The sequence below is a fragment of the Homo sapiens genome, chromosome 9 (genome assembly GCF_000001405.40).
Source record: "Homo sapiens chromosome 9, GRCh38.p14 Primary Assembly".
NCBI classification, from domain to species: domain Eukaryota; kingdom Metazoa; phylum Chordata; class Mammalia; order Primates; family Hominidae; genus Homo; species Homo sapiens.
The window spans coordinates 66,023,403-66,081,829 of record NC_000009.12 but is presented as its reverse complement, the minus strand read 5'-3'; the positions used below and the strand labels follow the sequence as shown (position 1 = coordinate 66,081,829).

Sequence of the window (58,427 nt, the reverse complement as noted above, 5' to 3'; positions counted from 1 at the left end):
GACTTCTCGTGAGATCTGGCCACTGAAAACTATGTCACCTCCCTACTCTGCGTGTTTTCCTCTTGCCATGTGAGACAACTCACTCTTTCTTTGCCTTGTACAAAGATTGAAAGATTTCTGAGGCCTCCCAGAATCAGAAGCCCTGTGCTTCCTGTCCACCCTGCAGAACCATGAGCCAATTAAACCTCTTTTTCAAAATGAATCAAACAGAAAATGGCAAATGACGATTGCAGCATTGCTATAAAGATACCTGAAAATGTGGAAGCAGCTTTGGAACTAGGTAATGGGCAGAGGTTGGAAGAGTTTGGAAGTCTCAAAAGAAGACAGATGAGAAAATTTTTGGACTATCTTAGAGACTGGTTAAATGGTTGTGATAAAAATCCTGGCACAAACATGGATAGTGAAGGCCAGGCTGAGGAGGTCTCAGATAGAAATAAGAAGCTTTCTGGAAAAGGTCTTCCTTTTGAATATGGAAAGCTTACACAATGCCTGTACCATCATTATACGTTAGAAGCTGTGAGCTTGCTTTTTAATTCAGAGGCTCATAGGAAAAAGAGACCGTAGCCTTGACTCAGATGAGATTTTGGACTTTGTAAGTTTGAGTTAATGCTGAAATGAGTTAAGACTCATTCTGGCAAGGCATGATTGTATTTTGCAATGTGAGAAGGACATGATATTCATGGGATCAGGGACAGAATAATATGGTTTGTCTCTGTGTCCGTATCAAAACCCATGTGGAATTATACTCCCTAATGTTAGAGGTGGGGCCTAGGTGGAAAAAGATTTAGTTATAAAAGGGTGCGGGTAGGTTCTCCACGAATGATAAAGGACCATCACCTTGATGCTGTCCTCCTGATAGCGAGTGAGTTCTCATGAGATCTGGTTGTTTAAAAGGCTGTGGAACCTCTTTCCTCACTCTGTCTTCCTCCTACTCCTGCCTTAGGAGGTATCTCATTGTCTTGGCTTTTGGTATAATTAGGAGGCTTCTTGATTCCTCCCAGAAACGGAAGACACTATGCTTCCTTCACAGCTTGCAAAACCATGATTCAATTAAACCTCTTTCATTTACAATAATAGAGAAAATTAGAACTGCCGAGAGAGCTGTGCATGTCTTCAAGGCCTTTTTTCCCTTTGTCTTGGCTATTAGCACAGGGCTTCTTTATATGCAAATTTCTGAAGTCTTCTTGAATTTTTCCCCTTAAATGGGGTTTTGTGTTATTGCTACATAGCCAACCTGCTATAGAGATACCTGAAAAAGTAGAAGCAGGCTCAGTAGTGGGTAGCAAACAAAGATTGGGAGGGTTTGGAGGGATTAGAGCATGACAGAAAGATGAGGGAGAGGGAGGAAGTGATTTAATCATGGATGAGCAGGGGTGGGTGTGGATGGAAAAAGGGGTGGGTAGGGTGGGAATGAGTAGGCTGGCTGTAGGGTGGTGGGAGGGTCGTGGGTAGTAGGAAGGGGGAGTAGCGTGCTGCAGAGGCAGAGCCTCATGTAAAACCATTACTAGGGCAGTGCACCTGTGGCTTTGCAGGTTTGAGCCCCCATGGATGCTCTCATGGACTGGACTAGTGTTCAGTGCCTGTAGCTTTTCCACACTGAGGGTGCAAGCTGTTGGTGGGTCTCTAAATCTGGGGTCTGTAGGGTGGTAGCCCTGTGTGGGGGCTCCAAGTCCGTATTTTCCTTCTGCACTGCCCTAGTAGAGGTTTCCCAAGAACTCTGCGTCTGCAGCAGGCTGCTGCCTGGAAACAGTGGGAGATGGGGGTGGGAGGCAGATCCTTCACCAATGGTTAAGCAACATCTTCTTGATGCTGACCTAGTAACAGTGAGTTCTTATGAGATCTGGTTATATAACAAGGTGTGGCACCTCTTTCCTCTCTCAGTCTTGCTTCTATTCCAGCCATATGAAACATCTCCTTGCCCCTTGGCCTTCTGGTATGGTTGTGAGGCTCCCTGAGACGTCCCAGAAGCAGAAGCCACTCTGCCTCCTTTACAGCCTGCTGAACCATGAGCCAATTAAACCTCTTTTCTTTATGATCATACAGAAAATTAGTGCTATGAAGTGGAGCTATGAAGTGCCTTCAAGGCCCTTTCCCCTTTTCTTGGCAACCAGCACTCAGCTTCTTTTCATGCAAATATCTGGAGCCTTCATGAATTTTGCCCCTGAAAGTGGACTTTTCTTCTTTTACCACACGGCCAGGTTGTGATAAAGATAGCTGACAATGTAGAACCAGGTTCAGAAGTGGGTAAAAGACAGAGGTCAGGAGAGTTGGGAAAGCTTGGAAGACAGCAAGATGAGGAAAATTTGACCACTGTAGAGAATTGTTAAATACTTGCGATCAGAAGGCTGACAGAAGGATAAACACTGAAGTTCAGACTTAAAAGGTCTCAGATGAAGATTAGGAATTTCCTGTGAACAGGAGCCATGGTTACATTTGATTGGCCTTAGCAAAGAACGTGGCTGCACGGTGACCCTGCCCTGGACATCTATGAAACTATGAATTTGGGGGTGATGATTTAGGATGTATCTGGTGGAATGAACATCTAGGCAGCCTAGCGAGGTGTCCTGTCTGCATTGAATAGCCTGTGTTCTTATGCGTGACCTAAGAAATGACTTCAAGTTGGAACTTCTATTGAAATGAGAAGTGGAGACCTAAAGTTTGGAAAATCTGCAGCCTGGCCAAGTGGTCAAAAAGAAAAGCTGATTTTCCGGGGGAAAATTCAAGGAGGCTTAGAGTATCTGCATAAAAAGAAGCCCAGTGCAAATAGCCAAGACAATGGGAAAGAGGCCTCGAAGGCATTTCACAGTCCTCTGCAGCAGCCCTTGCTGTCACAGGCCCCCATACAGGGAGGCATCATTCTCCAAACCCCAGATTCATAGACCCACAAACAGCTTGCACCCTCAGTATGGAAAAGCTACAGGCACTCAACACCAGCCCTGTCCATGACGGCAGCTACAGGGGCTGAACACTGCAAAGCCACAGGTGCAGATCTGCCCAAGGCCTAGGAAGACCAGCCCTCATACCCCTGTGCCATGGATGTGGGACAGGGATTCAAAAAGGATGATTCTGGAGCTGTAGGATTGAGTGACTGGCCTGCTGGGTTTTGGACATTTATGTATCCTATGAATCCCATCTGTGTTTTGTGCTTCTTTCCAGCAATTTTTTTTTCTATTGGTTGAGAATGCTTACCCATTGCCTGTACAATCATTGTAGCTTGGAAGTAGTTAAGTTGTTTTATAATTCACAGACTCATGGCAGAAGGGACTGTAGACTTGTCTCAGATAAGACTTTGGGCTTTGGATATTTGAGTAAATGCTGTAATGAGTTAAGATTTGGGGGACTGTAGGGAAGGCATCATTGTATTTTGCAATGTGAGAAAGACATGAGATTTGGGGGACCCAGGACAGAGTAATATGATTTGGCTCTGTACCTCTCCCAAAACTCATGTGGAATTTTAATGGGGAATGTTAAAGGTGGGGGCTGGTGGAAGGTGATTTAATCATGGTGGAGAGTGGAGGTTGGATGGGAGGGATGGGGAGAGTTGGAGGGTATTGAGGGGGTGGGGAGAGTTGGGGGGATTGTGTTTGGGTTTATGGGTAAAAGGCAGGAGTGGGGGTGGATCCTTCACAAATGGGTAAACACCATCTCCTTAATGCTGCCCTTCTGAGAGTGAGTTCTATTCATGATTTTGGAGCTGTGAGATTGAATGAACAGTGTCCTGCTGGGTTTTGGATGTGCATTGGGCCTGTGGTCCCACTTGTGTTATTTTTCTTGGAAATTTCTTCCCTTTGGATTGAGAAAACTTACCCAATACCTGTACCATCATTGTACCTAGAAAGAAATGAATGCCCTTTTAACTTCAGGGCCTCATAGGCAGAAGAGACTGTAGCCTGATCTCAGATGAGACTTTTAACTTTTCACATTTGAGTTAGTGTGGAAATGAGTTAAGGCTTTTGGAAACTTTTGAAAAGATGTGATTGTATTTTACTGTGTGAGAAGGACATGGGATTTGGGGGGGTCAAGGTCAGCATAATATGATTTGGTTGTGTGCCTCTAGAAAAACTCACATGGAATTTTAATCCCAAATGTTGGAGGTGGGGCCTGGTGGGAGATTATTTAATCATGGATGGGAGGTGTGGGGGTGGAAGAAAAAAGGGGTGGGTAGGGTGGGGAACAGTAGGCCGGCTGTAGGGTTGTGGGAGGGTGGTGGGTAGTAGGAAGGGGGAGTAGCCTGCTGCAGAGGTAGAGGCTCATGGAAAACCTCTACCAGGGCAGTGCACCTGTGGCTTTGCAGGCTTTAGCCCCCATGGCTGCCCTTATGGGCTGGGCTGGTATTGAGTGTCTATCACTTTTCCAAACTGAGGGTGTGAACTGTTGGTAGGTCTACGAATCTGGGGTCTAGAGGATGGCGGCTTCCTGCAGAGCGACTCAAAGCCCTTGTTTTCCTTCTGCACTGCCACAGAACAGGATTTCCAAGAGGCTCTGCCTCTGCAGCAGGCTTCTGTCTGGAAACAGTAGGGGGTGGAGGTGTGTTGGGGGGTGGATCCTTCACCAATGGTTAAGCACCATCTTCTTGATGCTGACTTAGTGATAGTGAGTTCTCATGAGATCTGGTTGTATAACAGGCTGTGGCACCTCTTTCCTCTGTGAGTCTTGCTCCTACTCCTGCCGTATGAAACATTTCATTGCTGCTTTCCTTCTGATATGATTGGGAGGCTTCCTGAGTCTTCCCAGAAGCAGAAGCCACCATGCTTTCTTTACAGCCTGAAGACCCATGAGCCAATGAATCCCCTTTTCATTATGACCACACAGAAAATAAGTACTGCAAAGTGGAGCTATGAAATATCTTCAAGGACTTTTCCCCATTGTCTTGGCTGTTAGCACTGGGCTTCTTTTTAATGCAAATATCTGAAGCCTTCTTGAAGTTTCCCCTGGTGGAGAGTGGAGGTTGGATGTGTGGGAAGGGGACAGTTGGAGGGTATTGGGAGGGTGGGGAGAGTTAGGGGGGATTGTGTTTGGGGTTACAGGTGAAAGGCAGGAGTGCCAGGCTGCAACAAAGATAGCTGAAAATGTAAAGCGGTTCAGAAGTCGGTAACACCAGAAGTTGGAGAGTTTGGAGAGCTTGAAAAAAGACAGGAAGATGAGGGAAAGTTGGGACCATTGTAGAGACTTGTTAAATAGTTTTGATTAGAATGCTGACAGAAGGAAGGCCAGGGAAGGCCAGGCTTACAAGGTCTCAGATGAAAATGAGGAACTTACTGGGAACAGGAGCCATGGTTACTTTTGTTTTGCTGTAGCAAAGAACGTGGCTGCAGGGCGACCTTGCCCTTGAGATCTGTGAAACTTTGAACTTGAGGGTGATGATTTAGTGCATATCTGGTGAAATGAACTTCTAGGCACCATAGCACAAGAGGGATCCTGTCTGCATCAAACAGTCTGTGCTGTTATGTGTGACCAAGGAAATGACCTCAAGTTGGAACTTATATTTAAATGATAAGCAGAGCTCAAAAGTTTGAAACATTTGCAGCCTGGCCAGATGGTCAAAGAGAAAAGCTGATTTTCAGGGGGAAAATTCATGAAGTCTCCAGAAATTTGCATAAAATGGAGGCCAGTGCTAATAGCCAAGACAATTGTGGGGAAAAGGCTTGGAGGCATTTCAGAGATGTTTGCAGCAGCCCTTGCTGTCAGGGGCCTTGGGACCTAGGAGAGAAGAATGGTTTCCTGGGCCAGCCCCATGGCCCTGCTGCTGTGTGTAGCCTCAGGACACTGCTGCCTGCATCCCAGCAGCCCCAGCTCCTGCTCCGACCTTGGCTGAAAGATGTACAGGTACAGCTTGGGTCACTGCCTCAGAGGGTGCAAGCTATAGGCCTTGGTTGCTTCTACATAGTGTTAAGCCAGTGGGTGCACGGAGCACTAGTCTAGAGACTTGGGAGCCTCCATATATATTTCAGAAGATGTATGAAAATGCCTGGTGTCCAGACAGAAGGCTGCCAAAAAAGCAGAGTCTCATGGGAAACCTCTACTTGGGCAGTGCAGAAGGAAAATATGAGGTTGGAGCCCCCACACTGGAGGCCACCATCGTGCAGACCCCAGATTCATAGACCCATCAAAAGCTTCGTACCCTCCATGGGTTAAAAACTCCAGGCACTCAACACCAGCACAGCCCATGAGGGCAGCTGCGGGGGCTGAACACTGCAAAGCCACAGGTGCAGAGCTGCCCAAGGCCTTGGGAGCCCACCCTCATGCCCTTGTGCCCTGGATGTGGGACAAGGATTTAAAAAGGATGACTTTGGAGCTGTAGGTTTGAATAAGTGGCCTGCTGAGTTTCAGAATTTTGTGGGACTTGTAAGTCCTGTTTGTGTTTTGTTCTTCTCTCTGGCAAAAATCTTCCTTTTGGGTGGAGATTCTTACTAAATGCCTGGACAATCGTACCTTGGAAGTGGTTAACCTGCTTTGTATTTCAGAGGCTCAGGGGCAGAAGAGACTGCAGCTTTGTCTCAGTTGAGACTTTGGGCTTCAGACATTTGAGTAAATGCTGGAATGAGTTAAGACCTTGGGGGTCTTATCCAAGACGATGGGGAAAAGTCACTGAAGGCATTTCATAGCTTAACTTCACAGTACTAATTTTTTGTGTGTTCATAACAAAAAGGGGTTTAATTGGCTTATAGTTCTGCAGGCTGTAAAAAAAGCATAGTGGCTTGGGGAAATGGCAGGTAATGCATCATTTCATTTTGCAAAGTGAGAAGGACATGAAATCTGGGTAGGCAGGGACAGAATGATAAGATTTGGCTGTGTGTTACAGAAACTTATCTGGAATTTTAATTGGAAATCTTAAAAGTGGGGCCAAGTTGAAGGTGATTTAATCATGGAGGGCAGTAGGTGTTGGAAGGTGGGGATTGGGGAGAATGGGTGGATTTTGGTGGAGGTGAGGGGTGAAAGGTAGGGTTGGAGGCAGGATCCCTCACAAATGGTTAAACACTGTCTCCTTAATGTTTTCCTCACGATGGTGAGTTCTCGTGATGGTTTTGGAGCTGTGAGATTGAATGGATACTGGCCTTCTGGGTTTTGGACTTGTGTTGGCCCTGTCATCTCATTTGTGTTATTTTCCTGGCAATCTCAAACCCTTTGGATTGAGAAAACTTGCCCAATGCCTCTACCATCATCATACCTTGAAAGAAAAGAACTCCCTTTTAAATTCAGGGACTCATAGGCAAAAGGGACTGTAGCCTTTTCTCAGGTGAGACGTTGAACTTTTTACATTTGAGTTAATGTTGAAATGACTTAAGACTTTCAGCAACTTTTGAAAAGGCGTGATTGTATTTTACTCTGTGAGAAGGATATGATATTCAGGGGATCAGGGTCAGAATAATATGGTTTAGCTGTGTATCCCTACCTAAACTCATGTGGAATTGTAATCCTGAATGTTGCAGGTGGGGCCTGGTGGGAGGTGATTTATTCATGGATGGGAGAGGGGTGGGGTTGGAAGTACAAAGAGGTGGGTTAGGTGGGGAGGAGTAGGTTGGCTGTAGGGTGGTGTGAGGGTGGCATGTTGTGGGAGGGGAGTAGCCTGCTGCAGAGGCAGAGGCTCATGGGAAACCTCTACTAGGGCAGTGCACCTGTGGCTTTAGCCCCCATGGCTGCTCTCATGGGCTAGGCTGGTGTTTAGTGTGTGTAGCTTTTCCATACTGAGGGTGCGGGCTGTTGGTGCATCTATGAATCTGGGGTCTGGAGGATGGTGGCCTCCTGCATAGGGGCTCCAAACCCATATTTTCCTTCTGCGCTGCCCTAGTAGAGGTTTTCCAAGAGGCTCTGCCTCTGTCTCAGGCTTCTGCATGGAGACAGTGAGGGGTGGATATGGGGTGGGGGGCAGATCCTTCACCAATAGTTAAGCATCGTCTTTGTGATGCTGATCTCCTCATAGTGAGCTCTCATGAGGTCAAGTTGCATAACAGGATATGGCACCTCTTTCCTCTCGCTGTCGTGCTTCTGCTCCTGCTATATGAAACACTTCATTGCCGCTTGGCCTTCTGGTATGGTTGTGAGGCTTCCTGAGTCCTCCTAGAAGCAGAAACAACTATGCTTTCTTTACAGCCCAAAGAACTGTGAGTCAATTAAATCTCTTTTCTTTATGTATATACAGAAAATCAATGCTGCAAGGTGAAGATATGAAATGCCTTCTAGGCCTTTCCCGCAATCTCTTGGCTGTTAGCACTGTTTTTTTTAATGCAAATATTGGAGGCCTTCTTGATTTTTCCCTTGATAATGGACCCTTCTTCTTTTACCACATTGCCAGGCTGTGACACAGATAGCTGACAATGTAGAAGCCAGTTCTGAATTGGGTAATGGCCAGAGGTTAGAGAGTCTGGAGGATGGTAACCTCTTGTGTGGGGCCACCAAGCCTTTTTTTTTGTTTTTTGTTTTTTTTCTGCTTTGTCCTAGTAGAGGTTTTCCTAGTAGCTCTGCCTCTGCCTCAGGCTTCTGCTTGGAAACAGTGGGGGTTGTGGGTGGTAGGGGGCAGATCTTTCACCAATGGCTCCACCAATGGTTAAGCATTCTTGATGCTGACCTTGTGTTAGAGAGTTCTCAGGAAATCTGGTTGTATAACAGGGTGTGGCACCTTTTTCCTCTCTCTGTCTTGTTTCTACTTCTGCCATATAAAACATACTATTGGTGCTTGGTCTTCTGGAATGATTGGGAGGCTTCCTGAGTCCTCCCAGATGCAGTAGCCTCTATGATTTATTTAAAGCGTGCAGAACCATGAGCCAGTTCAACCTCTTTTCTTTCTGATTATACAGAAAATTAGTGCTGTGAAATGGAGCTATGAAATGCCTTCAAGGCCTTTTCCTTATTTTCTTGGCAATGAGCACTCAGCTTCTTTTCCGGCAAATATCTGAAGCCTGCCTGAATTTTTCTCCTGAAACAGACTTTGCTTCTTTTACCACATTGCCAGGCTGCAACAAACATAGCTGAAAATGTAGAAGCAGGTTGAGAAGTGTGTAACGGCCAGAGGTTGGAGAGTTTGGAGGTGTTGGAAGAAGACAGGAAGATGTGGAAAAGTTTGGACCAGTGTAGAGACTTGTTAAATAGTTATAATTAAAAAGATGACAGAATGATGGACAGTGATGGCCAGGCTTAGAAGGTCTCACATGAAAATGAGGAGCTTGCTGGGATGAGGAGCCAAGGTCACTTTTGTTTTCCCTTAGCAAAGAACGTTACTGCACGATGCCGTTAACCTGGAGATCTGTGAAACTTTGAACTTGAGAGTGATGATTTAGAGTGTATCTGGTGGAATGAACTTTTAGGCAGCAAAGCTCAAGAGGTGTCTGGTCTGTGCCAAACACCCTGAGGTGTCTTATATGTGACCAAAGAAATGACCTCAAGGTGAAACTTATATTTAAATGAGACGGAGAGCTTAAAAGTTTGGAAAATTTGCAGGCTGGCCAAGTGGTCAAAAAGAAAAGCTGATTTTCCGTGGGAAAGTTCAAGAAGATTTCAGAAATGTGCATAAAATGGAATTGAGTGCTAATAGCCAAGACAAGGATAAAAAGGCCTTGAAGGCACTTCAGAGACTTTTGCAGCAACCCTTGCTGTCACAGGCCCCCAGGCCTGGGAGAAAAGAATGATTTCCTTATCCAGTCCCATGGCCCTGCTGCTGTGTCCATCCTCAGGACACTGCTGGCTGCATACCTGAAGCTCCAGCTCCAACCATGGCTGACAGATACAAAGGTACATCTTGGGTCACTGCTTCAGAGGTTGCAAGCTGCAAGCCTTGGTGGCTTCCACATAGTGTTGAGCCAGCAGGTGCAAAAAGGCCAAGACTAGAGGCTCAGAATCCTTCATGTAGACTACAGAGGATTTACAGAAAAACCTGGGTGTCCAGGTCGAAACTATTCAAAGAGGCAGAGCCTCATGGGAATCCTTTACTAGGGCAGTATGGAAGGAACATATAGGGTTGGAACCACCACACAGGGAGCACCATTCTGAAACGTCAGATTCATAGACTCACTAACATCTTGCATCTTCATTGTGGAAAAGCTACAGGTGCTCAACACTAGCCCAGCCCATGAGGGCAGCTGCGGGGGCTGAACACTGCAAAGCCACAGGTACAGAGCTGCCCAAGGCCTTGGGAGCCCAGCCCTCACGCCCTTGTGTCCTAGATGTGGGACAAGGACTTAAAAAGGATGATTTTGGAGCTGTAGGTTTGAATAACTGGCCTGCTGGGTTTTGGAATGTCATGGGAACCTGTAAGTCCCGTTTGTGTTTTGTTCTTCTCTCTGGCAAAAAATCTTCCTTTCGGGTGGAGGTTCTTACTCAATGCCTGGACAGTCATACCTTGGAGGTAATTAACTTGCTTTGTATTTCAGAGGCTCAGGGGCAGAAGGGATGGCAGTCTTGTCTCAGAAGAGACTTTGGGCTTTGGACATTTCAGTAAATGCTGGAATGAGCTAAGACATTGGGAAACTGTAGAGTAGGCATCATTGTATTTTGCAGTGTGAGAACAACATGAGATATGGGGGGTCAGGGTCAGAATAATACGATTTGGGTCTGCATCCCTACCAAACTCATTTGGAATTGTAATGGTGAATGTTAAACGTGGGGCCTGGTGTGAGGTGATTTATTCATGGAGAAGAGTGGGCGTTGGAGGTAGGGGTGTGGGGAGAATGGGGGAGATTATTTTGTGGGTGGGGGTAAAAGGTAAGGTTAGGGGGGCAGATCCTTCACAAATGTTTAAACACTATCTCCTTAATGCCGCCTGCGTGATAGTGAGTTCTCTTGATGATATTTGCAGCTGTGGGATTGAGTGAATACTGTCCCGCTGAGTTTTGGACTTGTGTTGGGCCTGTGGGCCCATTTGTGCTATTTTTATGGGAAATTTCTTCCCTTTGGACTGAGAAAGCTTACCCAATGCCCGTACCATCATTGTACCTGGAAAGAAAAGAACTCCATTTTAAATTCAGGGACTCATAGGCAGAAGAGACTGTAGCCTTGTCTCAGGAGAGACTTTGAACTTTTTTACATTTGGAATGAGTTAAGACTTTTGGAGATTTTTGAAAAGTCATGATTGCATTTTGCTCTGTGATAAGGACATGAGATTCTGGGATATCAGGGTCAGAATAATATGGTTTGGCTGTGTGTCCCTATGAATCTCATGCGGAATCGTAATCCCTAATGTTGAAGCGGGTGACTTAATTATGGACGGGAGGTTGGTGGTGGTGGAAGGTAAAAGGGATGGGTAGGATTGGGAGGAGTGGGTCGGTAGTAGAGTGGTGGGAGGGTGGGTGGTAGTAGGAAGGAGGAGTAGCCTGCTGCAGAGTGAGGGACTCATGGAAAACCCTCTACTAGGGCAGTGCACCTGTGGTTTGCAGGGTTTAGCTCCTCAGCTGTTCTCATGCGCTGGACTGGTATTGAGGGCCTGTAGCTTTTCCTCACTGAGGGTGCCAGCTGTTGGTGGGTCTGTGAATCTGGGGTCTGGACGGTGGTAGCCCCCTATGTGGGGGCTCCAAGTCCATATTTTCCTTCTGCACTGCCCTAGTAGAGGTTTCCCAAGAACTCTGCATCTGCAGCAGGCTGCTGCCTGGAAACAGTGGGAGGTGGGTGTGGGAGGCAGTCCCTTCACCAATGGTTAGGCAGCATGTGCTTGATGCTGTCTTCATGATAGTGCGTTCTCATGAGATCTGGTTATATAACAGGGTGTGGCACCGCTTTCCTCTCTCAGTCTTGCTTCTACTCCTGCCATTTGAAATGTCTCCTTGCCCCTTGGCATTCTGGTAGCTATGAAGTGCCTTCAAGGCCCTTTCCCCTTTTCTTGGCAACCAGCACTCAGCTTCTTTTCATGCAACTATCTGGAGCCTTCATGAATTTTCCCCCTGAAAGTGGACTTTTCTTCTTTTACCACACTACCAGGTTGTGATAAAGATAGCTGACAATGTAGAACCAGGTTCAGAAGTGGGTAAAAGACAGAGGTCAGGAGAGTTGGGAAAGCTTGGAAGACAGCAAGATGAGGAAAATTTGACCGCTGTGGAGAACTGTTAAATTCTTGCGATCAGAAGGCTGACAGAAGGATAAACACTGAAGTCCAGACTTAAAGGGTCTCAGATGAAAATTAGGAATTTCCTGTGAACAGGAGCCATGGTTACATTTGATTGGCCTTAGCAGAGAACGTGGCTGCACGGGGACCCTGCCCTGGACATCTATGAAACTATGAATTTGGGGGTGATGATTTCGGATGTACCTGGTGGAATGAACATCTAGGCAGCCTAGCGAGGTGTCCCGTCTGCATTGAATAGCCTGTGTTCTTATGCGTGACCTAAGAAATGACTTCAAGTTGGAACTTCTATTGAAATGAGAAGTGGAGACCTAAAGTTTGGAAAATCTGCAGCCTGGCCAAGTGGTCAAAAAGAAAAGCTGGTTTTCCGGGGGAAAATTGAAGAAGGCTTAGAGTATCTGCATAAAAAGAAGCCCAGTGCAAATAGCCAAGACAATGGGAAAGAGGCCTCGAAGGCATTTCATGGTCCTCTGCAGCAGCCCTTGCTGTCACAGGCCCTAGGGCCTGGCAGAGAAGAATGGTTTCCTGGGCAAGCTCCATGGCCCCATTGCTGTGTGCATCCTCAGGACACTGCTGGCTGCATCCCTGTAGTTCCAGCTCCAGCCATGGCTCAAAGATGCACAGGTACAGCTTGGGTTACTGCTTCAGAGGTGGCTCCAAGCCTTGATTGTTTCCATATAGTGTTAAGCCAGCAGGTGTACAGAGTAAGAGACTAGAGGCTTGGGAGCCTCTGTGTAGACTCCAGAAGATGCACAGAAAAGCCTGGATGTCTAGGAAAGAAGCTTTTCCAAGAGGCAGGGCCTCCTGGGAAACCTCTACTAGGGGAGCAAACAAGGGACATATAGGGTTGAAGCCCCCACACAGGGAGGCATCATTCTCCAAACCCCAGATTCATAGACCCACAAGCAGCTTGCACCCTCAGTATGGAAAAGCTACGAGGCACACAACACCAGCTGTGTCCATGAGGGCCGCTGCAGGGGCTGAACCCTGCAAAGCCACAGGTGCAGATTGGCCCAAGACCTTGGGAGCCCAGCCCTCACACCCCTGTACCATGGATGTGGGACAGGGATTCAAAAAGGATGATTCTGGAGCTGTAGGATTGAGTGACTGGCCTGCTGGGTTTTGGACATTCATGTATCCTATGAATCCCGTCTGTGTTTTGTGCTTCTTTCTAGCAGTTTTTTTTTTTTTTTTCTTTTGGCTGAGAAGGCTTACCCATTGCCTGTACAATCATTATACCTTGGAAGTAGTGAAGTTGCCTTATAATCCAGAGACTCATGGGCAGAAGGGACTGTAGACTTGTCTCAGATAAGACTTCGGGCTTTGGACACCTGAGTAAATGCTGGAATGAGTTAAGATTTGGGGGACTGCAGGGAAGGCATCATTGTATTTTGCAATGTGAGAAAGACATGAGATTTGGGGGACCAGGGACAGAATAATATGATTTGGCTCTGTGCCTCCCCCAAAACTTGTGGAATTTTAATGGGGAATGTTAAAGGTGGGGGCTGGTGGAAGGTGATTTAATCATGGTGGAGAGTGGATGTTGGATGGGGGGGATGGGGAGAGTTGGAGGGTATTGGAGGGTGGGGAGAGTTGGGGGGTTTTTCGGGGGATGGGGAGAGTTGGGATTGTGGTGGGGTTATGGGTGAAAGGCAGGTGTGGAGGTGGATCCTTCAGAAATGGTTAAACACAGTCTCCTTAATGCTGTCCTTCTGATAGTGAGTTCTCTTCATAATTTTGGAGCCGTGAGACTGAATGAACACTGACCTGCTGGGTTTTGGATGTCCATTGTGCCTGTGGTCCCACTTGTGTTATTTTTCTTGGAAATTTCTTCCGTTTGGATTGAGAAAACTTACCCAATACCTGTACCATCATTGTTCCTTGAAAGAAAGGAGTGTGCTTTTAATTTCAGGGACTCATAGGCAGAAGGGCCTTGTCTCAGATGAGACTTTTAACTTTTCACACTTGAGTTAATGCGGGAATGAGTTAAGGCTTTTGGAAACTTTTGAACAGGTGTGATTGTATTTTACTGTGTGAGAAGGACATGGGATTTGGGGGGGTCAAGGTCAGCATAATATGATTTGGTTGTGTGCCTCTAGAAAAACTCACTTGGAATTGTAATCCCAAATGTTGGAGGTGGGGCCTGGTGGGAGATTATTTAATCATGGATGGGAGGTGTGGGGGTGGAAGAAAAAAGGGGTGGGTAGGGTGGGGAACAGTATGCTGGCTGTAGGGTGGTCGGAGGGTGGTGGGTAGTAGGAAGGGGGAGTAGCCTGCTGCAGAGGCAGAGGCTCATGGAAAACCTCTACCACGGCAGTGCACCTGTGGCTTTGCAGGCTTTAGCCCCCATGGCTGCCTTTATGGGCTGGGCTGGTATTGAGTGCCTATGGCTTTTCCATACTGAGGGTGTGAACTGTTGGTAGGTCTATGAATCTGGGGTCTAGAGGAGGGCGGCCTCCTGCAGAGCGACTCAAAGCCCTTGTTTTCCTTCTGCACTGCCACAGAACAGGATTTCCAAGAGGCTCTGCCTCTGCAGCAGGCTTCTGTCTGGAAACAGTAGGGGGTGGAGGTGTGTTGGGGGGTGGATCCTTCACCAATGGTTAAGCACCATCTTCTTGATGCTGACTTAGTGATAGTGAGTTCTCATGAGATCTGGTTGTATAACAGGCTGTGGCACCTCTTTCCTCTGTGAGTCTTGCTCCTACTCCTGCCGTATGAAACATTTCATTGCTGCTTTCCTTCTGGTATGATTGGGAGGCTTCCTGAGTCTTCCCAGAAGCAGAAGCCACCATGCTTTCTTTACAGCCTGAAGACCCATGAGCCAATGAATCCCCTTTTCATTATGACCACACAGAAAATAAGTACTGCAAAGTGGAGCTATGAAATATCTTCAATGACTTTTCCCCACTGTTTTGGCTGTTAGCACTGGGCTTCTTTTTAACGCAAATATCTGAAGCCTTCTTGAAGTTTCCCCTGGTGGAGAGTGGAGGTTGGATGGGGGGGAGGATGGGGAGAGTTGGAGGGTATTGGGGGGGTGGGGAGAGTTGTGGGGGATTGGGATTGTGTTTGGGGTTACGGGTGAAAGGCAGGAGCGCCAGGCTGCAACAAAGATAGCTGAAAATGTAAAGCAGGTTCAGAAGTGGGTAACAGCCAGAGGTTGGAGAGTTTGGAGAGCTTGAAAAAAGACAGGAAGATGAGGGAAAGTTGGGACCATTGTAGAGACTTGTTAAATAGTTTTGATTAAAATGCTGACAGAAGGAAGGCCAGGGAAGGCCAGGCTTACAAGGTCTCAGATGAAAATGAGGAACTTAACTGGGAACAGGAGCCATGGTTACTTTTGTTTTGCTGTAGCAAAGAACGTGGCTGCAGGGCGACCTTGCCCTTGAGATCTGTGAAACTTTGAACTTGAGGGTGATGATTTAGTGCATATCTGGTGGAATAAACTTCTAGGCACCATAGCACAAGAGGGATCCTGTCTGCATCAAACAGCCTGCGCTCTCATGTGTGACCAAGGAAATGACCTCAAGTTGGAACTTATATTTAAATGACAAGCAGAGCTCAAAAGTTTGGAACATTTGCAGCCTGGCCAAGTTGTCAAAGAGAAAAGCTGATTTTCAGGGGGAAAATTCATGAAGTCTCCAGAAATTTGCATAAAGTGGAGGCCAGTGCTAATAGCCAAGACAATTGTGGGGAAAAGCCTTGGAGGCATTTCAGAGATGTTTGCAGCAGCCCTTGCTGTCACAGGCCCTGGGACCTAGGAGAGAAGAATGGTTTGCTGGGCCAGCCCCGTGGCCCTGCTGCTGTGTGCAGCCTCAGGACACTGCTGCCTGCATCCCAGCAGCCCCGGCTCCTGCTCCGACCTTGGCTGAAAGATGCACAGGTACAGCTTGGGTCACTGCTTCAGAGGGTGCAAGCTATAGGCCTTGGTGGCTTCTACATAGTGTTAAGCCAGTGGGTGCACGGAGCACTAGTCTAGAGACTTGGGAGCCTCCATATAAATATATTTCGGAAGATGTATGGAAATGCCTGGTGTCCAGACAGAAGGCTGCCAAAAAAGCAGAGTCTCATGGGAAACCTCTACTTGGGCAGTGCAGAAGGAAAATATGAGGTTGGAGCCCCCACACTGGAGGCCACCATCGTGCCAACCCCAGGTTCATAGACCCATCAAAAGCTTCGTACCCTCCATGGGTTAAAAACTCCAGGCACTCAACAGCAGCACAGCCCATGAGGGCAGCTGCGGGGGCTGAACACTGCAAAGCCACAGGTGCAGAGCTGCCCAAGGCCTTGGGAGCCCAGCCCTCATGCCCTTGTGTCCTAGATGTGGGACAAGAATTTAAAAAGAATGATTTTGGAGCTGTAGGTTTGAATAACTGGCCTGCTGGGTTTTGGAATGTCATGGGAACCTGTAAGTCCCGTTTGTGTTTTGTTCTTCTCTCTGGCAAAAAATCTTCCTTTCGGGTGGAGGTTCTTACTCAATGCCTGGACAGTCATACCTTGGAGGTAATTAACTTGCTTTGTATTTCAGAGGCTCAGGGGCAGAAGGGATGGCAGTCTTGTCTCAGAAGAGACTTTGGGCTTTGGACATTTCAGTAAATGCTGGAATGAGCTAAGACATTGGGAAACTGTAGAGTAGGCATCATTGTATTTTGCAGTGTGAGAACAACATGAGATATGGGGGGTCAGGGTCAGAATAATACGATTTGGGTCTGCATCCCTACCAAACTCATTTGGAATTGTAATGGTGAATGTTAAACGTGGGGCCTGGTGTGAGGTGATTTATTCATGGAGAAGAGTGGGCGTTGGAGGTAGGGGTGTGGGGAGAATGGGGGAGATTATTTTGTGGGTGGGGGTAAAAGGTAAGGGTAGGGGGCAGATCCTTCACAAATGTTTAAACACTATCTCCTTAATGCCGCCTGTGTGATAGTGAGTTCTCCTGATGATATTTGCAGCTGTGGGATTGAGTGAATACTGTCCCGCTGAGTTTTGGACTTGTGTTGGGCCTGTGGGCCCGTTTGTGCTATTTTTATGGGAAATTTCTTCCCTTTGGACTGAGAAAGCTTACCCAATGCCCATACCATCATTGTACCTGGAAAGAAAAGAACTCCATTTTAAATTCAGGGACTCATAGGCAGAAGAGACTGTAGCCTTGTCTCAGGAGAGACTTTGAATTTTTTTACATTTGGAATGCGTTAAGACTTTTGGAGATTTTTGAAAAGTCATGATTGCATTTTGCTCTGTGATAAGGACATGAGATTCTGGGATATCAGGGTCAGAATAATATGGTTTGGCTGTGTGTCCCTATGAATCTCATGCGGAATCGTAATCCCTAATGTTGAAGCGGGTGACTTAATTATGGACGGGAGGTTGGTGGTGGTGGAAGGTAAAAGGGATGGGTAGGATTGGGAGGAGTGGGTCGGTAGTAGAGTGGTGGGAGGGTGGGTGGTAGTAGGAAGGAGGAGTAGCCTGCTGCAGAGTGAGGGACTCATGGAAAACCCTCTACTAGGGCAGTGCACCTGTGGTTTGCAGGGTTTAGCTCCTCAGCTGTTCTCATGCGCGGGACTGGTATTGAGGGTCTGTAGCTTTTCCTCACTGAGGGTGCCAGCTGTTGGTGGGTCTGTGAATCTGGGGTCTGGACGGTGGTAGCCCCCTATGTGGGGGCTCCAAGTCCATATTTTCCTTCTGCACTGCCCTAGTAGAGGTTTCCCAAGAACTCTGCATCTGCAGCAGGCTGCTGCCTGGAAACAGTGGGAGGTGGGTGTGGGAGGCAGTTCCTTCACCAATGGTTAGGCAGCATGTGCTTGATGCTGTCTTCATGATAGTGAGTTTTCATGAGATCTGGTTGTATAATAGGGCATGACACCTTTTTCCTCTCTCATGCTTGCTCCTGCTCCTGGCATATGAGACATCTCATTGCCCCTTGACATTCTGGTGTGATTGGGAGGCTTCCTGAGTCCTCTGAGATGCAGAAACTAGTATGCCTCCTTACATCCTGCAGAATCATTAACAATTAAACTTCTTTTCTTTTTGATCATTGAGAGCATTTTTAATGCAAAGAAGATCTATTAGGTGTCTTCAAGGCCTTTTCCCCCATGTCTTGGCTATCAGTACTCAGCTTCTTTTCATTCAAGTCTCTGAATCCTCCTTGAATTTTCCCCCTGAAAATGGACTTGTCTTCCATACCACATTGCCAGGCTTTGACAAAGATAGGTGATAATGCAGGAACAGGTTCAGAAGGGGGTAGCAGACTGAGTTCAGGAGAGTTTGGAGGGCTTCCAAGACAAGAAATTGAGGGGAAATTTGGATCTTTGTAAAGAATTGTTAAATACTTGTGATCAGAAGGCTCACAGGAAAATAGACAGTAAAGATCAGACTTAGAAGGTCTCAGATGAAGATGAGGAACTTACTGGGAATAGGAGCCAAGGTTAGTTTTGTTTTGCTGTAGCAAAGAATGTGGCTGCACATTGACCCTGCCCTGGAGATATGTGAAACTTTGAACTTGAGGGTGATGACTTAGTGAGTATCTGGTGGAATGAACTTCTGGGCAGCAAAGCTCAAGAGGTGTCCTGTCTGCATGAAACAGCCCTTGCCCTTTTGTGTGACTGAGGAAATGACCTCTGGATGGGTCTTACATTAAATGAGTCACAACTCTTATATTAAATGAGAAACAGAACTCAAAAGTCTGGAAAACTTGCAGCCTTGCCAAGTGGTCAGAAAGAAAAGCCGATTTTCAGTGGGAAAATTCAAGAAGGCTTCAGGAATTTGCACGAAAAGGAGCCCGGTGCTAATAGCCAAGACAATAAGGAAAAGACCTTGAAGGCATTTCAGAGACCTTTGCAGCAGCCCTTGCTGTCACAGGCCCTGGGGCCTAGGAGAGAAGCATCGTTTCCTGGGCCAGTTCCATGAGCCCCCTCTATGTGCAGCCTCAGGACACTGCTGCCGGCATCCCTGCAGCTCCATTTCCAACTCCAGTCATGGCTGAAAGATGCACAGGTAGAGTTTGCATCCCTGCTTCAGGGGTGCAAGTTCCAAGCCTTGGTGTCTTCCACATAGTGTTAAGCCAGCGGCTGCACAGAGCACAAAACTAGAGGCTTGGGGGCCTGTGTCTAGACTCCAGAGTATGTACGGAAAAACCTGGGTGTTCAGGCAGAAGCTTTTCCAAGAGGCAGAGCCTCATGGCACACCTTTACCAGGGCAGTACAGAAGGAGAAAATGGGGTTGGAGTCCCTAAATATGGAGACACCATTCTCCAGACCTTAGATTCATAGATGCACCAACAGCTGGCACCCTTAGTGTGGAAAAGCCACAGGCACTCAACACAGCCCAGCCCATGAGGGCAGCTGTGGGGGATATATCATGCAAATCCACAGGTGCAGAGTTGCCCAAGGCCTTGGGAGCCCAGCCATCACATGCCTGTGCTCTAGATGTGAGATGTAGATTCAGAAAAGATGATTTGGAGCTGCAGGATTCAATGACTGGCCTGCTGGGTTTTTGACTTCATGGGGTCTGTAAGTCCTTGGACTTTTCAGTAAATGCTGGAATGAGTTAAGTCATTGGGGGACAGTAGAGAAGTCATCATTGTATTTTGCAGTGTGACAAGGATACAAGATTTGGGGACCAAAGGCCAGAATAATATGATTTGGTTCTGTGTCCCTACCAATACTCATGTGGAATCGTAATGGGGAATGTTAAAGTTGGAGCCTGGTGGAAGGTGACTTAATCATGGAGAAGAGTGGGGGTTGGAAGTAGGGGTTTGGGGAGAATGGGGGAGATTATTTTGTGGGTGGGGGTGAAAGATGAGGATAGGGGGGTGGATTCTTCACAAATGGTTAATCACTATCTCCTTAATGCTGTCTGCATGATAGTGAGTTCTCTTGATGATTATGGAGCTTAAAGATTGAGTGAATACTGTCCTGCTGGGTTTTGGACTTCCATTAGGCCTGTGGTCCCATTTGTGTTATTTTTATGGGAAATTTCTTCCCTTTGGATTGAGAAAGCTTACACAATGCCTGTACCATCATTGTACCTTGAAAGAAAAGAAATCCCTTTTAAATTCAGGGACTCATATGCAGAAGGGACAGTAGCCTTGTCTCAGGTGAGACTTTGAACTTTTTACATTTGGAATGAGTTAAGGCTGTTGGAACTTTTGAAAAGGCATGATTGTATTTTACTCTGTGATAAGGACATGAGATTCTGGGATAGCAGGGTCAGAATAATATGGTTTGGCTGTGTGTCCCTATGAAAATTCATGTGGAATTTTAATTCCAAATGTTGAAGTTGGGGCCTGGGGGAGATGATTTAATCATGGACTGGAAGGGGTTGGGGTGGAAGGAAAAGGGTTGGTTAGGGTGGGGAGGAGTAGGCTGGCAGTAGGGTGGTGGGAGGGTGGTGGGTGGGAGGAAGGGGGAGCAGCCTGCTGCAGAGGCAGAGGCTCATGGGAAACCCTCTACTAGGGCAATGCACCTGTGGCTTTGCAGGGTTTAGCCCCTGCCGCAGCTCTCATGGGCTGGGCTGGTGTTGAGTGCCTGTAGCTTTTCCACACAAGGTGTGAGCTGTTGGTGGGTCTATGAATCTGGGGTCTGGAGGTTGGTGGCCATCTGTGTGGGTGCTCCAAGCTCATATTTCCCTTCCGCACTTCCCTAGTAGAGTTTTCCAAGAGGCTCTGCCTCTGCCTCAGGCTTCTGCCTGGAAATAGTGGGAGTTGGGGGTAGGGGGCGAATCCTTCACCAGTGGTTAAGCACCATCTTTGTGATGCTGACCTTGTGATAGTGAGTTCTCATGAGATCTGGTTGTATAATAGGGTGTGGGACCTCTCTCCTCTCCCTGTCTTGCTCCTCCTCCTGCCACATGAATCATCTCATTGCCCCTTGACATTCTGGTATGACTGGGAGGCTTCCTGATTCCTCTTAGATGTAGAAGCCACTATACTTCCTTATAGCCTGCAGAATCATGAGCCAAGTAAACCTCTTCTTTATGATCATAGAGAAAATTAGTACTGCAAAGTGGGTCTATTAAATGTCTTCAAGGCCTTTTCCCTATTGTCTTGGTAGTGAGCACTCAGCTTCTTTTCATTCAAGTCTCTGAACCCTTCTTGAATTTTCCCCCTGAAAATGGACTTGTCTTCCCTTACTACATTGTCAGGCTGCAGCAAAGATAGCTGATAATGTAGAAGCAGGTTCAGAAGGGGGTAGCAGACAGAGTTCAGAGAGTTTGGAGGGCTTTGCAGACAAGAAGTTGAGGGAAAGTTTGGATCTTTGTAAAGAATTGTTACATACTTGTGACCAGAAGGCTCACAGGAAAATGGTGAGTGAAAGCCAGACTTAGAAGGTCTCAAATGAAAATGAGGAACTTACTGGGAACAGAAGCCAAAGTGACTTTTGTTTTGCCTTAACAAAGAATGTGGCTGCACGGTGACCCTGCCCTGGAGATCTGTGAAACTGAACTTGAGGGTGATGACTTACTGAGTATCTGGTGGAATGAACTGGGCAGCAAATCTCAAGAGGTGTCCTGTCCCCATGGAACAGCCTGTGCTCTTATGTGTGATGGAGGAAATAACCTCTGGATGGGACTTACATTAAATGAGTCCCGTCTCTCAGAACTCAAATTTAGGAAAATTTGGAGCCTGGCCAAGTGGTCAAAAAGAAAAGCTGATTTTCAGGGGGAAAATTGAGGAAGGCTTCAGAAACTTGCATGAAAAGGAGCCCGGTGCTAATAGACAAGATAATAGGGAAAAAGGCCTTGAAGGCATTTCAGAGACCTTTGCAGCAGCCCTTGCTATTGTGGGCCCTGGGGCCTAGGAGAGAAGCATGGTTTCCTTGGCCAGTTCCATGAGCCTCCTCTATGTGCAGCCTCAGAACACTGCTGCCTGCATCCCTGCAGCTCAAGCTCCAGCCATGGCTGAAAGATGCACAGGTACAGCTCAGGTCACTGCTTCAGAGGATGCAGGCTAGAAACCTTGGTAACATCCTCATAGTGTTAAGCCACTGGTGGACGGAGTGTGAGACTAGAGGCTTGGGAGCCTCTCTATAGATTTTGGAAGATGTATGGAAATTCCTGGGTGTCCAGGCAAAACATCCCAAAAAGGCAGAGCCTTATATCAAACTTCTACTAGGGCAGTGCAGAAGGAAAATATGGGGTTGGAACTCCCACACTGGAGACCACCATCATGCAGACCCCAGATTCATAGACCCCCCCCCCCAAAACTTGTTTCCTCAATGTGGAAAAGTCACAGGCACTCATCACCAGCCCAGCCCATGAGGGCACCCTTGGGGCATATACCCTGCAAAGCCACAGGTGCCAAGCTGCCCGAGGCCTTGGGAGCCCAGCCCTCACACCCCTGTGTCCTGGATGTGGGACAGGGTTTCAAAAAGGGTGATTTTGGAGCTGTAGGATTGAATGACTGGCCTTCTGGGTTTGGAGTTTCATGGGGCCAGTAAGTCCTATCTGTGTTTTGTTTTTTTTTCTGGCAAAATTCTTCCTTTTGGCTGGGAATGCTTACCCAATGCCTGTACAAGCATTGTACCTTGGAAGTAGTTAACTTGCTTTATATTTCAGAGGCTCATGGGCCTAAGGGACTGTAGCCTTGTGTCAGATGAGACTTTAGGCTTTGGACATTTGTATAAATGCTGGAATGATATAAGATTTTATGGGACTTTAGGGAAGGCATCATTGTATTTTGCAATGTGAGAAGGACATGAGATTTGGGGAGTGAGGGAAAGAATAATAAAATTCAGCTCTGTGTCCCTACCAAAACTCATGTGGAATTGTAATTGGAATGTTAAAGGTGGGGCCTGGTGGAAGATGATTTAATCATGGTGCAGAGTGGGGGTTGGAAGATGGGGGTGTAGGGAAAATGGGGGAATTATGGTGGGGGTGAGGGGTGAAAATTGGGGTGGGGGGTCAGATCCTTCACAAATCATTAAACACTATCTCCTTATTGCTGTCCTTGTGACGGTGAGTTCTTTTCATGATTTTAGAACTGTAAGATTAAATGGATACTGGCCTCCTGGGTTTTGGACTTGCATTGGGCCTGTGGTCCCATTTGTGTTATTTTCCTGGGAAATTTCTGCCCTTTGGATTGAAAAAGCTTACCCAATGCCTGTACCATTATTGTACCTTGAAAGAAAGAACATCCTTTTAAATTCAGGGACTCATAGGCAAAAGGTACTGTAGACTTGTCTCAGATGAGATGTTGAATTTTTTACATTTGAGTTATTGTTGGAATGAGTTAAGACTTTTGGAAAATTTTGAAAAGACATGAATATATTTTGCTCTGTGAGAAGGACAAGAGACTGCAGGGTATCAGGTCAGAATAATATGATTTGGCTGTGTTTCTTTACCAAAACTCATGTGAATTGTAATCCTTAATGTTGGAGGTGGGACCTGGCTGGAGGTGATTTAATCATGGATGGGAGGGGGACCGGGGATGGAAGGAAAGGGGTGGGTAGGGTGAGGAGTAGGTTGTTAGTAGGGTGGTGGGTACTAGGAGGGGGGAGTAACCTGCTTCAGAAGCAGAGGCTCATGGAAAGTCTCTACTAGGGCAGGGCACCTGTGGCTTTGCAGGGTGTAGCCCCCATGGCTGCTGTCATGGGCTGGGCTCGTGTGGAGTGCCTGTAGCTTTTCTGCTCTGAGAGTGCAAGCTGTTGGTGGGTCTATGAATCTGCAGTCTGGAGGATGGTGGCCTCCTGTATGTGGGCTCCAAGCCTACATTTTCCTTCTGCACTGCCCTGGTAGAGGTTCTCCAAGAGGCTCTGCCTCTGCAGGAGGCTTCTACGTGGAAACAGTGGGGGGTGGTGTGGGTGGATCCTTCACCAATGGTTAATCTTCTTGATGCTGATCTCCTGATACTGAGTTCTCATGAGATCTGGTTGTATAACAAGTGTGGCACCTCTTTCCTCTCTCTGTCTTCCTCCTACACCTGCCATATGGAACATCTCATTGTCGCTTGGCCTTCTGGTATGGTAGGAGACTTCCTGAGTCCTCCCAGAAGCAGAAGCCACTATGTTCCCTTTACAGCCTGCAGAACCGTGAGCCAATTAAACCTCTTTTTAAAATAATACTACAGAAAATTTGTACTGTAGAGTGGAGCTATGAAATGCCCTCAAGGTTTTTTTCCTGATTTTTTACTATTAACATTTGGCTTCTTTTATATGCAAATATCTGAAGCCTTCTTGAATTTTCCCCCTGAAAATGGACTTTTTTTCTTTTACCACACTGCCAGGCTGTCACAACGATAGCTGAAAGTGTAGACGCAAGTTCAGAAGCAGGTTCAGAAGCTGGGTAACGACCGCAGGCTGCACAGTTTGGAGGGCTTGGAAGAAGACAGAAAGATGAATGAAAGTTTTGACTATTGTAGAGATGTGTTAAATAGTTATAATTAAAAGGGTGACTGAAGGATGGATAGTGAAGGCCAGGCTTAGAAGGTCTCAGATGAAAATGAACAACTTACTGGGAGCAGAAGCCAAGGTAACTTTTCTTTTGCCTTAGCAAAGAACTTGGCTGGATGGTGCCCCTGCCCTGGTGACCTGTGAAACTTTGAACTTGAGGGTGATGATTTAGGGTATATCTGGTGAAATGAACTTCTAGGCAGCAAAGCTCAAGAGGTATCTTGTCTGTATTGAACAGCCTGTGGTGTTCTGTGTGACCAAATAAATGACCTCAAGTTGAAACTTATATTTAAATGAGAAGCAGAGCTTTGAAGTTTGATTTGCAGCCTGCCCAAGAGGTCAAAAAGAAAAGCTGATTTTTAGTGGGAAAATTCAAGAAGGCTTCAGAAATGTGCATAAAATGGAGCCCAGTGCTAATAGCTAAGACAATGTTAAAAAGGCCTTGAAGGCATTTCAGAGACCTTTGCAGCAGAGCTTGCTGTCAAAGGCCCTGAGTTCTAGGACCAAAGAATGGTTTCCTGGGTCAGTCCCATGGTCGCGCTGCTGTGTCCATCCTCAGGACAGTGCCGCCTGCATCCCTGCAGCTCCAGCTCCAGCTCCAGCCATGGCTGAAAGATGCACAGGTACAGCTTGGGTCACTGCTTCAGAGGGTGCAAGCTGCAAGCCTTGGTGGCTTCCACATAGTGTTAAGCCAGCAGGTGCACAGGCTTGGGAGCCTTTGTCTAGACTCAAGAGTATGTAAGGAAAAACCTCAGTGTCCAGCTGGGCAGAAGCTTTTCCAAGAGGCAGAGCCTCATGGGAAACCTTTACTAGGGCAGTGCAGAAGGAACATACAGGGTTGATGCCCCCATACAGGGAGGAACCATTTTCCAGACCCCAGATTCATAGACCCACCAACTGCTTGCACCCTCAGTGTGGGAAAGCCACAGGCACTGACCACCAGCCCAGCCCACGAGGGCAGCTGTGGGGAAAGACCCTGCACAGCCACAGAAGCTGAGCTGCCCAAGGCCTTGGGAGCCCCGCCATCCACTCTTGTGCTCTAGATGTGGGATGTAGATCCTTTCAGGAAAGATGATTTGGAGCTGTAGGATGGAATGACTTTCCTGCTGGGTTTTTGACTTGCATGGGGTCTGCAAGTCCCATCTGTGTTTTGTGCTTCCCTCTGACAAATTTCTTCCTTTTGGCTGGGAATGCTTACCCAATGTCTCTACAATCATTGTACCTTGGAAGTAGTTAACTTGCTTTGTATTTCAGAGGCTCGAGCAGAAGGGATGGCAGCGTTGTCTCAGATGAGACTGGGCTTTGGACATTTCAGTAAATGCTGGAATGAGTTAAGACTTTGGGGGACTGTAGAGAAGGCATCATTGTATTTTGCAGTGTGACAACGATATGAGATGTGGGGGGACCTGGGTGAGAATAATATGATTTGGCCCTGTGTCACTACCAATACTCTCGTGAAATTGTAATGGGGAATGTTAAAGGTGGGGCCTGGTGGGAGATGATTTAATCATGGAGAAGAGTGGGGGTTGGAGGTGGGGGAGTGGGGAGAATAGGAGAGATTATTTTGTGGGTGGGGGTGAAAAATGAGGGGGGACGGATTCTTCACAACTGGTGAAACACTATCTCCTTAATACTGTCTGCGTGATAGTGAGTTCTCTTGATGATTATGGAGCTTAAAGATTGAGTGAATATTGTCCTGCTGGGGTTTGGACTGACATTTTTGTCATTTTTCTGGGGAATTTCTTCCCTTTGGATTGAGAAACCTTACTTAATGCTTGTACTATCATTGTATCTTGAAAGAAAAGAAATGCCTTTTGAACTCAGGGACTGATAGGCCGAAGGGACTGTAGCCTTGTCTCAGATGAGACTTTGAATTTTTTATATTTGGAATGAGTTAAGAATTTTGGAAACTTTTGAACATGCATGACTGTGTTTTGCTGTGTGAGAAGGACATGAGGTTCTGGGGTATCTGGGTCAAATAATATGGATTGACTGTGTGTCCATATAAAACTCATATGGAATTGTAATCCTTAATTTTGGGGCCTGGTGGTAGGCGATTTAATCTTGAATGGGAGGGGGTTCGGGGTGGTAGGAAAAGGAGGGGTAGGGTGGGGAGGAGTAGGTTGTCAGTAGGGTGGTAGGAGGATGGGGGGTAGTAGGAAGGGGGAGTAGCCTTCTGCAGAGGCAGAGGCTCATGGAAAACCTCTACTAGGGCAGTGCACCTGTGGCTTTGCAGGCTTTAGCCCCATGGCTGCTCTCATGGGCTGGGCTGGTGTTGAGTGCCTGTAGCTTTTCCATACTGAGGGTGTGAGCTGTTGGTGGGCCTATGAATCCGGGATCTGGAGGATGGTGGCCTCCTTTTTGGGGGCTCCAAGCCCATATTTTCCTTCTGCACTGCCATAGTGGAAGTTTCTCAAGAGGCTTGGCCTCTGCAGGAGGCTTCTGCCTGGAAACAGTGGGCGGTGGTGTGGGTGCAGGATCTTCTTGATGCTGATCTCCTGATAGTGAGACCTCATGTGATCTGGTTGTCTAACAGGGTGTGGTACCTCTTTCCTCTCTCTGTCTTGCTCCTACCCCTGCCATATGAAACATCTCATTGCCACTTGGCCTTCTGGTATGATTAGGAAGGGCCTGGTCAGTGTGGGCCTGGTCAGTGAACTAGTCAGTTGGGACTTGGTCAGTGAGGCCTATTTACTGGGGGAATGGTCAGCCAGGGTCTGCTTAGAGAGGGTCTCATTAGAGGGATCGAGTAGTGCAGGTCTTGGTGAGTGGGGACCTAGTGGCAGACAAATGTTTGGTGTCTGGTCAGTGCAAACCTGGGCTGCAGGGCTTGGTGAGTGGAGACCTGGTCAGCTGTGGCTTAGTGGTAGCCTTGTCAGAATGGGCTGGGTCACTGGTGACCCGGTCAAGGGGTGCTATTCAGTGGAGGCCTGGTCACATGGCACCTAGTCAGCAGGGCATGTCCTCATCAGTGAGACCCTTGTCAGTGGGACCCTGGTCATGGCAGCCTGGTCAGGTCAGTGGAACCTAATCAGTGGGGGCCTGGTCAGAGAGGACTTGATCAGTGGTGGCTTTTGTAGCACTGGTCTATGGGGTGACCTGGTCAACGGGGGTCTGAGCGGTACATGCCTGTTCAGTGGTGCCTAGTCACTAGGTTCCTGGTCGGGGCATCTGGTCACCTCAGGCCTGGTTAGTAGGGACCTGGTCACTGGCAGCCTGTTCCCTGGAGACCTGGTCAGTGGGGCTTCATCTGTGGGGCCAGGCAATGGGGTCATGATTGGTGGAATGTGGTCAGGGAGGTCTTGTCAGTGAGGCCCTGGTCAGTGAGGCCTTGTCAGTGAGGTCCTTGTCAGTGGGGTCCTGGACACTGTGGGCCTGGCAGCGGGAATCTAGTTAGTGGGGCCTGGTGATGGGGGCCTAATCAGTGAGAGTGTGGTCAGGGAGGACCTGATGTGCGGGATCTGGTCAGCAGGGACCTGGTCAGTGGGGCTGCTGAGCACTGCTGGGAGGTGTCAGGGGAAATGCATGTTATCAGGGGCCCTATGGACAGCTGGGATGGCCCAGTGGTGTCCAATGGCCCAGTCAAAAGTGGACAAAGCAGGTGTTTGGATGGACCTGGGAGATCTTGCTCAGAGATTCTGAAAGAACAAAGGTAAAGGAAGGGCCAGAGTGGCTAGAGAGATGGTAACAGTCTATGGGCTGCACAGGATGGAGGAAGCCAGGGAACAGGCAGGGTGGGCAGTAGGGGTGCAGGGAGAGGCAGGTGCATGCTGGGAGGTCGGACCCTGTGAGGGCTGTGGGGGCGTCAGGTGGGGTGGGCTCCAGGTGCACTCTCAGTGTGCACTGGGCAGGTCTCGGTCCAGGCTCTCTGGACCCTGGTCGGGTGATGTGGTCACTCCCTGGGGGACTGCTGTCAGGCCTAGCCACCCACCCTTGGCAGCACTGTCCCATCTCAGGACTGGACTTTCTCAGATCCTGCAGAGGGCACAGCCTCCAGCCCAGGAGGGGCAGCCCCTTGGTGCAGCCCAAGCTCTCCATGGGCCTGGAGCATCCCTGCCAGCCCTGCGCTCCCTCTACTCCCAGGTCCCGCTTTTCAAGTGTCAGCCAGCAGAGAGGCTCCGTCCTCCCTTCCCTATGTGTCTCCTGGGCTAAAACTTGGGGCGCATTGGGACAGGGATGGTGCTTTCCTCAGGCCCATTTAGGGAGGGGACTGGCTCCCAGCCTGGCACAGGTCCTCAGCTCTGCCTTGGTTGCCTTAGAGTGACATGGATCAGTCAGTGCCCTGAAGGTAAATGGAAGAGACTGTCCCTGCTGTGTGGGAGGCTGGTCTAGGGATGGAGGACTTGGCAGGTCCTCCCAGTCTGTCAGGCCTGGACAGCACTGTCCTGTCTCAGGACTCAGAAAATCCGGTCTTGGGATGGGACGGTGCTGCCCAGGGTGGGTGGCCAGGGCTTGACAGCAGTCCCCCAGGGAGTGACCACATCAGCCAACCAGGGTCCAGGGAGCCTGGCCTGAGACCCACCCAGTGCATTGAGGGTGCACCTGGAGCCCACCCCACCTGATGCCCCCACAGCCCTCGCAGGGTCTGACCTCCCAGCATGCACCTGCCTCTCCCTGCACCCCAGATGTCCACCCTGCCTTTTCCCTGATTTCCTCCATCCTGTCCAGCAGGATGGGCTGGTCAGTGGGATAGCCTCTGTGCACATTTTGTGGCAAGTAGGAGTGACACATCATTCCTGGGAGGCCCCGTGGTTCCTGCCAAACCCAACCCCAGAATTCTCCCTGAGGTGGTTTTACCAAACCCATAACCCAGAACTGCTATTGTGGTTTGGGGGTCAGCACCCACCAGTGCCAGGGCACTACTGGGAGGCTGGGACCTGACCAAAGCCCATGGTGTCTGTGGCCTGAGGACAGGGTGTCTTGGGGCCATGAGGACAGGCCACCAATGGCCGTTGGGTCATAGGGCCTGAGCCCCAGTGTTTGTCCTTCCCTGGCTCCTTCTGGTTCAGTCCCATCAGGGCTCTGGATCCCAAGACGCAGCATCCAAGGTTCCCTCCAGGAATCCTGGTGGCTCGGCTTACTTTGTCATGTTTCATCTGATAGCAAAAATATCAGATCGGCTGCACAGAAAAATGGCTCAAAGTGCTTAATGACCAGAAGAAATCTGGGAGTAGCAAGAAGGTAATGTGGAGAGGGGAGGACCTCCATGACTGGTGTCTGCAGAGCCAGGGGTACAGGGACCCAGTGCAGTGACCTGGCACCACCTGCCTCTCAGAGGGTGGGTAGCACACTGTCCTTACCTGGGGGACAGCAGGCCTGGTCACCGGCTTTTCTCCCTGTCCCTGCAAGCATCACATTGCTGGAAGAGAATCTCATGCCAGAGCTTGGACCATCCCTAGCTTGGGGGTTAGGGGTTGTCTCTTGGTGACCTAAATGAAAAAATAGGTCCAGATCAGAGTTCGTGATGCATAGCACTCACCCACTCTTTGAATCATGGGAGGGGAGGCCTAGTCCTAGGTAAACCTAAACTCTTTGAGGAACCACAGAGCCCAAGGCTGGAAACCTCCAGAATCCTCCAGCCCCTGATCCCCCCCCCCCCCGGGGACCTCTGTGGCCTGTCTCACCAGAGCACTCTTCTGTCTGTAGAGGTCTCAGGTGCTCTACAAGGGAGTCCCATTTCAGGTGTGGGGCTGGGTATGGTCACTCCTGCTGGATGTCTAGAAGGTGAAAACCAAGGACCTAGGAAAATACCAGATACAGCCTTTCCACCGTCATCCAGAGCAGGACAAACACGCCAGGTGGTGTCAGGAGCCCAGGTCTCCAGCTGGAGGGAATGTCAACCCTGCAGTGGGAGCCCATCATGCATCCTAGGCACAGATGCTAACGTAGGCACCGCAGGTAAGCTGGGTTTGGTACCCCTTCCTGGCTTCAGAAAGAAGCCAAACAAGGAGCTTTCTGCAGAATGAAACCTCTTTTCCATCCAGAAGCACTGCTGACTGTTTGGTGGTTGCTGTTAGGGCAGTGAGCCTTTTGTCCATTCTGAGATTAGGCTGGTTTCTCCTCTTGGCCCTGGCCTACAGACCATAAAGGAAAACAGCAAGAGGTCCCCAGCAAACATCTACAGATGGCCCTGGACATCAGCCACATTCAGAGAAACGTGTCATGTTCTGGGAGGGCTAAGGCATCGAGTAAGGCCTATGGGGCTGGAGGATCACAGGGCAGGTGGGGCAATCCAGAGCTGTGGGGGCTTCCATGGGAATTGGGAGGTCCCAAGGCAGAGGTAGGGGTTCCACAGGAGGAGTCACAGAGCCACCAAGGGCTCTCCTGGCCCAGGGAGCAGTCAACACCATGGACTGAACACCCACTGGGCTAAGCCCTGGGCCAGGCTGGGGCATGTGGGGCCAGGAGGCAGCTCAGAGTGGGAGACAGAGACAAGTGTGCTCAGAGGGCACCCATATCTGCATATAACGTGGTCCTGAATTTCTGGCTGGGAAGTGCTTCCAGGGTTTCATATGTGTTATGGAGATGCTTCCTCTCTCCAACCTCACCGTGCAGGAATCCCAGTGAATATATTGCCACCATCTTGGAGCTCAGTGCCCTCATAGTGTAACAGCACCAGCAGATCTGCCTGTGCACAGACTTCCTGTACTACCTCACTCCTGAGGGGAGATGCTTCTGCAGGGCCTGCGACCTGGTGCACAACTTTAGACACCATCATCCTGGAGCGGCACTGCACCCTCACTAGCCAGGGTGTTGATGACTTCCTCAATGCCAAGGCCACGTTCAAGATTTTCGACTTCAGTGATGCGTTTGTGCTGAGCAAGGTGGGCTTCTCCGGGATCTTAATTCAGGAGGTAGAATGCAGCTTGAGATCTAGTGTCTGATCAAAGAACTTGAACTTGACCTGGAGGGCTCTGGGGAGCCATGGAAGGTGCTGGATAAAGGAAGGGACAGTCATATATATTTTAGAGATGACTGTGGAAGGCTGCCTGGAAGGAGTGAACAAGAGCCAGGAGACCAGGGAGGGAGTTTGTGGGGCAGGTCTGCAGATGGCAAGGGAGGGATCCTGCTTGGATGAAAGGTCTTCAGGGACTGTCTCAGGTTACACTCAGGTGCCCTCAGAGCTACTGTGTTCAGGGTTCTTGTCTCCAGGATGAAAATAAGGAGGAGTTGTCAGACAAGGACATATACATGGAGGCTGGCATCTTCATGAGTGCCAATCGTGGTCCTGGTGTGGACTACTGTGGGAGCAGGGGTCTCTCCATCCAGGGACATGGTGGATGGACCCTACATCACTCCATTCTGCCCTTCCTTTCCCTCCCATTCTCCTGAGGGACTCAATGCATGGGCACTGTCCAACCTCTGGTGCTGAAGCAGCCAAGAGACCCAAGCCTGCCTTGCTGCCACTTAGGATATGACAGCACAGCCAGTGGCCTCTACTGGATCCTGGTACCCCTCAGAAGACACCCAGACACTGGGAGTGCTGCCACCTCGTGGTGCAAGAGTTCTGAGGGACGGCAATTCTGAAGACATTGAATGGTGGGTGCTGGGCCTCATGGCTGTTCCCCAGCCCCTCTCATTGGCTCTGCTCCAGGTGGAGAAGGGGGATGATGTCTCTGTCAGTTCTGCTGTTTTAGCCTAGAAGGAAAAGAAGCAGAGCCCAGAAGCAGGGCCTGGTACCCAGCCTGCCTAACAAGGGAGAATTTGTAGGCTTTGTGGACAGAAAGATCTGGGACTCCATGTCACCCACTAACTTGCTGAGACATTAGTAAAATCAGTTTTCTTTTCTGAACTATGTTTCTGTCATCTGTACATTGAGAGGAATTTCTTTTACTCCACGAGGCTGCTTGGAGAATTAGTGACAGTGTGTGTAGAGCATGTGCCACCCAGCAGGCATTTGGTGTCGAGACCACACCTCCTCCCCCTTCATTTTCAGCCTAAATTTGCATTTTGTTCTTAAGACTTTCACTCGCCTTAATTTTACTCTTTCCTCTGATTCCCACCTTATCGTCTATCCCATGGAGTCACTAGGATCTAAGTGGGTAACAGTCATGTATGCATGTATGTGTATGTACGTATATACTTTGTTGGTGTTGGAGTGTGGTGTGTGAATGTGTGTGTGTGTGTGTGTGTTGGAGTTACTGGGTGACTGAAACTGTACACATCAGGCTGTGGTTCTGCCCATTGCTGGAAGCGCTGTCAGGGGTCCTGCCCTCAACCCCAGGTCTGACCCTTGCAGCGCAGGCAGGACATTCTGGAGGAATCATGCCCTTGGGAGGATCCCTGAGGAGTGACTGGTGGGTATTGGTGGATAAATACCCCTGGTCCCTTGCTCTGGGTATGATGACTCTGAAGCACATGTTCTGTGCTGTCTCTCAGAGGTACCTGGCAGGGCTGAGTCCTGGCTGCCACAGTGGAAACTTTCTTGATGAAGGTCCCTTTAACTGCTGCATTCCTTTCCTGTCTCAGTTCCCCACTCCTCCACTGATGTTTCCTGGGATTAGCACCCTAAGGAAGAACTGGCAGTCGAATTAATATCCTAGCGTTATCTCCAAACAAAATTTTTGTATTTGAATCTTTGCCTCAGGATCTACTTCCAGGAAATTCAGACTAAGACACACATTTTTCTTTTGGCTCCTTGAATCCCCATAGGCCTGACATTTTGCTGTTTTTATCAAAAAGGAACATGAGGATCAGAGAGGGAAAGTCACTTGCCCAAAGTCACCCAGCTGAACAGTGGTAGAGTTCAACTTTGATCATGAGATGTCTGGCCCCCAGGTGGAGGCTTGCTCCTCTCCCATGAGACTCCTTCCTTATCAGGGTCAAATGAATGAATGGAGGATGTTAAAAGTGGGGTCTCTGATGCCTTTGCCAGATAAACCCCAGGCTCATGGCTGGCGCCTGTTTTCTCATTCTTACCTCATTAAGAGTAGTAATGAAAAACATGCTCAGTGCTGACCGTGTGCCTGGGGGTGTTGTAGGCACTCCACTTACTTTAATTCATTTAATTTTCACAATAACCTTGTTTTTACTTCTAGTTGTTATATGAAAAAACTGAGGCAAAGAGCAATACAGAGAGTTGCAAAAATTCATACCGCTGGTCCAGGTTTGAACCAAACAGTCTGCACCTGGAGTCCTTGTTTGTAACCATGGCACCCTGTCTTCACACATATCTCATCGTGGAGTTCCATCTTGTGTTAGGCATGGCACTGAGCAGCTTCTTTTAAGAACATAATTTGTAGCCAGGCGCAGTGGCTTATGCCTGTAATCCCAGCACTTTGGGAGGCCGAGGCGGGCAGATCACGAGGTCAGGAGATCCAGACCATCCTGGCTAACTTGGTGAAACCCCGTCTCTAATAAAAACACAAAAAATTAGCTGGGCATGATGATTGGCGCCTATAGTCCCAGCTACTTGGGAGGCTGAGGCAGGAGACTGGCATGAACCCGGGAGGTGGAACTTGCAGTGAGCCGAGATGGCGCGACTGCACTCCAGCCTGGGCGAGAGAGCAAGACTCCATCTAAAAAAAAAGAAAAAAACATGATTTGTAATTATGTAAATTACTAATTCTACTTCAAAGTGCCACACAGCCTTCATGTGATAAAATGAAGCAATTGGTAAGTCTAAGCATTGAGAAAAAACATTATTTTTCCCAGCTCCATTGCAACAGTTGGGACAGTGTTTTCTCTGTGCCTATAGAAACCTCAGCTAGTGTGCCGAGGAGTCTGGTCCCTTTGGGGAATGTGGCAGTCAGGTTCTGGCAGGGACCTCGAAGTGGCTGGTAATGTCTTTCATTACCACCACCACGTGACCTGGTCTTACGACCTGTTAGCTTCCTTCATCAGGCATGAGCACCAGGATGGCAGGGGCCTCATCTGTCCTGTTCCTCCTGTGGCCTGGGTCCTAGCACCATGTCTGGTACAGTGTAGGTGCTCAAGGGAAGTTTACTTTATAGAACTGTCTACCTGGGAGATGTTGCTGTTAGTCTAACCTGTACCATTTTGTAAACCTGCAGCCGTTTTGCACACCCTGGTCAGAATGAAACATTCCTTGGGAACTCGGGCCGTGAGAAGCATCCTTCCTGATCACCTGACTGTAGAAACATCCTTATCGCACCCTCCCGGGCAAAGGCCCAACAGCCTGACTGCAGGAACATCCTTGCCATATCCTGCCGGGCAGCAAGCTCTACCGCCCACACCCCTCCTTCCCAGTCCCATGATCACCCCAGCCTGTGAGAGGCAGTTGGTGCTGGCAGTAAGCTGGTTTCCTCCTCTGCAGGGTTTTGCTAGTAATAAAGGTGTTGCTGTTGAAGCCGTCAACTGTCTTTCTCTGTCTTTCTTTAACCCTTGCCTTGCCTTCAAAATCTAACAATAGCTCTACCTCTCCATTTTACCAAGGAGGATATGAGACTCAAGGAGAGCAAGAGACTTACCCAGAATTACAGAGCCAGTGAGTCACAGAACTTGAACTTGAGCTCAGTTCAGCTGAATCCAGAACTCATGTCTTCCTGAGAGTCCAGGGAAGGAAAGGTGGAACTGCAGCCAGTGGGTGCCCACAGGCTTGTCCTAGGAGACCACATGCAGCCTCCTGGGAATTGTGTCCTCTTGGGCACAAAAGAAGAACTGTTCACCTGTGCTGCATCAGCTAAGTGTCCCCATTGTCCCAAATTGTTATATTTTTTCACAGTTTCATTTTAGTAACTAGATTTCTCACAGCTCAGTGTTGAAAACAAAGCACAGAGGCATATAGAAAGCCGTGTTTGGGTTTTTCTCATTTTTTTCCCAGTGACTATACAAATGAATGTACAAAAGAGCACAAATACGCTCATACTTTTTATATAGAGATGAGGCCCCCCCCACTCATATTCCTCTGCCACTACCCTTCCTTTTTTTTTTTTTTTTTCTTTTCATGGGAGGACCTGTCTTTCAATACTAGTCCATGTGATTTGGGAAGGCTGACCCACCCTGGGCAATCAGATCAGCAGGGTAATTGATTCAGGAGTGGTCATGTGATCCAAGCTGGGCTCATGGAAGTCATCCCTGAACTTCTGATGAAACTGCTGGGAATGAGGTGCTTTCTTTTTATTGGCATATCTATTTGTAAGGAAGTAAGTGATGTGAACTTTATGGGGCCATTTTTGCTGCTCTCTCAAAACAGCTTGCCTGAAAAGCAGAGCTGACACAGGAAATGAAGGGACAGAATGAGCCTTGGTTGATATTAGTTGACCCCTGATCCCACTGAGACAGAAGCCCATCTACTCATGTACATTTTTAGTAAGTAAAGCCAAATAATTCAATGTTCTGCTGGATCCAGTTAGGTTTCAGTCACTTGCAGTCAAGAGAGTCCTGCATAATAGCACTTTCTGTGATGCTTAGGTCCCACCTGCCAGAGCTTTAGAACTGTAGAAGGGTAAAGTGAACCCAGGCAGTGCTGAGCTAGCCAATCTCCTGGCTAAGTGTGCAAAGGAACCCTGGAGTCACTACCACTTTGGTCTGAAAAATAGCCTTGCCTGCTGCTTACCATACAGCCATAGGGGTATTGCTTCCCTGAGCCTGTAGGCATTATACCTCTTTTTAAAAATGATGTTTATTTAAGAAAATGTTTTGTGTAGATGGTGTCTTGCTATGTTGCCCAGGCTTGTCTTGAATTCCTGGCCTAAAGTGCCGAGATTATAGGCATGAGCCACTTTGGCCAGCAGTATACTTCTATTAGTTGTCAATGCTTTTTTGTTCTGTAGTTTCTAGTGTGTGCTTGAGGATGCGTGTGTATGTGTGAGTTTATGTGTGTGTATGTATGCGTGAGAGTGTGTGTGTGAGTTTGTGTGTGTGTGTGTGTGTGTGAGTTTTTACCTTTATCTTGCAGGGTTATTGCAAGCATCAAGTGGGATCCCGTAGGCGCAGTACTCAGTCCAGTGACTGGCACATACAGTGAGCTCTCTCTGTTCTCTTTTCTCCTCCTGATTCAGAGAATGACTTAAGGATCTGTGACGTGTGCCAGTTTTCAACGCCCTGCATAAATAATGGGGAGTACTGTTGCCATAACTTTGCACTAGTTTTAATTCATTTTATCTGTTTAGCATGAGATACCTCAAAGTCCCTGAATAAATTTATGTCATATATATATATATATATACACACACACACACACATAAGTATGTTTCTTGAGAGCTGACAAGCTTAGTTTTGGTTCCCTGATGCTGCAGTAGAGGCCACTGTGTTCTGATTTTTGAGTGATGGCTGCCAGCTCTCCAAGTGTCAGTCAGTGAGGCATCCATGGGGGCAAGCGCCAAGGATGAGTGTGGCCAGTCAGCATCTGCAAGCCCGTTTTGTCTATCCTCTTTATTTTTATAATATGTTTTATTCATTTTTTAGGTTTATCATTTAATCTGTTGTAAACTTCTCTCCTAAAATGTTTCTTAGTTCTACTAGGGGTTAGTTTCATGAAACAAGTCCAGAAATAGTCCACGGCAGCCAGGGATACACAACATGCCATTGGGGAGGGAGAAATCTTGTAGATTGAAGGTTTTGTTGTAGGGACAATCTTTCCAATGGTCTTCAAGTTGCTAAACCCAACTCAGGGCATTTCATCCTATTTCCAGAGAGCAGCAAGCAGAGAAAGCAAAGGGAAATTGGTCAACAAAAAAGAGGAACAATAACTCTCCCCTTTCCAAACAGATTTTCAGAAATCCAAAGCAGTGAATTCTGCATTTCACATTGGCCAGGACTATAAGATTCGCTCACTACAGTTACGAGAAAAACTGGGAAACTCATTTAAAGACGTTAACCAGGGCCAGGCATGGTGGCTCATGCCTGTAATTCCAGCAATTTGGGAGGCCAAGGTGGGAGAATCACTTGAGCACAGGAATTTGAAACCAGTCCAGGCAACATAACGAGACCCAGTCTCTACAAAAACAAAACAAAACAAAAGCTGGGTGTGGCAGTGCACACCTGTTATGCCTGCAGTCCTACCTACTCAGGAGTCTGAGCTGGGAGATCACATGAGCCCAGGAGTTCAAGACTGCAGTGAGCTCTGATCATGCCACTGTACTCCAGCCTGGGAGACAGAGTGAGACCATTTTTCAAAAAAAAAAGTTATAAAATAATAAAATATGCATAAATAAATAAATAAATAAAGACATTTAAACAGTGCTCCTTGGAAAAAGTGAATCTATGTTCCCTTAGTGAAGAAGATGAGAATAATGGATATAGCAGGGAAATGGACAGCATTGGCCACATTAGACCAAAATGAAAGTCATAACAGGTACCCCAAATCAGTACCATTAAAACCACATAATGTGACCATAATGCAGTCAAATTGTGACCAACAAAAAACAAACTGACAAAAAAGGTATCATGGAGCATACGAATTCTAAATCTAAATTGAATGGAGCTCAGAAGGGCTTCCCACTGAAAATGAAACCATGTGTATGTAAATGAATTGTAACAAAGCTACTACATAGCAACATTAAGGTGGCAGAGCGGAAAGGTTGCTAAGACAGATATCTGTCATCTTGTACCATTTTTTAAGAAAGGAAAAACTACAAAATTATGAATTTGAGTTCTAATTGAGGGATAAGACAATGATAAAGTCAATAATTGTTAACGTTTACTGTGCTTCAGTCCTACCCTGTGCTCATTCATGCCCAATAAGTGAAGAGCTGGAACTGAAAGCTTTCTTATATTTATTCAATTGTAGTCTCCCTCCAGGGTGTGGAATCATGTATAAAGGAGGGATAGTGTTTAAAGAGGTATTTTCTGCATTTTTTACTTCCATAAGCAGTCTCTGCTGTGTGAGTTCTTGTATGAACTATGAGTCTGAGACAACACTGAGGCTTTTTTCATATTCCTTACTTTCATAGCTTCTCTCCAGTGTGAGAACAAATATCTACTCACGATGAATGAAGATGAAAGGCTTTCCATAGACTTTACCTTCAGAGGGTTTCTTTTCACACTTCTGTAAGATAGGAGAGTTCAGGAAAGATGTTCTCATGCATGTTAACTCATTGAGCTCCCTTCCAGTATGTCCTCCTCACATGTTCAGTACGGTGAAAAATTAATGATGATTTCCCTGCCACTCACAGGGCTTCTCACTATTGTGAATCTTAAGATGGCTTTTAATTCTGGTGACTTTGCAAAGTCTTTTTCACATTTATCACATTTATAGGGTTTCTTCCAGTGTGACTCCTTATATGTGCATGTTTTGAGCCTTGCTGAAGGCTTTCCCACATTCCTTACATCCATAGGGCTTCTCCAGAATGTTCTTTCTTAAATATTTATTAAGGTGTAGGGAATATCTAAAGCCTTTCTCACTTTTGTTACATTCATAAGGTTTCTCTCCAGTGTGAAGTTTCATATGTCTCATAAGAAATGACTGATAACGTAAAGGCTTTCCTTCATTTGGGACATGTATGGCTTTTCTCTCCAGTAGTACTACTCCTGTGTGGACCAGAATTTGGAGCAGGACAGAGGTTTTTCCACTTTGATGATTCTTATTCTTCATCTCTACAGAACAGAACTGCATCTGGACAGCATGGACTGAGTTATTTCTGAAGATGTTTTCACATTGAGTAAAATTATACATTTTCTCCCTAACATGAGTTATGTGTGCCCTAAGGCACATGTCTTCACTACAGGCTGATTCAAATGGACTCCACTCATGAATGTTTGTCCTTGTATTAATTTTACTATGTATATGATGGACATTGTTCTGACTGCCTGTCCATGTGTTTGATTTTAGCTGTTTTTCTCCCATATGAAACCCAGTGAATGTTGCACTTCAAGACTATCATGTTGATTGTTTTCATATATATTACTTTATTGCAATAGTTTTTGGGAAACAGGTGGTTTTTGGTTACATGGAAAAGTTATTTAGTGGTGATTTCTGAGATTTTGGTGTACGCATTACTCAAGTAGTGTACATTGTACCCAATGTGTAGTCTTTTATCCCTCACCCCCCTAACCTTCCCTCTGAGTCCCCAAAGTCTATTAAATCATTCTTATGCCTTCACTCTCTCATAGCTTAGCTCCCACTTATAAGTGAGAACATACAATATTTGTTTTTTATTCCTGAGTTACTTCACTTACAATAATCATCTCTAACTCCATCCAGGTTGCTGCAAGTGTCATTATTTGATTCATTTTTAGGGCTGAGTAGTATTCCATGGTGTATCTATAACACATTTTCTTTGTCCACTCATTGGCTGATAGACATTTAACCTTGTTACACATTTTTGCAACTGTGAGTTGTGCTGCTATGAATGTGCATACATGTGTCTTTTTCATATGACTTCTTTTCCTCTAGGTGGATACCCAGGAGTGAGCTGATACTAATTTAAATAGAGATAATTATAAAATAAAGTAATGACCAAGTGAAAATTACCATTTCTAGTAGTAAAACAAGATACCTTTATTGAGTAAAGCTTGAACATATTTCTGCCCACATAAAGGACATATAACTTTTGTATTTTGTATAAATGATATGCTTTATCTCACTAGACTCATCCTATGGTTAATTGGTGGGGGATGGTTGGAGAAAGTAACATATCTTTAAATTTAGCTTCTTGATTCACATTTTTCTTCAAGTTTCAATAGCTCTCTTTTAGTTAAATGCCTCCAGGAAGATGTTCAGATGCTTTGGGCTTTCTGTGGCCTCAAGGCAAAGGGAAAGTGAATCTGAAGTCTCTTATTGTCTTCATGCTGTTCTCTAGACCTCTGCTTTCTCTGTGGCAGAGGGTCTCTCTGGTCTGATCGCTGGGGCCATTGCATTGCTATTCTCTGAGGTGAAGCTTGTACTCTCGCATCAGAGTACAGTGGAATTCTCTTGCTTTATTAGCCTCCTGTTGGCTTGGATAAGATCTTCAGATCTCTGTGAGTTTCAGCATCCTTCTTCCACAGTATGTCTGGAATGGTCACATGGGACTTTTTGGCAGGATCATTTTGCCCCTTGGTGCAGTGGCCCCATGTTATGTATGTTAGTTTTCAACTCAGTTAAGTTGCTTCTTATTTACCTCTATGACACTTCCACATTGCATAGATTCATAGGTCTAGTAGGAGGTTTTTTATATAAACCAAGCTGCCAGGAACAGAAGAATGCTCGCACAGTAAGTCAGACAAACCAAATTTATTACTCACAGAGGAGCAGGAAGAATCAGCAAAACCGTTAAGTTCTATGGCAAGCCTGACCCTTGAGGTCAGAAAAGTTGCCCAGGGTTGGTGGAGTCTCCTCTGCACATGCCCCACTGTGTACTGCGCTGAGGAACCCCTGAGTGCTCCGCCCTAGGTTTCACACCCCACGTGCACCTTGGCTCTCTGAGTTTAAGGGCTGCAGTAATATCCTGTCCTAGGAACAACAAGGACAGAGCCCAGACTGTCCCAGACGGTTTCTACTCATCTCAGGATATTGTCTTCTTGGAACATTCTAAAGTTATTCTGAGAACTAGGAGGTACAGAAAGCTGAGTTGGTCAAGGCCATTCAGGTCTTGTCCTCCTGACCACAGAAACAAAGTAGACTATAAAACAATAAGCATTGGCAGAAGTAATCATATTGCATTATGATAGCCATTCTTCATTATGATAAAAAGAATTTATCCTCCAAAAAGTTATCTGAGTTCTAAATCTGAATGAACCCAGCAAAACATAGATTTGGGACTGTTGTTACAGTTTAATAAAATATATACTAAACCAATAAATTTAATTAAATACATAAACTCTAGAAGTATAAAAATCATAAAGGCTCATTTCAGTAAAGGTTGGCATACAAAGTTATCAGATGTATGACAGAGTAATAGAAAATGTTGACACTGCTTAGGGCAAAGTGAATATGATTGATATTCAGATGAACAAAGAAGATAGTAAACTCAATAGAAAAATGGGCCAAAAAATTCAATACATTGTTAACAATCTGACAAATGCAAATGTACACAAATAAAATGAGATCTGTATTTTCACCACTTGCTTAGAAAATATAAGAATCCTAGATAACATTGAGTGATGAGGATATGAGGAAAACAAGCTTTATGGGCAATGGATGGAAAATTAAATGGTTTTAACCATTTCAGAAAATAACATGACAGGACCCATTTGAAAGTATGCATACTCTACAACCTGTCTCGATGATGGGTACATATCCCTGATATAATTTGGATGTGTGTCCCCTCCAAATCTCATGCTAAAATATGATCCCCAATGTTGGAGGTGGGGCCCAGTGAGAGGTATTGGATCATGGGGTGGATGCCTTATGAATAGCTTAGCACAGGAATGTCCAACCTTTTGGCTTCCCTGGACAGCATTGGAAGAAGAATTTTCTTGAGCCACACATAAAATACACTAAAAATAGCTGATGAGCTAAAATAAATACATAAATAAATAAAAATAAAAAAAACCACACACACACACAAACACACACACACACACACACATACACAAACTCTCTTTTAACAAAGTTGACAAATTTGGGCCACATTCAAAGCTGTCCTGACCTGCATTCAGCCCACAAGCTGTGGGTTAGACAAGCTTGGTTTAGCACAATCCACTTGAGTGAGTTCTTCTCAGTGAGTTCATAGAGATCTGATTGTTAGAAACAGCCTGGGACTGCCCCCTTCTCTCTCTTACTCCCTCTCTGACCATGTGACACACTGGCTCCCCTTCACCTTCTGCCATGATTGTAAGCTTCTTGAGGCCTCACCCAGAGCAGATAGCATTGCTTCCTGTGCAGTCTGCAGAACCCCGAACCAAGATAAACCTCTTTTATTAAAAAATAAATAAATAAATTACCCAGCATTGGGTATGTCTTCATAGCAATATAAAGAGACTAACATAGCCCCTGACAAATTGTAACACATGACCAAAAAGTGTTTTCATAAGGATACCATAAGGAAGTGAATATTTCAGTAGCAGGATATCAGTGTGAATTCTACTGCAAGACTGGATAGGGAAAATGTGGTTGATTCATTTTATTGAAAACTATGCAGCAGCTACAGGGGAATAAACAACCAAAAATAACCTACAGCAATGTGGGAATGTATGAAGGATGTTATGCTCTGTGAAAAAATTAGAAATAAAATTAGATTTATAGCACAATACTCTTTAAGCAAAATGTATACACTCACGTATATACACATACACACACTCAGAAAACAACCTTCTTATCTTGTAAGAATTCTTTAAGAGTAAAGAACCTATATCAAACACATTAGCATGCCTGTCTGTGACAAGGGATAAGGAATAAAAAAATGAAACAAGTAAAACCAGAGAAACTTGTAGGAAACAATAATGATAATGTCTCATGAAGTAAAGAATGTGATTAATTTTTTGCAACTGTGGTATAAAAACAGATTGTCAAAATCAAATGTAATGAGCTTTAGCATAGAGCTTATTGTAGGGAAAAAATCAAATTTAAATACTTAGTTTATATAGTTTGATGCAGGAATGGTCTCCTATGTGAAGTAGTAAGATACACTAAACAATCCATGGGTGTATGGGAAGAAAATACTCAAAATGCTACTTACATTTATTTTTTACTCATTTTTCCAACAGTTTAATATCTAAATGCTAGGGGAGGCCAGATGTGATGACTCCCTGTCATTACACCTGTAATCCCAGTGCTTGGTTGGAGAGGGTGGGGGTCAAGGCAGGAAGAACACTTGAGGCCAAGAGTTCTAGACCAGCCTGGGAAACCTAGTCGGTTTTTGTGTCCACACACAAAAAAATTAAAAATTAGCCAAGCATGATGTCATGCACCTGTAGTTCCATGTACTGGAGAGGCTGAAGCAGGAGGATCACCTGAGGGAGGAGTTTGAGGCTGCAGTGAGCAATGATTATTCCACTGCACCATAGCCTGGGTGACAGAATGAGACCCTGTCTCTTAAGTGGAAATAAGTAAGTGCGAGGAGAACACGTGATCTTTCTAGTTTTCAGTCCCTCTTGCAGTTCCCTGTAGATTATTTTGCTTATTCCCAATGTTCCAGCTGTCTGCACATTGTAGGCTTGTTCTTCTACCTACTCAAGGCCCCAGATCCAGCAAATGTCCTCAGAGATGGGCTCTGCTGCTAATCTGTGATCACCAAGGAAGGGCTTGTTTTTCTCTGAAATTTAGTTCATTGACACTTTAGACCCACAATTTTTTGATGGCTTTAAACAAAAAAAAAATAATTTTTTAAAGTTCATCCGATATTTTCTCATTATGGCAGGAGCAATTGTCTTTGGTAACTTTATTTTAATTGGAAGAAGAATTTCTAACATTGGCATTGTAATGAGGTTTTTGGTCTTTGACCCTAGTGGAGCAATTAAATCCACGTCTATTTCTTCTGTTATGCATGTATTGAAGGATCAAATGAGAAAATATATGTAGAGTGCACAAAGTGTCTAATGTACACTAGTGATATACAGTTGTATTATGACTACACACCGAAAACACATAATCAACCAGATTGCTTCCTGAGAACTAGAGCCAGGCTTTTCCAATGATACTTAACTGTCAAATAATTCTATTCAATTTTTCATGGGACTTAGGGTTTGGTCCATGAAGTGCTGCCACAGTATGCAAATCAATTATATCAATAAATGTGCTAATTTATTCAGCAAACGTATTCTTGTAGCAATAGTTACTCAATGAAAGAAGTAACATATTTAATTTCTAGTAGAAGCTACTTCTCTCATTGTGAACTCGGTACAAAGCTTGAATGCTCTAGCTATTTTGAGGAGCATTAATAAGCATTACCTAAAGAAGATGATATATTCCCTAGACAACAAGAACTCTTATTTCTCTTTATCTTCTTTTTGATAAATGCTACAGTCTCTTGGTAGTGAATCCAGATTCTGTGGTGTGGGGAAAAGAAAGAGAGATCAGACTGTTACTGTGTCTATGTAGAAAGAAGTAGACATAAGAGACTCCATTTTGTTCTGTACTAAGAAAAATTCTTCTGCCTTGAGATGCTGTTAATCTGTAACCCTACCCCCAACCCTGTGCTGGCAGAGACATGCACTGTGTTGACTCAAGGTTTAATGGATTTAGGGCTATGCAGGATGTGCTTTGTTAAACAAGTGCTTGAAGGCAGTTTGCTTGTTAAAAGTCATCACCACTCTCTAATCTCAAGTACCCAGGGACACAATACACTACACACTACGGAAGGCTGCAGGGACCTCTGCCTAGGAAAGCCAGGTATTGTCCAAGGTTTCTCCCCAAGTGATAGTCTGAGATATGGCCTTGTGGGAAGGGAAAGACCTGACCATCCCCCAGCCAGACACCCATAAAGGGTCTGTGCTGAGGAGGATTAGTAAAAGAGGAAGGCCTCTTTGCAGTTGAGATAAGAGGAAGGCATCTGTCTCCTGCTCGTCCCTGGGCAATGGAATGTCTCGGTGTAAAACCGGATTGTATGTTCCATCAACTGAGATAAGGAGAAAACTGCCTTAAGGCTGGAGGTGAGACATGCTGGCTGCAATACTGCCCTTTAATGCACCGAGATGTTTATGTATGTGCACCTCAAAGCACAGCACCTTTTCTAACCTTGTTTATGGCACACAGACATTTGTTCACATGTTTTCCTGCTGACCCTCTCCCCACTATTACCCTATTGCCCTGCCACATCCCCCTCTCTGAGATGGTAGAGATAATGATCAATAAATACTGAGGGAACTCAGAGACTGGTGCCAGCGTGGATCCTCCATATGCTGAGTGCCGGTACCCTGGGCCCATGTTTCTTTCTCTATACTTTGTCTCTGTGTCTCTTTCTTTTCTCAGTCTCTCATCCCACCCAATGAGAAACACCCACAGGTGTGGAGGGGCAGGTCACCCCTTCATGTGGGATGTACAAAACAATCCTCCACAAATTTAAATTTATGCCTATGATCATGTGTAATGAAATTAGCCCTCAAGAGCCAACTTGAGACCATGTTCAGAATGAAAGCTTCAGAAACCCATGGCAAACACATGAATATAAGGCCATTTTAGACACAGTCCCCAGATTACCTCTGAATTCAGTGGGGAAAAAGTGACAAGGAGCAATATTTAGGGCATCTAGGATAGTGCTACCTTCTCATCCCTAACATAAGCCAAATTAAAACTTCATACTAATGCTCTGAAGCCTAATAATAACTAGTAAGGTTTATGTCTGTCAAAAAGCCACTGCAGGCTACTGTTAAAACCAGCTACACAACCATCTGGAAGACATTTGCCTCCTTCTGGTTAAAAACAGTCCCATGTCTACTGATGATGTAGTTAAGGTTGTATCAAGATCTTCTATCTCTCAGCAGGGATGTGGTTTCCCAAATGCTAATATTTGACCAACAAAAGTTTTGCAGCCAGAGTTTGTGCAAGTATTGGTAGATAGAAAATACAAAATCCAACCATTTCTCATGAATGATTAAACAAAAAAAAGAATGCAAGAAGCCTGTGTGCATGTGCGTGGGTATATATGCATGTGTGTGTGTGTATTCAGGTTTGTTAACTTTATTAACTTTGTTTAAAATTTAATTTAAAAATTAGATTGGGGAGTAAATATCATTCTTCCTCTCTCATCATAAAACTTTTGGCTCACGGGATTCTGACATTCCATCATGCTTGGAAAAGTTGGATTTATGAAACCAGTTGCTGGACTGAGCCTGCCTATGCAGCTCTTACATGGGTGCTCCCTATTTTGTGCACAAGCATCCTCAAGAGACCAAAGATAGTGATTGAGAGAGACGGGCTCTGAAGTCTTTTTATTTCAACTTCTTGGAATCACCACCTTGTTAATGAACATCAAAATCTTTTGTGTCATTTATCAGATTAATTACTTTTTCCATAAAAAGAGTGAGTTGAGAGGATAACAAGAAACTCCCTGTCCCTGCTTCATCCTGAAAACAGGAGAATCAATATCTTAACTCTGTTTTTGAGAGATGAATGGGTAGGTCAACATTGCTTGGCTATTTGTCCTTCCATTTGGGACAGATTACCACTGCACTTTCCCCTCAATCTCTAGAATCATGGCTTATAGAAAACAATTTTGTACTGAATTACTAAATGCATCAAAACTTTATTAGACTTATTATCAAAGAGCATGCTCAGATGTATCTATTATAAATAGTAATAAAAATATAAAAACCTAAAAACAATATTATAAATAACAGAGAAAAGCTATGCACTGTTATGAAAGCCTTTCATATTTAGGGATATCAGGTAAGGTTTCCCTTGGTGGGGAAGATGAAGAGCAAACTAAAATAAGAGTAAGAGCTGGCTGGGTGTGGTGGCTTACACCTGTAATCCCAGCACTTTGGGAGGCTGAGGCAGGTGAATCACGAGGTCAGGAGATCGAGACCATCCTGGCTAACACTGTGAAACCCTGTCTCTACTAAAAATACAAAAAAAAAAAAAAAAAATTAGCCAGGTGAGGTGGCAGGCGCCTGTAGTCCCAGCTACTCTGGAGGCTAAGGCAGGAGAATGGCATGAACCTGGGAGGTGGAGCTTGTAGTGAGCTGAGATCACACCACTGCACTCCAGCCTGGGCAACAGAGCAAGACTCCATCTCAAAAAAAACAAACAAAAAAACCCAGTAAGAGCTAATTATATAAATCTGGGATGGTAGTGGGAAAAGCATATGAGTAAGAAGACCAAAGTCCAGGAGACAAGAAGAAATACATCTGAATCATTTAGTTCAACAATGTTCATGCCACAAGAGGGGGGAAAGAGAAAGGAAACAAATTTTGTACTGCTTGAACCCATTTTTGGACTCTTGCTATTTATCCTAGTACTAATGTGAAGTCTTTGGGAGTTTTTAAGCAAAGCAATTTACAATGCAAATTGTATTTACATTTCAAGTAATCATTCCAGATATAGCACAGAACCATTTTTGGAGAGAGAATCAGGGAGAGCACTTTAGAGGTGTGCACCATAGCCCAGGTGAGAGAGTGATGGGCTGGAATCCATGATGGCAATGAAGATAGAAAGAGAAAAATTCATTCAAGAAATAGAGAGAAGGTAAAATCTGACAATACTTGGTGATTTGAAATGGAAATGTGAAGAAGAAAATGTCAAAAATTAATTGAGATGTCAGGTGTAGGTAGAAGTTGACATCATTTGCTGCAAAAAAAAAAAAAAAAAACACACAAGAAGAATACCACTTTTAGTGAAAGAGACATCTAGGTTGCTTAAAGTATGAAACAGGACTTTTCCAATTTCATGCAGGTAAATTAGGAGGGCTCAACCTTGAAGCACAAAAGATGGTGATTATGGTAACACTGGCCTTGAGACCAGGACCTGTATCAGACTCTAGAAAGATCAGTGTGATTTGGAGCTGCTACAGACTGGAATATTTCAGTGAAAAACAAAACAAAACAAAGCATTCACTCTTATTCTTGCAGTCTTGTTTTATTTGAAGGAGTAAATAATTGGGCCTTATTCAGAGCTGCAAGTTTTGGTAAGCCCTAAAATGAACAAAAAATTGTATAAAATGGAAACAATTCACCAATTCTATTCACTTAACATTTTCTGATTTTCTTCCAGGTTTAAGTATTATGATAGGCATTGTACAGTAATTACTTTATTGACCATCTTCTCTGGTGTTTGTATTAATACACAAAGAAATCTAACTTTAAAATTGTAGCATTGCTTTCAGCTGACACCAATCATTACCCGTTATCCCAATTCATTAAATCAGATTGTTTCAGCAATAAGTTACATTTTGAAGTTAACGAAATACTTAAAAGGCTGTGATGTTGTAGCTGCAGATGTAGTATGCAAAACACATTTGATTCATGTCGTTCAGCACAATTTCATCTTAAAATCTTATCTACAAAACATTTTTACACATCTATTATTCTCTTGCTTTATGTAAAGTTTATGTCATTTATCTCTATCAAATTAAGTTACATTTCTAGTTTTTCTCAACCATAAAAGACAGCATTAATTTTTACAAACATTAATGATGAACTATATTCACTCATAACTATTTATGTCTAAGTCATCTTAGATTTACTGAACAATTTCTGAGTAACTAATGGCTAGCCTTTTATTATTCTATGATGATAAACATTTTTACAGTATCCAGGCTTCAGACATATTTTTGAAAACATTTCTATATGGGTCAAAATTTAAATCAGTTGTAATATGTGATCCACTCAAATATATTCTCCAGGATGCGCTATTAAAATGAAATACCGAGGTGGTTCCCCAAGACACCAATTTAAAGTGTATATGTGCAGTGCAGGGTTACTGGACCAAGGCACAGTGTAAACAGTGAAATTTTATTTTTTGTTTTCTTTTTCCTAAGATGTTTCTTATTCCCCATTATATAAAAATATGTATTACAGGCAAAGAAAAATTAACACGAATATAAGTAAATATAAAGTATATTCACATTAATATCAGCTTTGCTTTATCTATTAAAGGATGTAACACACTTGTGGTTTTCAGGACCTTGTAACTCCTGGTTCATTGGAAAGCATAGAAATTCTTCAGAGCCTCAAGAGTTGTGTTTAACACATTATTTAAATAGTGTCCAACCACTAGTTAGATAGCTTAGCACTCAAATAGCCTTTGAAATCTCTGTAGACTCACCTCAATTGAGGAGTCCTGATAATTTACAGAAGTGTGTAGTGCACTAAGAGATCCCTGATGGATAATGTCTTTGCCTGTGGAGTGTTTTATGTGTTGATCCACTGGAGTGTGTGTGTGTGTGTGTGTCTGTGTGTAGGTGGGTGAGTATGGGTGGGTGTGGATTGTGTGTGTGTGTATGTGTTTACACTGTGGTATGTGTCTGTTGGGGTGCCACCATTTGGGATTTGGAAAAGTGAGGACCATAAACTTGTCAACATTCCTACATGCCTGCTTCATAAGAAGTGTACTGAACATGGCCAAAAGTAACTAAACCAAGTAAACAAATTAGACATTAATTAAATTTAATGCTGGGCGGGAAAGAAGTATTCAAGGCCAGGTAAAATGAAGAAATATAACCAAATGAATGAAATTTTTAGATTGATTCATAGAATGAGACAGGAATATTTTTTAAAATTTGTAGTTTCTAATGAATAACAGCATATAAAATAAGAATCATATGGCTGTCAATTGACTAAAAACTGTACATAAGATTTGAGCTAGTGAAACAACCATATATGATCTTCTAATTCCACTTTTCTATCTCAAGAATGACTTGTTAAAATGATTTTTTTTTTGAAATTTTACATTCTCATCTTGAAAGAGCTTCACAAAACTTACATGAGAATCTGGATTGTCATAAGAGGTCTGATTTTTTAATGGTATGTTTGTATTTTTGTTATGTACATCAATGTCAAGCATTCGTTTCCTGAGCTGTTCTCTACAACACAATTTAACTTGTAATGGACACTCAGTAAATGGTCGGTTGGATATTCAAATCAACACCTTAGTTCCATCAATTTTCACTTCATATAAAAATGCCTGATCTTCTATACTCATCAATGAAACAGAGAGAGATGAAGGAGGGAGAGCAGTTGAGACTGAGAGGATGACAAGCAGACCTCATTCTGCAGTGGATTTCCTACACTCTCCACTTCTGAATGCTTGGAAACACTTGCCATGCTCAAAAAATATTGGTATTTCCTAGGCAGCAAATGGGAGTTAAAGAAAGTCCATATTTCTATATTACAATAACTTACACTATAATACACAGATGGCATACATTTCTAAGCTATTTCAGTTCACAGAAAATGTAGATAAATTTAGGTGAGCAAGATGTAAGAGAAGGGTTAGTAATCAAGCTGAGTGTGATTGTGAGATTAAATCTAATATTATCTTATACAATTATTGTATAATTGTATCAGTTGACATATCTGTTGAAACAGAAGGTGGGAGAGTTTTGCATGCGCTTCCGAAATGTACTGGATGATGTTAGGAGAGAGGCGGGTCAACGTGGCTAGGCCATAAGTGTTTACTAATTGAGGCTTAGGAAAGTTAAGCTCCTAACCAGAGACTGGGAGATAGAGGCGCTAAAGTGTATAACATTTATATTTAATATATAATTAATAATACATAATAAAGTCTTAAAATGCCAGTTTTAAGTCTTTTCATTTTCTTCTTAAAAAACAGAGGTTTTATTGCGTTTGGTCCACAGTCGGTATTTCACATTATCTCATAGCGCAGGGCGCCTGGGTGGAGGGCTCTGTGCAGTACTTGGCGTGGCCTGGAGCCGGGAGAGATAGAGCAGTAGACCTGGTCAGGCCCGGAAGGGGAGAAGGAGGGCCGGGGCTCCTTAAGACCTACTGAGGGCCTGGGCGCGGTGGCTCTCGCCTGTCATCCCAACACTTTGGGAGGACGAAACAGGCGGATCACATGAGGGAAAGAGTTCCCGACCAGCCTGGCCAACATGGTGAAATCCCGTCTCTACTAAAAATACAAAAAATTAGGTAGGCGTGGTGGTGGGCGCCTGTAGTCTCAGCTACTCTGGAGGCTGAGGCAGGAGAATCGCTTAAGCTGGGAGGCTGAGGTGCAGTGAGGCGAGATTACTCCACTGTGCTTCAGCCTGGGCGACAGAGTGAGACTGCATCTCAAAAAAAACAAAAACAAAAACAAACAAAAAACCCTACTGAGGGCCACGGGGGTGGGGGAGCTAGGATGGAGAGGGGTCAGACTTAATCCTGGCAACTCAGAATTCCACTAACTTGTACGGGTCTCAGTTTCCTCACCGGGCCCCAGCATAGGTCTGAGGGTCTGAGGTCTGTCGGTCTGAGGGTCCTAGGGAAATCCAGCCACTCAGGAGCCTGAGATATTTTAGCATCATGGCTGGGCCCCCTCTCCCAGGGGACTCATTTCCCAGCACCCTCTCCACTGTCTCCGCCCCATTCCTCGGAGAAGAAAAAAATTTTCTTTCTTTTGTTAATACTTCCTGAAACTTTTGCAGGTACAGAAACCACAAACTGATCGGCTGACAAAAAGGGGAAGAGGAGAGGCAACCAGAAACCTTCGGGGACTGGTTCCCTCCATGCCCAGGTCTCTTCTCCCCAGCACAGCTCAGCCCACAGCCTGGAAGTGCCAGCGGGGACCTTCACCCTACACGCATCAGGATACGGCCTTGATCCCTTCCCCCACAGCCCGGTGTCTCAGTCCTGCCAAGGAACCAAAGCAAGGGGAGGTGGGGAAAAAACCCTGCTGCCTGATCCCACGCTGCCACTCACAGACCCTCGGTTGACTGGCAGCACTGAACAGGTTAAAAAAAAAAAAGATGAAAACACAGAAAAACCCAACACCCAGACGGGGAGACCATGTGTGGAGAGAGCGTGCTGGGAGCCTCAGTAGCCGGTCTCCTCCTGGTAGTAAGGGGCCTCCCCTGGCCCTGGGCAGTTGCCGGCGGAGGGAGCCCCGTGGGCCACTGGGCCACCTGGCTAGTACTTGGGTTCGTATATTTGCCGGCCTAGGCCAAAGACCTGGCCGCTGTGATTGGCAACCTGCGTGTAGCCCATCTTCAGGGACATGGAGGAGTTCTCACACTTGTCGATTCCCAACTTGGTGTCATAGATGTGCCGCTGGGTCCCGGGAGCCGTCATGCCCACCTGGCTGGCGCACTTGTTTGTACCCATCTGGAGGCTGATGGTCGAATTGTCCATGGGGGGCAGGATGCGGTTCTTGGGGTCGTAGAGATGCCTCCTCGTGCCATATGCGGTCATGCCTGACTGGCTGGCACATTTGTTGGTAATCTGCAGCCGGATGACGCACTGGCTGGCCTTCATGGTGGTGTCGTCGAAGTTCTGCTTCTCTGAGTACTTGTCACGGATGTCCACCCCGCTCCGCAGCCCCTTAGTCTTGGCCTTCCCTGCCAGGGCGAGAAGAGACACCCGCACCTGCATATTGTTCCCACTCTCAAACAGGTCGTTGGCCTCAAATAGGTCCACGGGATCATGCCGTAGCTGACCATTGCCTTGAGGAAGTTGGAGAGGTTTTCTAGCTAGTGCCAGTTCTACACGGAAGCCGTTGATCTTGGGGACTGAGCCCGGCTGCAGTTTGTTCACGAGTGTGCATAAAATAATCCCGTCCTTCAGGCCCTTCTGGAAGTCGGGGCGGATGGAGAGGCCAGTGAATCCCTTGATCCAGCTGCGGAGCTCTGCCTCCTTCTGGGAGTCATATTTGGGCAGAAGCCTGTTCTGGACGTCCGCCAAGAGCCTGTAGGAGGGGCCCTTGTTGAACTGCGTGGAGCTTATGGCTGGAGGGCGCCGCCGCGGGGCGGATCCGACAGGACCAGCGGCTAAGTCTTTTTTCTAGTTCGCAATGTTTTGTTTTCACCACACCATTGTTTTACTACATATTTTATTGTATGTGTATTGTGTTAAATATACATTTTGTGTATTTAAAAATGTGTGGAAAATGTTAGACCATCTCCCTTTTTTCCACCTTCCCTTTTACCCTTTACTGCCATTTACATCCACACATCCACACACACATACATCCACACATCCACACACACATACATCCACACACACACATACTGACCAAAATTAATTTCGATATACGAATGGGTTATTTGAAGCGAAAAGTCAATCTATATTAGTAAAAGTGTCATGCCAGTATGAATTATATTTATAATCCTTTCAAGAAGAAAGAACTTGCGGCGGGGCGCTGTGGCTCACGCCTGTAATCCCAGCACTTTGGGAGGCCGAGGCGGGCTGATCATGAGGTCAGGAATTCAAGACCAGTCTGGCCAAGATGGTGAAACTTCGTCTCTACTAAAAATACAAAAAAATTAGCTGGGCGTGGTGGCGGGCGCCTGTAATCCCAGCTACTCGGGAGGCTGAAGAAGAGAATTCCTTAAACCCGGGAGGCGGAGGTTGCAGTGAGCCAAGATTGTGCCACTGCACTCTAGCCTGGGCGACAGAGCAAGACTCCGTCTCAAACCAAAAAAAAAAAAAAAGAAAAAGAAAAAGAAAAAAGAAAGAACTTCCTTAATGTTTTGAAGAGACTATTCTGTATCCATTTTATAATTTTGTGGCCACTGAAAAAGGTATATTAAATCACAGACACAGTGAATGTAGTAAGTGGTAGTTTAAAATGTTAAAATGTTAAATCACGCCTGTACTCCCAGCACTTTGGGAGGCTGAGGGGGGAGGATCGCCTGAGGTTGGCAGTTCAAGACCAGCCTGGCCAACATGGTGAAACCCCTTCTCTACTAAAAATACAAAAATTAGCCAGGTATGGTGGCACAAATCTGTAATCCCAGCTACTCGGGAGGCTGAGGCAGGAGAATGGCTTGAACCCTGGAGGGGGAGGTTGCAGTGAGCTGAGATCAAGCCACTGCACTCCAGCCTGGACAACACAGTGAAACTGTCTCAAAAATAAAATAAAGTGTTGAATTTTTACAAGTCGTTGTTCCTATTCTAATTTTTGAATGCAACCACAGCCTCTAACAAAACAGCCTCGTTACACTAATTCGCTGATAATGAATTCTTAAGTAAAAGGGGAATTCCATAGAAATATATATGGCTCTTTTATGTTTAAGAAAAGTAAGAGCCTGAAAAACAGATGTGTTCTGTAAAACTGAATTACTTTCTATCCAGTTCCACTGGTTCCACTGTTTTATATCTTTATATTAAAACATATATAAATGATTGATTGATGATTTTTTTTCTTTTAGACGCTGCTGCTGAATCCATGGAGAGAAAAAGGATAAATTTCCAGAACTATGGTCCCTGTGCTCCAGTTCGTCAGGCGGGCGCGGCGGAGACGGAGACCGAGGAACGCCGCTGGGGCCATGCGGCGCTACCGCGCGTGGTGGCTCTGTGTCTGGCCTGAGGCTTCTGCTCGCTCCTTTACGCCTTCAGCCAGCTCCCCGTGTCCCCGGAGGAAGGAGCGGGCCGTGGTGGCGGGAAGCCGCAGGCCGCAGTGGCTTCCTGGCTGGCGGGAGGCGGATGCGGTGCGGTGAGAGGCGCGAGCAGCGCTTGTCCCGCTGCTCATCCCCGCAGGTGGGACAGGTGTAGTCTGAAAATACAGCCTGTTGAGAAAATGTATCTAGGTGAAAGACTGGAAGAAACTATGACCATGTTGAAGTCAGCTATTATTTTCAGGATCAAACCTCTTCAATTCCAGATTTTTGCTGAAGATCAACTACATCATAGCTTTAAAGGAAGGCTTGACAGGGGTCATTTCTACAAATATTTAATTATACAATATACTCCATAACCTTTCCAAGTGAGAATGCAGCAGAGTGGAAAAACTCTTTAAACCATGTGGTTTGCAGAGATTGTCCTTGCCGTTATTCCTGAAAGAAGTTGACTCTCACACTGATAGCCTTTTTAAAAGACCAGCTGATAATATTTGGTCTTTACTAAAGAAATTTAATTCCACACAAATTCTGCAATGGCCCCAGAACACAAGGAATGTCAAATAGGATGGTATAGTCGCTGTGCTAGGCATCCATAGTGTGGAAAAGCTGGAGTAAACTCTGGAGTTATGTTGACAAACATGACTTGAATGAGAAGGAAGTATTTCAAGAATAATATGACAACTGTGTGACTACAATGAGGAGATATACTTATGACATGGCTTAAAATATACAAGTTAAACATTACATGGGCGATCAAGATCTGTTGGATATCCTGTTTTTTCATAATCCAGAAAGCCTTTTTGTCTTTCCGTGTCAATGGAAGTGTCGTCCAGATCACTGTCTATATGGAAGCAGTTGCCAAGAAGCAGAAGAAGGAATCTTTATTTTTCACGGGAACAGAGGTGTTTACCATGATGATAAGCAACCAGCATTTAGAGCTGTTTATGAAGCACTGAGAAATTGTTCTTTTAAGATGACAATGTTCATTCATTAATAAAACCTTTAGAATTGGAACTACAAAAAATAGTGCATACATATCGTGGAAAAATTTACTAAATATTTATCAAACAATTAGCAAAAACATAAGAGATCGCTATGTCAGATCACCAAAGGAAAGGTGATTCTTGTTGCCTGCTACATCAAATGGATGAAAAGAACAAAGCATTGGAGGATAAGTATGAAGGAACTGTCTTGGGTGAAGCATTAAGGCAGGAATTATTCATCTACAGAATTTTTTTTTTCCTGAAGAGGTTAAATGAGCAGTATTTTCAGGTAATGAAGAATAAGTTAAAATCTTGGGCTTCAACAAAGAAAAATTTTTGGCCTCTGATGTTGTGTAATGTTACTTACTATCATTCCAGTATTGATGAAAATATTATTGAATGGTTTTAGCCTGCAAACTTCTGTTGACTCATACTCTCAAGAGTGGTGGGGCTGTGAAAATGAAGAAAATGTACCTCAAACACAGTGCAAACACTCAGATGGTGAGTAGAGCGATAATTTTATGTCAGCACTAACCTCACTTTAAATGTGTGAGAGAGAAGTTTGTCTACAGGAGTAGAAACAGTTCTGTTTCTAAAGAAATGTGATGTAACCAATGTAACCATGGATGATCTATATCTGCCTTTACACATTTCATCTCTGTTTTAAAATATTTTTATGATAATCATATTTAAAATTGTTTTTAGATTATAAGGAAGCTGCATGTTAAAAATTGAGCTGTATAAGAAAGAGGAAATATAGTGAAAACTTTGGGGTTTTAATCTGTGCATGTGAGAGAGAGTGAGAAATATAGTGTTTTCATTGTGTATGCATTAAACTGTCTTGCTAAAACTCAGATCTAAGATTGTTAAGTAGATATTTGGGGAACTTTTTTATCACTTTAAATGAAAAATTTCAGCCTTACTGGGCATTCTGGAAGCAAAATATGTTATGCTGATGATAAAGTGAGAACCTTAAGAATACACTCATTTGATGGCGGAAAATGTGATGGACCAAAATGCAGAAGCTATACACGTCCTGTGAGTAGTAATTTTAGTTACAATGCAGTAGGAAAATGTGGCGCATTTAAACATTTCTTCTACCTCATAATGGCTTTGCAAGATACTTGTAAAGAAGCAAATGTCTAGAGCCTTACTTTAAGAAAGTTAAACAACTTTGGTGAATGATTTGGATTAAGATTGTTACATCCAGCTATAGAAATGTGGTTTCAATAGGGTTGATGTGAGTGAGTACCTTCCTTTTTTGAATACCACTTAAAACAGTTAACTTTTTAAGTCTTGAAGATGAGAAAAATATTGCTTATCTAATATAACTATTTTAATAGTTATCTAATTTATAGTTATCTACTATAACTATACATTCTGAATACTTAGCATGTACTGTGCTGGGGCACATATCTTATTTTCCCAGCTGCTAAACGATTATCTTCCTTTTCTCCCTGGTATTTTAATGCCCAAGTAGAAAATGGAAAATCATGAAGGAAAAATATCACTTGTGAAAATCGTGGCAGTTAGCTTTATGAAGACACAGTGGCCTCTGTGGGGACATGGGATATGCAGAAAGAGATGGCTAGTACAGTTGTTCTGTCTTCTGCAGTTCAGTCAGGGACATATTGAGAGAGGAAAGTTTAAGCAGGTACATTAGAAATTGATAACCAGCCCAGCATTCTTAGAACAGATGGGTTTAGAGAACACGAGTTGTAGTTCCTTGGCAGAATGCCATGGTGGATATGAGAAACTGTGAACTGTGTTGAAATTGAGCTTGAGCAGAAAATGAGAATACTAAAAATTTGAAGTTCAGAGGGTATGCATTAGATTATTTCTAATGGTCCCCATATATGATCATTGCCTGCCTGACTATATAAGACTCCTGTTGGGAGCTTGAGAACAGATTGCTGAGCTTAGCCCTTTGGAGACTCTGGTATGCTGTGTCTGGGATGGAGTCTGCAAAAAAAAATTTAAAGAAGAGACTTAAAAATTATACAAAACTAGAATAGTGCTTTGGTACTATCAGATTACTTGGGGGCTATTCCCACTTCGATTCTTCATATAGAGGATGTGAACAGAGAAACATGCAGATAAATCAGTCAATGCCAACTGCTGGGGGAAACGTCCATAGTCTGCAGGTTCCCACAGAAAGGATAGCACTTCCGTCCTCTCCCATGAGGGAAAAACAAAGGAGAAAAGCTTTTGGCCTCTCACCATAAGCTCATTCAGTCCTCCCCTTGGGAAGAGAAATGACTTAACTGAGGAATGTGCTTGAAAGTAGCTGTACTGGTGAAACTCAGCCTCTGTGGGTTTCTCTCTCTTTCAGAGTCAGCTCTCTTCAGGATGCGCATTTATTTCTCCCTTTGGAGGAGGCCTCAGTCCAGCTCAGCCAAGGACTGAAAGGCACATCTGGCTAATTCAAGACTGAGGTATTGGGAGGTCCCCTTGGCCCCAGATCTATGATATGTTCTCGAGTCCTGAGACCTGCTGACTCTCGTATCTCTTTTCTCAGTTGGGTCATATCTTGGGGTTATTTGTGTTCCCAGCTCTAACAGGAAGGTTCCTAAGCACTCATTTCTTCTTAACCAATTTCTGAAGGTAAAATGTTGGTGAAGAGTGCTCTTTTCTTCCTGCTACCATTAATTGGTGTTTATTTTGTGTCAGGCACTGTTGAGTATTTTACATTTCTTATCCAGTTTGATCTTTACAGCAACTTTATATGACAGACATTGTTCCCCCATTTTTCAGGCTAGAAATCTGAGGCCCAGTGTCCCACAATGGCTGTGTGGTGACACTAGGCTTTGAGCACAGATGGTTGACTTCCAAAGCCTATGTTCCTAACCATTATGTCACTCTGTGTTGTGACAGCGCCAAACATACTTTCATTCATATATATCTTTTAACTGATCATGTTCTTGTGTGATTTCTTTCAGAAAGGCTTTTACATCAAATATTGATAATGATAATAATAATGAACACATGTTGAGCACTTACCATGTCTCAAGCACTGCTCTAGAGCTTCCCATGAAAGAACCCCTCTAATCTTCAGAACAACCCTGTGAGGTAGGTGCTGCTATTACTCTGTTTTCACAAGTAAAGAAACTAAGCACAGCAGATCCACAGTCATTCTGTAGGATGCTGTGTAGAATGGCTCCCGGGACACTGGGAAAGCTCTTCTGCACCTCAGTATCTTCTTTACTGGTTCATTAATGTCTGATATTCCTGCATGAGAAAGCACAACATAGACAGAAAGCTT

At 45.2% G+C, this 58,427-nt stretch overlaps 1 long non-coding RNA gene and 4 pseudogenes across 1 annotated transcript; 3 read left to right on the top strand and 2 right to left on the bottom strand.

Annotated features, from left to right (window-relative positions):
- The first annotated feature begins 29,095 nt into the window (after positions 1 to 29,095).
- On the top strand, positions 29,096 to 34,745 carry LOC105379252 (family with sequence similarity 95 member B1-like). The gene is made up of 5 exons (NR_136310.1): positions 29,096 to 29,610; positions 30,076 to 30,327; positions 30,414 to 30,617; positions 30,985 to 31,253; positions 34,443 to 34,745. It is a non-coding gene; the product is annotated as a family with sequence similarity 95 member B1-like (long non-coding RNA).
- On the top strand, positions 30,971 to 31,253 carry CYP4F59P (cytochrome P450 family 4 subfamily F member 59, pseudogene; annotated as a pseudogene).
- On the bottom strand, positions 38,501 to 39,209 carry LOC100132599 (zinc finger protein 114 pseudogene; annotated as a pseudogene).
- Positions 51,464 to 52,604, bottom strand: LOC392334 (calponin 2 pseudogene; annotated as a pseudogene).
- Positions 54,046 to 55,500, top strand: GXYLT1P4 (GXYLT1 pseudogene 4; annotated as a pseudogene).
- Positions 55,501 to 58,427: the final 2,927 nt, after the last annotated feature.